A 72,089-nucleotide genomic window follows, 5' to 3' on the forward strand; every position below is an offset into this window, starting at 1 on the left:
TGGACTGTGCTATACGAAGTCGCTCCTGAATCAACTTCACTTTTTCCAAGGCATCCTTTACCAAATCAGTACCATATAACTTAGCCTCACCGGGCTCAAACTATCCAATAGGTGAACGGCATCGACGACCATATAAAGCCTCAAATGGAGCCATCTTGATGCTAGATTGGTAACTGTTATTATAAGCAAACTCGGCCAAAGGAAGGAAACAATCCCACTGACCTCCAAAGTCAATCACACATGCCCTGAGCATTCCTCCAAAATCTGAATTGTCCGCTCTGACTGCCCATCGGTCTGCGGATGAAAGGCTGTGCTGAGCTCTACACGGGTCCCTAATTCACTCTGTACTGCTCTCCAGAAATGTGAAGTAAACTGAGGGCCTCTATCTGATATGATGGAAATTGGCACACCGTGCAACCGAACTATCTCCTGAATATAAATCTGGGCCAACCTCTCTGAAGTATACGTAGTCACAACAGGAATAAAATGTGCCGACTTGGTCAACCTGTCAACAATCACCCAAACTGCATCAAACTTCTTCAAGGTCCGCGGCAACCCAACTACAAAGTCCATAGTGATGCGTTCCCATTTCCATTCCGGTATAGTCATCTGCTGAAGTAGGCCACCTGGCCTCTGGTGCTCATATTTAACTTGCTAGCAATTTAGACACCTAGCTACATACTCAACTATGTCCTTTTTCATTCGTCACCACCAATAATGCTGCCTCAAAATCACGATACATCTTCGTAGTACCTGGATGAATAGAGTACCGAGAACTGTGTGCCTTTTCCAGGATCTTTTTCCTCAGTTCATCCACATTAGGAACACACAGACGATCCTGGAGTCGCAAAACACCATCCGCACCAATAGTAACTTTCTTGGCACCACCTCGTAGTACCGTTTCTCGAAGAACCATTAAGTGTGGGTCATCATACTGGCGAGCCTTGATCTGTTCAAATAGTGAAGACTGAGCTACGATACATGCAAGAACTCGGTTGGGCTCTGAAATATCTAGCCACACAAGTATGTTGGCCAAGGACTGGATATCCAAAGCTAATGGCCTCTCTTCTGCTGAAATGAAAGTCAAACTACCCATACTCTCCGCCTTTCTACTCAAGGCGTCTGCAACTATATTTGCTTTACCTGGATGATATATGATAGTAATATCATAATCTTTTATTAATTCCAACCATCTGCGATGCCTCAAATTTAGGTCACTTTTCTTGAACAAATGCTGCAAACTGTGATGATTAATATAAACTTCACAGGACACCCCATAAAGATAATGCCTCCAAATCTTAAGGGTGTGAACAATCGCAGCTAACTCCAAATCATGTACTGGATAATTCTTCTCGTGGAGCTTCAACTGACGTGAAGCATATCCAATAACTCGCCCTTCCTGAATTAATACATAACCCAACCCAACGCGTGAAGCGTCGCAATACATTGTATACATCCCCAAACCGGAAGGTAACACTAACACCGGTGCTGTAGTCAATGTTGTCTTGAGTTTCTGAAAGCTTGACTCACAATCATCGGACCATCGGAACTAAACACCCTTCTAGGTTAATTTGGTCAAAGGTGCTACAATAGATGAAAAACCTTCCACAAACCGCTAAACCCAGAAAACTCCTAATCTCAGTCGCCGAAGTGGGACGATGCCAATACTGAACTGCCTCAATCTTTTTGGGATCAACTTTAATACCTTCGCCCAATACAATATGTCCCAAAAATGCTACAGACTTTAGCCAAAACTCACATTTAGAGAACTTAGCATATAACTTTTGTTCTCACAATGTCTGAAGCACTACTCTCATATGCTGCTCATGTTCCTCCTTACTGCGCGAGCAGATCAAAATGTCATCAATGAAGACAATGACAAACGAATCAATATATGGCCTGAATACCCTATTCATCAAATCCATAAGCGCTATCGGGGCATTAGTTAAACCGAAAGACATTACTAGAAACTCATAATGACCATATCTAGTACGGAAAGCAGTTTTCGGAACATCCGAATCTCGAATCTTCAGCTGACGATACCTCGACCTCAAGTCGATCTTAGAGAACATCCTAGCACCCTGCAACTGGTCAAATAGATCAAAAATACGCGGCAACGGGTACTTGTTCTTAATAGTGACTTTGTTCAATTGGCAATAATCAATACACATCCGCATTGTTCCATCCTTCTTTTTCACAAATAATACCGGTGCACCCCAAGGCGATACACTCGGTCTGATGAACCCTTTGGTTAATAACTCTTCAAGATGTTCTTTCAATTCTTTCAATTCTTTCGGAGCCATGCGATACAGTGGGATAGATATAGGCTGAGTATCTGGAGCCAAGTCAATACAGAAATCAGTATCCCAATCAGGTGGCATACCTGGAAGATCTGAAGGAAATACATCGGAGAACTCCCGAACTACTGGCACTGAATCAATAGCTGGAGTCTCTGCAGTAGTATCCCGAACATAGGCTAGATAAGCCAAACAACCCTTCTCAACCATGTGTTGAGCCTTTATAAAAGAAATAACCCGATTAAATGAACTAACCGACGAACCCTTCCACTCCAGCCTAGGCAAAGATGGAATTGCCAAGGTAATAGTTTTGGCATGACAATCTAGAATAGCATGATATGGAGATAACCAGTCCATACCCAGAATAATTTCAAAATCGATCATCTCGAGAAATAAGAGATCTCCTCTAGTTTCATAACCACAAAATGTAATAATACAAGACCGATAGATCCGGTTCACAATAACAGAATCGCCTATAGGAGTGGACACATAAACAGAAGTACTCAAGGACTCACGAGAAACACCCAGGAATGGAGAAAATAGAGATGACACATATAAATACATGGATCCTGAATCAAATAATACCGAAGCATCTTTGCCGCAAACAGAAATAATACATATAATCACAGCATCTGAGGCCTCTGCATCTGGTCTAGCCGGAAAAGCATAGAACCGAGCTGGAGCGCCAACTGGCTAGCCTCCGTCTGGCTGACCTCCACCTCTAGGACGACCCCTACCTTCCTGTCCTCCACCTCTTGGTGGTCGGACTACTGGTGCATTAACTGGTCCGGTAAGCATAGGCTGCTGACCCTGCTGTACTGGTCTACCCCGAAGCCTGGGGCAAAACCTTCGCATGTGACTAGGATCCCCGCACTCGTAACAACTCTTCAGTGCGATGGGCTGCTGACTAAGTGTCTGACCCTGGGGAACTAAATACCCACTAGGAGGACCCTGAATAGCTGGTGGGTGGTAGGAACTCTCTGGTATAGCACTGAGATAAGGTCGCACTGGAGCACCTCGAGGAGGTGGTGGTGCTGGAAATGGGGGTCTGCTGGACTGCCCCCTCACGAACTGACCTCTGCCCCCAGACAGAGCACCTCTGAACTCTCCAAAGTACCTGAACCGCTTATCTCTCATAATCTGCTCTCGGCTCCGCTGACGCACACCCTCAATCCTCTGGGCTATCTCCACAACTAGCTTATAAGAAGTACCAATCTCAACCTCTCGAGCCATAGTGGCCTGAATACCAGTATGTAAACCGGCTACAAACCTCTACTCTCTCTCCGCCTCAGTAGGGAGTATCATAAGTGCATGGAGAGATAATTCAGAAAATCTCACCTCATAATCAGTCACTGACATCTGACCCTGCTGGAGCTGCTCAAACTGAAACCGCAACTCTTCCCTCTGGAAGGGTGGAATATACCTTTCCAGGAAGATACGAGTGAACCTGTCCCAAGTCATGGGAGGAGAATTTGTTGGTCTGCCAAGAGCATAAGACTGCCACCATCTACGGGCTCTGCCCTCTAGCTGAAAAGTAGCAAAGTCTACCCCTTGAGACTCCAATATCCTCATATTGTACAGTCTATCCTTGTACCGATCAATGAAGTCCTGTGGATCCTCATGTTTATCACCCCCAAAGATAGGAGGATGTAGTCTAGTCCATCTGTCCAATAATTTTTGAGGATCGGCGGCTGCAGCTGGCCAGGGCTCAGGTACAGCTGCTGCCACTGGCTGGGCTCCTCCCACGGGTAGTGCACCCTGGGTCTGATATACAGCAGTTGCCCGTCCATGAGCCTGTGCGGTAATGGTCTGTGCTCTCCCGCCCGCCTGAGATATGGCTGGGTCTACCGAAAATAAACCGGCCTGAGTCATATTGTCCATGAATCGCAGCATACGACCCATGACATCCTGAAATCCCGGTGCAGTTGTGAAGTCCACCAGAGCTGGCTCTGAGTTAATTTGGTCAGAGGTGCTACAATAGATGAAAAACCTTCCACAAACCGACGATAATAACCTGCTAAACCCAGAAAACTCCTGATCTCAGTCGCCGAAGTGGGACGATGCCAATTTTGAACTGCCTCAATCTTTTTGGGATCAACTTTAATACCTTTGCCCGATACAATATGTCCCAAAAATGCTACAGACTCTAGCCAAAACTCACATTTAGAGAACTTAGCATATAGCTTTTGTTCCCGCAATGTCTGAAGCACTACTCTCATATGCTGCTCATGTTCCTCCTTACTGCGTGAGTAGATCAAAATGTCATCAATGAAGACAATGACAAACGAATCAATATATGGCCTGAATACCCTATTTATCAGATCCATAAACATTGTCGGGGCATTAGTTAAACAGAAAGACATTACCAGAAACTCATCATGACCATATCTAGTACGGAAATCAGTTTTCGGAACATCCGAATCTTGAATCTTCAATTGATGATACTCCGACCTCATGTCGATCTTAGAGAACACCCTAGCACCCTGCAACTGGTCAAATAGGTCATCAATACGCGCGCAACGGGTACTTGTTCTTAATAGTAACTTTTGTTCAGTTGGCGATAGTCAATACACATTCACATTGTGCCATCTTTATTCTTCACAAATAATACTGGTGCACCCCAAGGCGATACACTCGGTCTGACGAACCCTTTAGCTAGTAACTCTTCAAGCTGTTCTTTCAACTCTTTCAATTCTTTCTGAGCCATGCGATACAGTGGAATACATATAGGCTGAGTAGTTGGAGCCAAGTCAATACAGAAATCAATATCCCGATTAGGTGGCATACCTGAAAGATCTCAAGGAAATACATCGGAGAACTCCCGAACTACTGGCGCTGAATCAATAGCCGGAGTCTCTGCAATAGTATCCCGAACATAGGCTAGATAAGCCAAATAACCCTTCTCAACTATGTGTTGAGCCTTTATAAAAGAAATAACTCGATTAAATGAACTAACCGACGAACCCTTCCACTCTAGCCTAGGCAAAGATGGAATAGCCAAGGTAACAGTTTTGGCATGACAATCTAGAATAGCATGATATGGAGATAACCAGTCCATACCCAGAATAATTTCAAAATCGATCATCTCGAGAAATAAGAGATCTTCTCTAGTTTCATAATCACAGAATGTAATAATACAAGACCGGTAGATCCAGTTCACAATAACAGAATCGCCTACAGGAGTGGACACATAAGCAGGAGTACTCAAGGACTCACGAGAAACACCCAGGAATGGAGCAAATAAAGATGACACATATGAATACGTGGATCCTGGATCAAATAATACTGAGGCATCTTTGCCGCAAATAGAAATAATACCTGTAATCACAGCATCTGAGGCCTCTGCATCTAGTCTAGTCGGAAAAGCATAGAACCGAGCTAGAACGCCAACTGGCTTGCCTCCGCCAGGCTAACCTCCACCTCTAGGACGACCCCTACCCACCTGTCCTCCACCTCTAGGTGGTCGGACTACTGGTAGAGCAACTGGTCTGGTAAGAATAGGCTGTTGACCCTACTGTACTGGTCTACCCCGAAGCCTGGGGAAAAACCTCCGTATGTGATTGGGATCCCCGCACTCATAATAACTCTTCGGTGCGATGGGATGCTGACTAAGAGTCTGGCCCTGGGGACCTGAATACCCACTGGGAGGACCCTGAATAGCTGGTGGGCGGTAAGAACTCTCTGGTATAGCACTGAGATAAGGTCGCACTGGAGCACCCCGAGGAGGTGGTGGTGCTAGAAATAGGGGTCTGCTAGACTGCCCCCTCACGAACTGACCTCTGCCCCAATACGGAGCACCTATGAACTCTCCAGAGTACCTGAATCGCTTATCTCTCATAATCTGCTCTCGGCTCCGCTGACGCACACCCTCAATCCTCCGGGCTATCTCCACAACTAGCTTATAAGAAGTACCCATCTCAACCTCTTGAGCCATAGTGGCCTGAATGCCAGTATGTAAACCGGCTACAAACCTCCGCACTCTCTCCGCCTCAGTAGGGAGTATCATAAGTGCATGGCGAGATAATTCAGAAAACCTCGCCTCATAATCGGTCACTGACATCTGACCCTACTGGAGCTGCTCAAACTGAAACCGCAACTCTTCCCTCTGGGAGGGTGGAATATACCTGTCCAGGAAGATACGGGTGAACCTGTCCCAAGTCATGGGAGGAGAATCTGCTGGTCTACTAAGAACATAAGACTGCCACCATCTACGGGCTCTGCCCTCTAGCTGAAAAGTAGCAAAGTCTACCCCATGAGATCCAATATCCTCATGTTGTACAGTCTATCCTTGCACCGATCAATGAAGTCCTATGGATCCTCATGTCGCTCACCCCCAAAGACAGGAGGATGTAGTCTAGTCTATCTGTCTAACAGTTTCTGAGGATTGGCAGCTACAGCTGGCCTGGGCTCAGGTGTAGCTGCTGCCACTGGCTGGGCTCCACCCACGGGTAGTGCACCCTAGGTCCGATATACAACAGCTTCCTGTCTATGAGCCTGCGCAGTAGGGGTCTGTGCTCCCCCACCCACCTGAGATGTGGTTGGGTCTGCCGAAAATAAACCGGCCTGAGTCATATTGTCCATGAACCGCAGCGTACGACCCATGACATCCTGAAATCCCGGTGCATATGTGAAATCCACCGGAGCTGGCTCTGCCACAAGCACCTCATCATGTTCCTCAATAATGGGATTCTCTGTTGGACCCACTGGCGGCATAACTGGAACAGTCCTGGGACGTCCTCGCCCTCTACCACGGGCTGGAGCCCTCCCTCAGCCTTTAGCAACTGGGGGAGTAGCTCTTCCCTGGTCTGGAACCTCATTCGAGCGTGTTCTCACCATCTGTGAAAGAATAAGAGAAGGATATTTATTACTACATTAATTGCACGATGGAATATGAAGAAAGGATGTTTTCCTAACACCCTATAGCCTCTCGAAGATAAGTACAGACGTCTCCGTACTGATCCGCAAGACTCTATTAGGTCTACTCATAACTTGTGAGACCTACGTGAACCTAATGCTCTTATACCATGTTGTCACGACCCAAATTCACCTATAGGTCGTAATGGCGCTCAACACTACAGCTAGGCAAGCCAACTTAATAAATTAAGCATACATTGACAAAATTTAAAATCAAAAAAATAATAAAACACCAAATTCTACCAATGTGTGTGCCAAGACCTGGTGTCACAAGTGTATGAGCATCTAGTAGATTATACAAAGCCTCAAATACTGTCTAAAATAAAAATAGACAGAATGAAAAATACAAGGAGAGACACTAGTAGCTGCAGAACGGCTCAGAAAGGCAGCTCACCACTATGCCCCTGGATAACGTGGGTGTAAGACGATAGGTCCCCTACTAGTACTTGCCTCAGGTCCTGCACAAAATGTGCAGCAAGTGCAGTATGAGTACGAAAACAACGTGTACCCAGTAAGTATCAAGCCTAATCTCGAAGTGGTAGAGACGAGATGGTCAACTTTGACACTCACTATGGGTCAATAATAATAACTGAAATACAATTAGAATATCTAAATCATCATGATTCACAAAATTTACAATAATTTATTTAACTAGCAGAAATAATCATATTCCTTCAAATGCAAAAATTCTCAATATATTAATTAAATTCCTTAAATTCAAATAATTTCCAATTTATCAATTAATCTCATTTACAGGAATAACAATTAATTCCTTAACAAGCAGGAATAATAATTCATTAAATTTCAAGGATTCTCCAATTTATCAATTAGCTTCGCAAGATGAAACAACTATTAAAGTATCGTGTAATTATTATTATTAAGCACGATTTCTGCCGAGGACGTACGATCCGATCCAGAGTATCGTGTACACTGCCGAGGGACGTGCGGCACGATCCATAGATGCATCTATCCTGTCGAGGCGTTCGTCCCGCTCCACAAGAAAGGAGGACATTTTCTTATGTACCTCCGGAAGGAGAGTATTAACTTAAACAGAAAATCAAGCATATGAGATTTTCATCCTTTAATATCTTTATCTAACAATTCACAATATATTCATATATATTGTGAATATGAATATAGGTTTTTCACAATATCGCCCGGAAATGGAGGAAAAATGGGCTCAAAATGTCTAAGCCCCGACTTTTAACCATTCTGCCCAAATAGGTTTTTCGCACCTGCGTAAATTCCTCACAGGTGCGCATTTTCCCTCTTTTTCTGGTTCCGCACCTGCGGAAGAAGTGCTCACTTTTGCACAAGCACAGGTGCGCCCATTCCTTCGCACCTGCGCATTCCTCCGCTTCTGCGCACAAGACCTTCGCACCTGCGCGTTCGCAGGTGCGTCAATTTACTCTGAATCTTTGATGGCTGGGCAGGCTCCTCTCTTTCGCACCTGCGATTGGTGGCTCGCACCTGGGGCTGTCCAAGCGTAGGTGCGATTATGACAGTAGCTGGGAGCTTCAGTCCTTGCTCAATTTTTCAAAATTGGTCCGAGTCTCGTCCGGTTAACACTCGGGACCCCCGGGGGCTCGCCCGAACATACCAACAGGTTTGAAATTATAAAACGGACTCGCTCGAACTCTCGGAACGCGTAAAACAACATCAAATCTAAGAATCATACCCTAAACCAAATTGATTCAAACTTAAGAATTTCAAGTTCTTCAATTTACTTCCAATGCGCCGAAATATACTTAAACTACTCGGAATGACACGAAAATTTGCGTGCAAGTCTTAAATCACTATACAGAACTATTCCCATACTCGGAATTCCAAACGGACTTCAATTACTCAAAATCCTACTCCAAACCAAATTTAAAGAATTTTAAACCTTCAAATAGTTGATTTTTACTATTAAGCGTCAAAATGCTCCCGAGTTATCCAAAACCCGATTCGGACATACGCCCAAGTCCAAAATCATCATACGAACCTATTGGAACCGTAAAATCCTAATTCCGGGGTCGTTTTCTTAATATGTTGATCGGAGTCAAACTTGTCCATTTAAAGCTAACTTAAGGAACCAAGTATTCTGATTTCAACCCACACACTTTCAAATCCCGAACCAACCATCCCCGCGAGTCATAAATTAATAAAAGCATGTTCGGGGAGTTTTATTTTAGGGAACGGGTTTCTAAAAGTTAAAATGACCGGTTGGGTCATTACAAAAATATTGCATATTAAATTATTTCCTTATTTGAGCTAGTGTAGGAAATTCTAATATTTAGAATTTTGAAATCAATTAGTATTTTAATCTATAGAACTATAAGGAAAACATAAGATATAACGTGTAAATTTTTTGGTAACATGCTTTTTTTACTCTTACATGTGAGCAAAAGTTTTGAAATAATTAAACTCAAACGATATTATCAAATAGGTTATAACATTGAGCATTTACCTTATATAAATCTTACACATAAATTATATAAAAATAATAAACGAAATTAATAAAGGAAAAAATTAAAAATATCATAGAAAGAGAAAGTATGGAGTTTTTGGATAATAACAGAGGTGATCCACTTTTAATAATATTTTACGTTTTCGTATATGAAATTGCTTATTTTATGTTACTATATTTAAAATAGACAAGAATATTCCATTAATAATATTATTCTATGTTATATCTTTAGCTTTCAAAATTTTAAATTATTTATTATATTTATTCAAATGTTGAGAAGAAATCAATTATAACTCAAAAAATAACAGTGATTCAAATAAGATAATTTATAAAAATATATTAACCTTTTTAAATAATGATAAATTAAGCTAAATATAAGTGGGTTTATTGATTAAAAAATAATTGCGTTCTTAAGAATTATTCGAATTTTAGATTTTTTGGTATATAATGATTGTTAATTCTTTGAGATTTACAAAAGTTTTCCTTTTATTTATATTATTTGGAACATGTCTTGCATGGATGTTTTCCACCCATTCGATTTTTTAACTATTTGAAAAAGATAATTCTTTAAAAATGTAATTAGAATTAAATATTTAAAATTTAGTATAAGGTAACATTAAGAATTTGAATAAACCAAAAAAAAAAAAAAAATCAAATTTATCATATAAGTGAAATCATTTCCAGTTGACACAATTCTTAAGACATATAGTTTTTTTTTCATAAAGACCATTGGTGATGAAAGAAATCCAAAAATCGAGTGAAATGTTTCAATTGACACAATCTTACGCTAAAGTGTTAAGAGTTAAATTATTTAAATTCCAAACTTGAAAATACAAACACGATTCAATAGAAGACAAAATGTATTCAAACTAAGCTGATTCATTTCTTTTTCATTTTTCATCAATTCCTACCACTGGCTCTCTATATTTTTTTATATTAAGTTATTTATTATAAAATATTCATTCGGTATTAGTCATTTTCAGATTTTACATTGCCACTTAATCATACATTTTTTTAGGAACTATATGACCAACCTCTTTATTTCAAATCTCTAAAAGAAAGATTCAATTTTTTTCAAAAAAATTGTGTTAATTTGAAGACTCTCTAAAGAATCATGAAAAAGCATACAACAAATATCCAGTCATTTTAGATGATATTACGATACATAAATGATTATAATTGTCATGTGATATTCCAAAGGATGTGCCCTTTCAATTTAAGAGGAAATACATGTATTCGAATAAGAAATGTTGATCGATTTTTTAGATTTCTCATTAAATAAAATTAATTATTTTTTAAATATTTAGTATTATAGAGTTAGCCAATAGTAGAATAATTTAAATATTAATTTCACTTGAATAATAACGCTTCAAAACCAAATATATACTTTCACTTCTTATTCTAAGTCATTCTTCGAAGTAAATATCTCATGGATGACCCATCTTTCAATTGTAAATTCTCTCACTAACTTGCTTTAATGTCACTTTTGAATGTATTTTTGGGTTTTTATTGCATTTTGGTTTTTATGATTATTTGAAATTCATTAATTAATAGTAGCGTGGTTATATGTTTTAAGTTATATCCTTCAACAATATTTAGATTTTCAAATTGTTATATGTTCTAGCTGAAACTGAAACGGAAGCTATAGAACTTGTGAATTTAAAGTAATAAAATTATAAAGCTAATTCTTTTTAGTTAAAGTGTGTTGATTGATAATTGAGAACTTTTATGAAATAGTTTCTTTCTTTCTTGAGTTAGTTATACACGATCAACATTTATAATCATCTTTAGTAACTTATATTTTTATTTTATAATTAGATATAATTATTAAATAAATTATATTCATCAAGATAGGATACACGCGTTTCGCACGTACGTTGAGACTAGTCTAAAAAGACATACAACTATCACATTTACAAAACTACACATACCACAAATTTTGCACATATTTTTCTCTTGGTCCCCATGATAGTGATATGTAAAGCCGTTTTTTCAGAATGTTCATTAATAAGTTTAATCGTGAGTTACGATAATTTAATTTAAAGCTATTTTTTTTATTGTTCATTAATAATTTTGATCGTGAGTTTCGATAATTTTATTACAGTCAAACCTCTCTATAACAACATCCTTATATAACAATACTTTACTATAAAAGCCAAGCTTTTTCGGAACCAATTTTCATGTTATGTTATAATATATGCTCTATATAATAACACTTCGCTATAACATTCAAAAATATTCGGAACAAACAAGGCTGTTATAGAGAGGTTTGACTGGATTTGTGAAGTTTGTTGGCAGTTAGTTTAGCAATCAACCAAGAAAACTCTACAGTTTGTAAACCATTTTTAAAAATTTTGTTGTATTATGTTTTAAAAAGTAAAAAAATGTTTAGATTTTCTTTTAAAAAAAATAAAAATAGGTGCAGTGTATCTAAAATGAGTAATAACTCTTCAAACAGTATTTATTTTAGGGTGTGTTTGGTACGAAGGAAATCATTTTTCGAAAAATATTTTTTAATTTTCTCATGTTTGGTTAGCTTAAATTTTTTTTTAAATATTTTTCTCATGAACTCATTTTCCTCCAATTGGAGGAAATTATTTCTCAAAACTCTTTTTCAAACTTAACCACCTCCACCATCCACCCCACTCATCCTAACCCCTGCCCACCCTTGCCCCCCACCTTATCTCGCCCCCACCTCCATCCTAAATAAAAAATTTATTAATAGTACTTTTTTTTAGTTATAGATAAAGTATTTTTTTTTCATTTCAACAAATGAGTATTTTCTTGTGATGACCCAAAATGTCATCTTTAAATTTAATAATTAATTATGTGTTCTAAGACCTCAAAAAGTAATATTTATTATTCCTCGACTTGCGTGCGCAGTCCGTAAAATTTTTCGGAAAGTTTTTATATGAAAAATGGATTAAAATATGAAATAAAGCCTTAAAACTCAATTGAGTTGACTTTGGTCAACAATTTTAGCAAACGGACCCGGATCAGTATTTTGAAAGTTTCGGTAGTTCCGTATCGTGATTTGGGACTTGAGCGTATGCCCGAAATTTAATTTGGAGGTCCCTAGCTCAAGTTATGACCATTTAACGAAAACTAGTAATTTAAAGGCTAAAAATTTTCAAGTTTGACCACGGGGTTGACTTTTTGATATCGGAGTCGGAATTCGATTCTGGAAAATTGAATAGCTCCATTATGTCATTTTATAACTTGTGTGCCAAATTTGAAGTGATTCCGGATTCATATAATATGTTTTGGTACGAGATTTGCAAATTGAAAAGTTTAAATTTCAAAGTTCGAATCGAGGTGTGAATTGCAATTTTGATGTTATTTGACGTGATTTTAGACCCCGAGTAAGTCCGTATTATATTACGGGACTTGTTGGTATATTCGGACGGGGTCCAGAGTACCCCGAGTGTGACTCGAATCGAAATCGGAACAAGAATTGGACTTAAGCAAAATTTGAAATTTTGCCTTCTGTTATAATCGCACCTGCGGATTTTTGACCGCATGTGCGAGCGCGCAAAAGCGAGCCTTCCATCGCAGAAATGGCCTGGGCAGGCTGCGCAAAGGTCCGCAGGTGCGAAAACTTGCACGCATCAGCGCGTTCGCAGAAGCGGACTTGGCAATCGCAGAAGCGGAAGGCAGCGCAGGTGCATATTTTTCCTTCGCAGGTACGAGGCCTCATTTCGCAGATGCGAGATTTTTCTTGCAGATGCAATGTGATGACCCAAAGGGTTATCTTGTGAATTAAGACTCTATTTTGGGCCTGTTAGCCTTAAAAATCTTATTTTTACTCACCTCGATTTGTGTGCACAGTCCGGGCGTAAATCCGGAAAGCCTTTATGTGGAAATTTATGAAGTAATAATTTTTGGGATTTAAAATTAATTTTTAGTTGACTTTGGTCAACATTTTAAGTAAATGGATTCGGATCCATGTTTCAACATTCCCGAAAGGTCCGTAGTAAAATATGGGACTTGGGCGTATGCCCGCAATCGAATTCTGAGGTCCCTAGCTCGAGAAATGATTTTTTGATGAAAATTGTAAGACTGAAATTCTATGGATTTGAAGAAATTGATTAATATTTGATCTCGTTGGTATCGGGCCCGTATTTTGGTTCCGGAGTCTGGTACATGTTTAATATAATATATAAGTCATGTGTGTGAAATTTGGTAGAAATCGGAGTTGATTTGGCGTGATTCGGACGTCCGGTTGAGAAGATAGTAGTTTTGAAATGTTCTTGAGGAATCCATGAGTTTTGGTGCTAAATCTATAGTTTTAGGTGCTATATTTGTGATTTGATCGCGCGAGCAAGTTCATATGATATTTTTAGACTTGCATGCATGTGTGGTTTGGAGTCCCGAGGGCTCGGGGAGTTTCGGATATGCTACAGAGTGATTTTAGAACTTAGAGAATTGCTGGTGTAACTGGTGTCTGTAGCAGGCCTCTGATCTCGCAATTGCGAGATCAGGCTTCGCAAATGCGAACTAAGCAGGCCTGGCAATTGCAAGGTATCTATCGCAATTGCGAATAAGGCCTGGGCCAGCATGTTCTCGCAATTGCGAGATTTTCTTCGCAATTGCGATGGGGGTCTCGGGAAGGGTATGTTCGCAAATGCGAATTTCTGCCCGCAAATGCGATGGGCCAATTGTCGCAAATGCGACATATTCTTCGCAAATGCGAAGGCAGCGAAAATATAAAGGATCTCGCATTTGCGATGACCCCTTCGCATTTGCAATTGCGAAGCTCAGGTCGCAAATGCGACGTCCGCAACTGATAACTTTGGACTTAGACGGGATTTTTCATTCATTCTTCAATTTTTCGAACCCTACACCTCAAGAGGCGATGTTTGGGCGATTTTCACGGAAAAATATTGGGGTAAGTGTTACTTATCTTATATTGATTATATTTCATGATTTCTTACTCATTTATATCATGAATTCGTGAATTTATGGAAGAAAAATCAGATTTTTATAAATTCTTCCAAAAACGAAAATTTAAGATTTGAAGGTCCATTTGATATCGGAATTGGATAATTTTTTTATGGTTGGACTCGTCTCGGAATGGGTGTTCGGATTTCGTAAGTTTTTTTTTGAGATTTGAGATGTGGGTCCCACTGCCAAATATTTTAATGAATTTCAGATTTTATCCGAAAAATTAGTAAATTCATATGGAATTAATTCCTATGATTCGTATTGAGTATATTGAATTATTTGTGAATAGATTTGAAGCTTTCGGAGATAAATTTAAAAGAAAAAGTTGTGGTTGAGTAATTGATTGGAATTTGCAAAGCGAGGTAAGTGTCGTGGTTAGCCTTGACTTGAGGGGATAAAACCCTTAAATTAATTGTTATGTGAATTGCATGTGAACGACGTATATGCGAGGTGACGAGTGTCTATACGTCGTCAAATTAATTGTTTGCCTGCTTATTTGAAAATTCATAAATTATTTTAAATCATGAATTAATTATTATAATAATTGTTTCTCTCCTATTCTTTGTTAAATATTAATCCTTGAATTCTTGCATTAAATGTTACATGCTATTTGAATTATGTGTCTTAATTGTTATTTGACATTTAGCATATTAAATATTAAACTGCCTATTTTCTCTCTGATTTCCATAATAACTTGTTATTTGTCATTGTTTGTTTCATAATTATATCATAATTATTGTATGCTTGTTGTTTTACAATTTTATATTAGTTGTTGCATTTATTGGGAAAATTTCTTCTATAAGAATTGGTAAATGAATATGTTGGAGGATCGGGTTGCACGCCGCAACAAAATTAATTATAATGAATATATTGGAGGATCGGGTTGCACACCACAACAGACTTATTAAAAGTCCATATTGGAGGATCGTGTTGCACGCCGCAATAGACTTATTAAAAAGTCCATATTGGAGGATCGGGTTGCACGCCGCAACAGACTTATTAAAAAGTCCATATTGGAGGATCGGGTTGCACGCCGCAATAGACTTAATTAAAAGTCGACATATATATATATATATATATATATATATATATATATATATATATATATATATATATATATATATATATTGGGGGATCGGATTGCACGCCGCAACAGATTTGATTAAAATGTATATAATGGAGGAGCGGGTTGCACGCCGCAACAGAACCGAATATGAATATATTGTGAGAGCGGGTTGCACGCTGCAACAGAACCGAATGTGAATATATTGTGAGAGCGGATTGCACGCTGCAACAGAATTGAATGTGAATATATTGTGAGAGCGGGTTGCACGCTGCAACAGAAATGATGGAAATGATAATTGGTTATGACTGCTGAATTTGCTTCAATTATTATAAACAAGTTACCTGATTTATTTCTATCATTGTTGTTGTTACTAATATTGCGTACAGGTAATGTAAGTGACCCGCCTTAGCCTAGTCACTACTTCGTCGAGGTTAGGCTCAGCACTTACCAGTACATGGGGTCGGTTGTACTGATACTACACTCTGCACTTCTTGTGCAGATTTCGGAGTTGGTCCTAGTGGCGTGCCATAGACTTTCTCGGATTTCAGCTACTCGGAGGAGACTTGAGGTATAACTGCACGGCATTCGTAGTTCTGAAGTCCCCATCTACTTTACTTTAGCTGTGTGTTTGTTTCTAGACAGCTTTATTTTATTCAGACCTTTATTTGTATTTATTCTAGAAGCTCATGCACTTGTGATACCAAATTCTGGGATGGTATTTAGACACCGTTGTCTTTATGGATTAATCATTATATTTCAGACCTTACTTTCGCGTTTATTTATTTGTTATTAATAAATTTAAAGATTGTTTAAAAAATTGGTTAATATCATTATAACGTTGGCTTGCCTAGCAAGTGAAATGTTAGGCGCCATCACGGTCCGAAGGTGGGAATTTTGGGTCGTGATAGTTGGTATCAGAGCACTAGGTTACATAGGTCTCGCGAGTCACGAGCAAGCTTAGTAAATTCTGAAGGATCGGTACAGAGATATTTGTACTTATCTCTCAGAGGCTATTAAATTTAGGAACAATATCACTTCTTTCTTATTCTGTCGTGCGAATTAATTCTATCATCGATGATTGAATCATTCTACTCTTATTCTCTCGCAGATGGTGAGAACATGTAATACCTCTACCGATGGACAGGGACCAGAACCCCCGGTGGCAACTATGGCTAGGGGTAGAGGTCGAGGTCGAGGTCGTGCTAGAGGTTGAGGTAGAGCTCAGTTCGGAGCTCGAGCAGCTGCACCTGTTGTAGAACCTCAGGTGGAACTTCAGGAGGAGGTTCCAGTTCAGAATGTACCAATTGGACCAGTTCAGGTCCCGGAAGGATTCATAGCCACTCCAGTACTTCAGGACACTCTAGTCCGTTTGGTAAGTCTTATGGAGGGCGTGGCCCAGAATGGTACATTTCCAATGGCACCAGCCGTCTCACAGGCTGGGGGAGGAGCACAAACTCCCACTACTCCCGCTCCGGAGCAGATGGCTCCCCAGAATTAGGCTCCAGCAGCCCCGCCAGTTGGGGTAGTTGAACCAGAGGTTGCAGCACAGATCGGTGATAGGCCCGCCATGTCTTTTGAGGCCTTATTGAGACTGGATAAGTTTACCAAGCTCTTTCCAGTTCACTTCAGTGGTACACCTTCTGAGGATCCACAAGATTATCTTGAACGCTGCCATGAGGTGCTGCGGAACATGGGTATAGTTGAGACTAATGGGGTTGATTTTGCTGTATTTCATATGACGGGTTCGGCCAAGAGGTGGTGGAGAGATTATACATTGACCCGACCAGTCGGATCGCCTGCACTTACATGGGAGCAGTTCTCTCATCTATTTCTAGAAAAGTTCCTCCCTATCACACTAAGAGAAGAATTCTGCAAGCAATTTGAGCATCTACAGTAGGGCAGTAGGGCAGTAGGTCTGTTACTCAGTATGAGTCCCGTTTTGTGGATTTGGCTCGCCATGCTCTCCTTTTACTACCTACGGAGGGAGAGAGAGTGAGGAGGTTTATTGAGGGATTCACTCACCTTATCAGACTTCAGATGGCCAAGGAGACCGAAAGTGAGATTTCTTTTCAAGCGGCTGCTAATGTTGCAAGGAGGATCGAGATGATTCTTGCACAGCAGAGAGGGCAGAGGTCCGATAAGAGGCCTCGTCAGCTCGGTGGTTTCAGTGGTGCCTCGTCTGGAGGCAGGGGTAATTTTGGTAGGGGTCATCCTCCCAGACCGTTTCATTCAGCACTTCATACATATCCCAGTGCTTCAGGGAGTCACGGTCCTATTATGCATTACTCTGGGCAGCTAACATTTAGCGCACATTCAGCTCCTATCAGTGCACCACCACTCCAGAGTTACTACAATGGTTATTCGGCCCATCTGGGTCAGCTTCAACTTCAGCATCCACGACATCAGGATGTGTGTTATGAGTGTGGGAACATTGTGCACATCAGGAGGTATTGCTATAGATTGGCGAGTAACATATCTCGACAAGATTCGCGTGCTATCATACCGACACCGGTTGCTTCACCGCCTGCTCAGCCAGGTAGAGGTAGGGGTCCGACAGCTAGAGGTGGAGGTCAGGCCATTAGAGGTGGAGGTCAGACTATTAGAGGTGGAGGCCAGTCAGTTAGAGGTCGTCCCAGGGATGCAGTTCAGAGTGGTGGGGCCCAACCCCAATTTTATGCTTTTCCAGCTAGGCCTGAGGCCGAGTCATTTGATGCTGTGATCATAGGTGTTATTCCAGTTTACCATAGAGATGCTTCAGTTCTATTTGATCGAGGATCTATTTATTCCTATGTGTCCTCCTATTTTTCTTCATATTTGGTTGTGCCTTGTGATTCTCTGAGTGCTTCTGTTTTTGTATCTACACCGGTGGGAGACTCTGTTGTAGTAGATCATGTCTATCATTCGTGTATGGTTACTATTGGTAATCTTGAGACTAGTGTGGATCTTCTACTTCTTGATATGGTAGATTTTGATGTCATCTTGGGTAAGGATTGGTTGTCCCCTTATCATACTATATTGGATTGACATGCCAAGACAGTGACCCTAGCTATGTCGGGGTTACCTCGATTATAGTGGAAAGGGACTCCTGATCATTCTACCAGCAGGGTTATTTCTTATATGAAAGCTCGGCGTATGGTAGAGAAAGGGTGTCTAGCCTATTTGGCTTATATTCGCGATCTCAGTGCGGATGCTCCTTCTATGGACTCAGTACCAGTTGTTTGTGAATTTCCAGAACTATTTTCTGCAGATTTGCCGGGGATACCACCCAACAGAGATATTGACTTATGTATTGATTTGACTCTGGGCACTCAGCCCATTTCTATTCCACCAGACCGTATGGCCCCGCCGGAGTTGAAAGAACTGAAAGAGTAGTTACAAGACTTGCTTGATCAGGGATTCATTAGACCCAGTGTCTCGCCCTAGGGTGCACCAGTATTATTTGTAAAGAAGAAAGATGGTTCTATGCGGATGTGTATAGATTATAGGCAATTGAACAAAGCCACTATCAAAAATAAATATACGCTGCCAAGAATTGATGATTTATTTGATCAGCTTCAGGGTGACAAGGTATTTTCGAAGATCGATTTGAGGTCTGGTTACCATCAGTTGAAGATTAGGGCATCTGATGTCCCTAAAATAGCTTTTCGAACTCGATATGGGCATTACGAATTCCTAGTGATGTCATTTGGGTTGACAAATGCCCCAGCAACATTTATGGATTTGATGAATCGGGTGTTCAAGCCTTATTTGGATTATTTTATGGTTATATTCATTGATGATATCTTGATTTACTCCAGCAGTCGCGAGGAACATGAGTAGCATCTTCGAAGTGTGCTTCACACCTTGAAGAATAATCAGTTATATGCCAAGTTTTCAAAATGTGAGTTTTTGGTAGACTCAGTTGCCTTTTTGGGGCATGTTGTATCGACATAATGCATAAAGGTGGATCCTAAGAAGATTGAGGCTGTTCAGAATTGGCCTAGACCTACTTCAGTTACAGAGATCCGAAGTTTCCTAGGTTTAGCAGGTTATTATCGTCAGTTCGTGGAAGGGTTTTCATCTATAGCAAGCCCATTGACCAGATTGACCCAGAAAGGTGTCCCATTCAGATGGTCAGACGAGTGTGAGTTGAGCTTTTAGAAGCTCAAGACCGCTTTGACTACGGCGCAAGTGTTGGTATTACCCACAGGTTCAGGATCGTATACATTATATTGTGACGCATCTCACATTGGGCTTGGTGGAGTATTAATGCAAGATGGAAAGGTAATTGCATATGCGTCGCGGCAGTTGAAAGTTCACGAGAAGAATTATCATGTTCATGACTTAGAATTGGCAGCCATTGTTCATGCGCTGAAGATTTGGAGGCATTACCTCTACGGTGTCTCGTGTGAGGTATTTACTGATCATCTTAGCCTTCAATATCTGTTCAAACAAAAGGATCTTAATTTGAGACAGAGAAGATGTTTGGAGTTGTTGAAAGACTATGATATCACCATTTTGTATTACCTCGGAAAGGCCAATATGGTGGCCGATGCTTTGAGTAGAAAGGCTGTGAGTATGGGTAGTCTTGCGTATATTCCGGTTGGTGAGAGGCCATTAGCTGCAGATGTTCAGACTTTGGCTAATCAGTTCGTGAGGTTAGATGTTTCAAAGCCTAGTCGGGTTCTAGCTTGCACAGTCGCTCGATCTTCCTTATATGAGCGCATCAGAGAGAGGCAATATGATGATCCTCATTTACTTGTCCTTAAGGACACGGTGCGGCACAGTGATGCCAAACTAGGCCTGTTCATGGATCGGATTTGGCACATTTTGGACTATCCGATCGAATTTCGGATTTGATAAATTGCAATCCGAATCCGAACCAAATTAAATTCGGTTCGAATTGAATTTTGATATTTGGATCGGATAAATATTTCGGATTATGGTTCGGATTGTAAGCCTAGTATATTAAGATGCTTATTCCATGAGCTCATCTCTTAGTGATCGGTGTAGCACAACCATCAACATATTCTATAAAGAGGGGATCTAACAACTGATCCATAAGGATTTACCCAGCTAGAACGAGAAGGAAATACATACTCTATAAGGATAAACAACATCAACAATTCAATATGGATTCAAAAGGTTAAACTGAATAATATTAGTTGATAATTGTAGCAACAAAACTGAACAAACCCAAAAGGTTAAACTGAATAATACAAGTTGATAATTGTAGCAACAGAACTGAATAAACAACAGTACCAACAAGGCAACAGATCAACAAAATAGATATAGGTATTCCACTATTTAAAGAATGAACTCAAGAAGGCAAAAAACATTAAAGAGTTCCAACTTCTATATCCCTCCCAATTCCAGATGTACTACTCCCCCTTGTTTCTGCAATAACAAAGGAAAGGTTTAGACTTTAGTGAAAAAACTGAAACATAAAATCAAAGACCAACACACTAGACAAAAAAATAACTAGTGAAAGAATTATACCAGAAAAATATAGTTCAATAATCTTCATCAATACTATATGTCGACGATGCAAGGCTTTTTTCCAGTATTGACCATTTCTATTGAAAGTTTAGAACCACACATATGTTAACATAAAAAGAATTCAAATAAACATACAAATAAGTTATCAAATATATATATCAAAACAAAGAATAAAAGAAGAAAGATAGTCTTACCAAGTTCAAGTTGTTCAAGATTATCTAAATCTTCCTCAATTTTAACCGGGGTTGTTGATTCGTTACGAAGCCAATCTTGGACACACACAAGATCTTGAACCAATCTAGGAGTCAATGAACTCCTAAATGGATCAAGTATGCGTCCTCCAGTACTAAAGGCCGATTCAGATGCAACACTAGAAATTGGTATGGCTAGCACATCACGTACCATATCAGCAAGAGTGGGAAATCTAGGTGAGTTCAACTTCCACCAACCCAGAACATCAAATTTATTTTTTTCTTCCTCAACATCTTCACCCAAATATTTATCCAACTCCGTTTTTGAGTCAATACCTCCACCACTCTTATGCCTCTTTAAATCTAGCATGAATTTTGAGAATGATGATGAAGAAGAACATGAATATGGAGAAGATGGAGGAGATGGACATGAAGATGAAGTTGAAGATGGAGAAGATGGACATGAATCATCATTCATTTTGACATACTCACTGAACAAAGTTTTCATGTATGTCTTCACTTCATCTTGTATTTTCACACCTTTTGTTTCTCCAAATATAGCAGCAAGTGCGAAAGAAAGAGAGTGAAACTTTTGGCGTGGATCCAACACACATGAAATGAATATCATCTTGTTTATTTTGTGAGGATCACCCCAATACTTGTCAAATTTCTCTTTCATATTCTTTGCTATTTCTCGCACGGCAACATCTTCATTTTCCATCAATTTTTTCAAAGAACCTACCACACAGATCTCAAGAAAATATACATTAGATGTAATATAAAGTGTTCCCGATACCTTCAAGGTGAGTTCATAAAAAATTTCAAGAAACTTCACAATACGTCTTACACTTTCCCAATCACTACTTAAAAGTGGACCTGCAGGCAGCCCATCCTCACAAATACAATTAGAAATATAATGCATCAATCCATAATCAATATCACAATATTTTGTAAAAACATCCTCATAAATTGTCGCAACCTTCAACATCAAATATGTGGAGTTCCACTGTCACGACCCAATTTTCCCTCCGTTGGGTATCGTGATGGCACCTAGTCTTAGGGACTAGGTAAGCCTAACAATAATTAAAACAACAATATTATTTAAATAGAATCTCTTAAAATTCCCAAAACCGGTAGTACAAGTCATAAGCTCTACATAGTGTTTGCTAGAAAACTTCTAAATACAACTGTCCAGAAATAAGAATAAACAGTGCAAAACGAAAACTGGAAGGTGACTCCGAAGTCTGCGAACACAGCATCAGGTTTACCTTGAGTCTCCACAGCAACAGTTCATACAGCTAGCTAACGAACAATTACCTGGATCTGCACAAAAATGTGCAGAAGAGTAGCATAAGCACACCACAGCGGTGCCCAGTAAGTATCAAGACTAACCTCGGTGGAGTAGTGACGAGGAACAGTCAAGACACTCATTGGTCTAATAAACTGAACAGATATAAGTACATGAATAACAGAAGTATGATGTCTACATAAAGACTATGCAATATGGCTCACAATACAGTAATGGCATTAAAGCAAGAAATAACAAGTATCAGCGGAATATCATGAAAATGGCGCAGACACAGTGAATGGAACACAACCTAAATCCGGAATCACGAATACAGCAAGGACAAGTAATAACTCAGTAATTACAACCACTTTGACATCAGGTTTTAGTCAACAACTACATGAGGTACCGAACCTCGGACAATTCACAACTCGTGGGTCTCAATACCTGAACCCTAACACTTGGCATCATGTGCCTTCATAACACCTCATAACTACACTGACGACTCATGTGCCAATAGAGCCATTCTCACATAGAAGACAAGTAAACAAGGGTGAGCATCTATGCTCAATAATATCAAGAACACCTCTTATCCGATAAGAGTGCTTAACTACGTGTATGCTTGTGCAAGTGTCCTAACATAGTCCATACCGGCAAATAAGCATAAGGAAGAAGAAGAACGGACAACACGTAGAGTATTTTCTTACAGCTTTCGCAAGATAAGGCTCACACAGGTACATATATCACTACACAAACATCAACAACAAGAATGCCCCCAGGCCATAAATCATCACAAATCAATCCCTGACACAGCCCACCTTGTCTCGCCACGTGTGCAATAGTAACATAAATGCCCACCTTATCTTGCCACACATGCATAATAATGTTACCACCTTGTCTCGCCACATGCGCAACCCATATATATATATATATATATATATATATATATATACACACACATATATCCCGCCTTGTCACACCGCATGTGCAAATATCAATAGTAACAATAGCACGGCAGAAACCTCGTGCAACCCCATAACAACAACTGCACGACAGAAACCTTGTACATCACAATAATAACAACCGCACGGCAGAAATCTCATGCATCACCATAACAAATACAACAACAACAATGGCAATAATACAAAGTACGACAAGTAAATCAACTCAAGAAATTTTAAATCACAGGAAAATGTGGGACCAAATCACAAGGAATAACCACAGTAAAGAATGTTAGGCGTAAAGAGAACAACTCAACAAAGGGAAACTAACGTGTATCAACGATCCCACAATATACATTTCAAGAACAAAGAAACTAACACGAGTCAAATAATTCCAAATAAAACCAGTCGGCGAAGATATAGGATATCTAAAGCTTCTTTTAAGGTTGAAAAATTACTAAGGATTTTCAACAATTTAATTAAGGATAAGCAGCGGCAAGATAATCATAACCTCAATTAAGACTGAACAAATTATAGAATGAAATAATATAAATTTCAAATAAAGATAAGCAGTTATGAAAAGATGGCGTGGCTATAAAAGAGATAACAGTTAGGCACATATGAATCAAGTAACGATAATAGTGGATCATGAAGCAATTTATTCTAATTAAGCAGGTAGATGTGAATCTAGTAATTAAGATATATAATCATAATAAGAACAACTGCATATTCAATGAATACAAGGACCTAATGACCCTAAAAGGCCAACTTTCCACAAATAAGTCCGTGCACGCACTCGTCACCTCGTGCAAACGGGCTACAATCAACATAGAAGACTCAAATCCTAAGGGGAAAATTCCCCCAAAACAAGGTTAGGCAAGATACTTACCTCAAACCAAGCTCAACCAGTCCGTAAGAATGGCCTTTTTTTCAATTATCCGACTCTGAATAGCCCAAATCTAGCCAAACACAATTGCATAACATGAATACAACCATAATAGACTCATCTAATTAATAAAATCAATACTTTAACAAAAATCCCGAAATCCGTCCTAAAGGTCGACCCGGGCCCACGTCTCGGAATCGGGTAAAAGTTATAAAATACGAATACTCATTCACTCATGAGTCTAACCATATAAAAATCATCAAATTCCGATACCATTTCGCCCCTCAAATCGTGATTTTTCATTTTGAATTTTTCTTTCAAAAACCACCATTTTCCTCAACTCAAAATACAAATTAAATGATAAAAATAAAGATAGAATCATGGAAATAAATAAATTCTTGGTGAAGAACACTTACCCAATCGATTTGCATGAAAAACCCACAAGGAAACGCTCAAAACCGAGCTCTAGAACTCCAAAAATGGTGAAAATGGCAAACCCTCGGAATAGAGGACTTTATATTCTGCCCAGGGGTTTTGTGCATCGCGAACGCGGAGAAAGGGACGCATTCGCGAAGAAGAGAAACAAAAGCTGCCTAGTTGTTCTTCGCGAACGCGACAACACGTTCGCGAACGCGAAGAGAAAAAATATAATGGCCCAACGACTGCTCTTCGCGAACGCGTGAAGTAGTACGCGAACGCGAAGAGTGTAATGGAATAGCTACGCGAACGCGAAGAGGAAAATAATCACCAGTGCCCGGGGCCTGGTTTGCACTTCATGAACACGAGATAGGGAATGCGAACGCGAAGAAGGGGGTGGCAGAACTTCGCGAACGCGAAGAGGAAATATTTCACCCTCCAAAATAACACTACGTGAACGCGAAGGCAAGGACGCGAACGCGATGAAGGAAACCAGATGACAGATAACAACAGTTCAAAAATAGGGGGAAAAGACCCGTAGCCCATCGGAAACTCACCGGAGGCCCTCGGGACCCCGTCTAAACATACCAACAAGTCCCATAACCTAACACGGACTCGCTCGAGGTCTCAAATCACATCAAACAACGTCGAAACTACGAATCGCACCATGAATCAAACTTATAAATTTCAAATCTTTCAACTTCTAAAACTCGTGCCGAAATCTATCAAATCAACCCGGAATGACGTCAAATTTTGCAGGCAAGTCCCAAATAATATAACGGAGCTATTCCATCCCTCAAAATCGCATTCCGTCCCCGATATCAAAGAGTCCACTTCCGTTCCAAATCTCTAAAAATTTGACTTTCACCATTTCAAGCCTAAATCAGCTACAGACCTCAGATTTACAGTGTGGACACGCTCCTAAGTCCAAAATCACCCAACGAAGCTAATGGAACTGACGGAACTCCATTCCGGAGTCGTCTTCATATAGTTCCGAGTACGGTCAAAATCCTAAGACTTAAGCTTCTATTTTAGGGACTAAGTGTCCCAAATCACTCTGAAACAACTGGTAACCGAATTCAACCATGCACGCAGGTCAATACACATAATATGAAGCTGCTCAGGGCCTTATGCTACCGAACGAGACTTAAATTCTCAAAACGACCGGCCGGGTTAGTTGGAACATCAAGACACAATGAATTTTTAGATGTTATCTTATCAAGATCACAACATTCTTTAAACCTCTTCCATCTTGCAAGAGATTGCCTTATGTACCTGACAGCTTGTCTTATTCGTTCAATAGACACACTCTCTTCTTTCAACCCATCTTGAACAACTAGATTGATGATGTGAGCCATACACCTCACATGAACATGCTTACCTTCCATCAAATTTGTATTCCATCTAGTAAATTGTTTGGATAATTCTTTAACCATAACATCGTTAGAGCTTGCATGATCAACAGTCACAGTAAAAAATTTATCCAATCCCCATTCAAGCAAACACTTAGCAACATCACTAGCTAAATCTTGACCCTTGTGACTAGTAATTGGACAAAAAATTAATATTTTTTTATGCAATTCCCAATTCTTGTCAATATAATGTACTGTAACACACATATAGTTAATTCGTTAAATTGAAGTCCATGTGTCAGTTGTAATGCAAATTCTCTATTTTGATTCTTTGAAAATTCTCTTCAAAACATGTCTCTCTTCATTATAAATCTCAAGACAATCTTTAGTCACAGTAGTACGAGAAGGAACATGAAATAAAGGTTGAAGAGTTCTCACAAAATCTCTAAAACCCTCATTTTCAACAAAAATAAAGGGTTGCTCATCAATAATTATCATACGAGCTAAAGTATCATACGAGCTAAAGCCTTCCTACATGCCTCTTGATTAAATTTTCAAGGGATTACTGATACGTCACCTGTTTGACCACCTTTTTTTGGTTGAAAAGCTAGTCTCTGTTGGCTGGTGTCTAACTTATGGGGATTGTTCGGGCACTTGATCATATAGGATAGCAAATTGCTTGTACCGTTGTTTTTTGTATTTGCTACATATTCTTCTTGACAATACTTGCATCTCACTTTTTTAATCCCTTCGTCATCATTGAACTTGTCGATATAGCCCCAAGCAACTGATCTTTCTTTCATGACTTTTCTTTTCTTAGAAGCAGATTCACAATGGAGTGTGTTAGTTGTGGAATAATTTGAAGCAACACTTTCAGTACCTTTTAGGATAATTTGAAGCTCATTTCCCTTCTCTGCCTCTTGCTCTGTCATCTATGAAACAAGTATAAAATAAAATCCATGTAAAAAATCAACACCGACAGTTAAAAAAGGATAGCGAAGAAATACAAGAACCCACAAAAGTGCTTAAGTGCACGAGCTAACACTAGATAAAAATTCATGCAAAAACTTAATATTTAAGCTTTGAGAATATCAGATGAGCAGCAGTATATTTTTAATCAAATAGCATCTTTGAAAAAATTAAGTTCTAAAATGGAAAGGAGGGAGAGAATAAAAAACCAAAACCTTAGATCAATCTAAAATAAAAATCGACCATAAATAGAAAAGAATCAATCAATAATCTAAAATGGAAAGGATGGAGAGAATGAAAAATCAAAACAAAACCAACAAACCTTACTTCTGGAGAGCAAAGATAAAGCAGTACTATTGGAGATTTTGGAGTGATGGAGGTAGGTCTAAAAGCTCTAAGAGATACTTGTTGTCTGCTGATGTGAGAGAAATAAGACAAATGAAACCATATTTGATGTCACCCTCACTTTTATATGTAGGCCTTATATTTCGGATTTCGGATCGGTTCGGATTTAAATTAAGCCAAACCGTATCCGATCCGATATCTAAAATATTTAAATCTATAATCCGAAATCTGATCCAAATAGTTGAAATCCGATCCGAACCGATCCAAATAACATGGATCGGTTCGAATTTTCGGTTCAACCCAAATAATGCACAACCCTATGCCAAACAGGTTGCTGTGGGGGAAGATGGGGTTCTGCGAATGCAAGGTCATATTTGTGTGTCTAATGTGGATGGGCTTCGTGAATTAATTCTTGAAGAAGCACACAGTTCCAGGTATTCTATTCATTCAGGTACCGCCAAAATATATCAAGATTTGCGACAACATTAATGATAGAGGAGAATGAAAAAGGATATAGTTGCATATGTAGCTCGGTGTCTGAATTGCCAGCAAGTTAAGTACGCATTGCTTCAGAAGTTAGAAATTCCTAAGTGAAAGTGGGAGCGTATCACTATGGATTTTGTTGTTGGACTCCCACGGACTCAGAGAAAATTTGACGCAGTTTAGGTCATTGTGGACAGGTTGACCAAGTCAGCACATTTCACTCTAGTGGAAGTTATCTATTCTTCAGAGAGGTTTGCTGAAATTTACATTCGTGAAATTGTCCGCCTTCACGGTGTACGTGTCTATTATTTCAGATCGAGGTACGTAGTTTACCTCACATTTCTGGAGGGCTGTACAGTGTGAGTTAGGCACGCGGGTGGAGTTGAGTACAATATTTCATCCACAGACAGACGGACAGTCATAGCGCACTATTCAAATATTGGAAGATATGCTCCACGCTTGTGTTATAGACATTGGAGTTTGCTTATAATAATAGCTACCAGTCGAGCATTCAGATGGCTCCATATGAGGCATTATACGGAAGGCGATGCCGATCGCCAGTTGGTTGGTTTGAACCGGGAGAGGCTCGGTTGTTGGGTACCGATTTGGTACAGGATGCCTTGGATAAGGTCAAGATTATTCAGGATTGACTTCGCACAGCTCAGTCTAGGCAAAAGAGTTATGCCGACCGTAAAGTTCGTGATATTGCATTCATGGTTGGAGAAAGAATATTGCTCCGGGTTTCACCTATGAAAGGTGTAATGAGGTTCGGAAAGAAGGGCAAGTTGAGCCCTAGGTATATCGTACCCTTTGAAATTCTTGAAAGGGTGGGTGAAGTAGCCTACAAGCTTGCATTACCACTAAGTTTATCAGCGGTTCATCCGGTGTTTCATGTGTCTATGCTCCGAAAATATCATGGTGACCCGTCCCACGTGTTAGATTTCAGCTCTGTCCAATTGGACAAGGATTTGACTTATGAGGAGGAGCCGATAGCCATTCTAGACCTGCAGGTTCGTCAGATGAGGTCAAAGAGTTACCCTTCAGTTCAAGTGCAGTGGAGAGGTCAACCTGTTGAGGCAGCTACTTGGGAGTCCGAGTCGGACATGCGAAGTAGATATCCCCCACTTGTTCGCCAGTTCAGGTACTTTTCTAAGTCCGTTCGAGGACGAACGTTTGTTTTAGAGGTGGAGATTGTGATGACCCAAAGGGTCATCTTATGAATTAAGACTCTATTCCGGGCCCGTTAGCCTTAAAAATCTTATTTTTACTCACCTCGATTTGCGTGCACAATCCAAGCATAAATCCGGAAAGCCTTTATGTGGAAATTTATGAAGTAATAATTTTTGGGATTTAAAATTGATTTTTATGTTTTGAGTAGATAGACTCGGATCCGTATTTTGACGTTCCCGGATGGTCCGTAGTAAAATATGGGACTTGGGCGTATGCCCGGAATCGAATTCCGAGGTCCCTAGCCCGAGAAATGAATTTTTGATAAAAATTGTACGACTGAAATACTATGGATTTGAAGATATTGATTAATGTTTGATCTCATTGGTATCGGCCCCGTATTTTGGTTCCGGAACTCGGTACAAGTTTAATATAATATATAAGTCATGTCTGTGAAATTTGGTAGAAATCGAAGTTGATTTGACGTGATTCGGAAGTCCGGTTGAGAAGATAGTAGTTTTGAAATGTTCTTGAGGAATTCATGAGTTTTGGTGCTAAATCCATAGTTTTAGGTGTTATTTTTGTGATTTGATCGCACGAGCAAGTTCGTATGATATTTTTAGACCTATGTGCATGTTTGGTTTGGAACCCCGAGGGATCGGGTGAGTTTCGGATAGGCTACGGAGTGATTTTAGAACTTAGAGAATTGTTGGTGTAACTGGTGTCTGTAGCAGGCCTCTGATCTCGCAATTGCGAGATCAGGCTTCACAATTGCGAACTAAGCAGGCCTAGCAATTGCGATGTATCTATTGCAATTGCGAAGAAGGCCTGGGCGAGCATGTTCTCACAATTGCGATATTTTCTTCGCAATTGCGATGGGGGTCTCGGGAAGGGTATGTTCGCAAATGCGAATTTCTGCCCGCAAATGCGATGGGCCAATTGTCGCAAATGCGACATATTCTTCGCAAATGCGAAGGTAGCGGAAATGTGAAGGATCTCGCATTTACGAGCTTCGCAGTTGCGAAGCTCAGGTCACAAATGTGACGTCCGCAGCTGATAGCTTTGGACTTAGACGAGAGTTTTCATTCATTCTTCAATTTTTCGAACCCTACACCTCAAGAGGCGATTTTTAGGCGATTTTCACGAAAAAATATTGGGGTAAGTGTTCCTTATCCTATATTGATTATATTTCATGATTTTATACTCATTTATATCATGAATCCATGAATTTATGGAGGAAAAATCAAATTTTTATAAATTCTTCCAAAAATAAAAATTTAAGATTTGAAGGTCCATTTGATATCGGAATTGGATAATTTTTGTATGGTTGGACTCGCCTCGGAATGGGTGTTCGGATTTCGTAAGTTTTTTTTTTTGAGATTTGAGATGTGGGTCCCATTGCCGAATATTTTAATAAATTTTGAATTTTATCCGAAAAATTAATAAATTCATATGGAATTAATTCCTATGATTCGTATTGAGTATATTGAATTGTTTGTGAATTGATTTGAAGCTTTCAGAAACAAATTTAAAAGAAAAAGTTATGGTTGAGTAATTGATTGGAATTTGCAAAGCGAGGTAAGTGTCGTGGTTAACCTTGACTTGAGGGAATAGAACTCTTAAATTAATTGTTATGTGAATTGCATGTGAACGACATATAGGCGAGGTGGCGAGTGTCTATACGTCATCAAATTAATTGTTTGCATGCTTACTTGAAAAATCATAAATTATTTTAAATCATGAATTAATTATTATAATAATTGTTTCTCTCCTATTCTTTGTTAAGTATTAATCCTTGAATTCTTGCATTAAATGTTACATGCTATTTGAATTATGTGTCTTAATTGTTATTTGACATTTAACCTATTAAATATTAAACTGCCTATTTTCTCTCTGATTTCTTTAATAACTTGTTATTTGTCATTGTTTGTTTCATATTTAAATCATAATTATTGTATGCTTGTTGTTTTATAATTTTATATTAGTTGTTGCATTTATTGAGAAAATTTCTTCTATAAGAATTGGTAAATAGATATGTTGGAGGATCGGGTTGCACGCCGCAATAGAATTGATTATAATAAATATATTGGAGGATCGGGTTGCATGCTGCAACAGACTTATTAAAAGTCCATATTGGAGAATCGGGTTGCACGCCGCAACAGACTTATTAAAAAATTCATATTGGAGGATCGGGTTACACGCCGCAACAGACTTATTAAAAGTCCATATTGGAGGATCGGGTTGCACGTCGCAACAGACTTATTTAAAAGTCGACATACATATATATATTGGGGGATCGGGTTGTACGCCGCAACAGATTTGATTAAAATGAATATATTGGAGGAGCGGGTTGCACGACGCAACAGAACCGAATGTGAATATATTGTGAGAGCGGGTTGCACGCTGCAACAGAATTGAATGTGAATATATTGTGAGAGCGGATTGCACGCTGCAACAGAAATGATGGAAATGATAATTGGTTATGACTGCTGAATTTGCTTTAATTATTATAAACAAGTTACCTAATTTATTTCTATTATTGTTGTTATTATTAATATTGCGTACAGGTAATGTAAGTGACCCGCCTTAGCCTTGTCACTATTTCATCGAGGTTAGGCTCAGCACTTACCAGTATATATGGTCGGTTGTACTGATACTACACTCTGCATTTCTTGTGGAGATTTCGGAGTTGGTCCCAGCGACGTGCCATAGACTTGCTCGGATTTCAGCTACTCGGAGGAGACTTAAGGTATAACTGCACGACGTTCGCACTTTTGAAGTCCCCATCTACTTTACTTTAGCTGTGTGTTTGTTTCCAGGCAGCTTTATTTTATTCAGACCTTTATTTGTATTTATTCTAGAAGCTCGTGCACTTGTGACACCAAATTCTAGGATGGTATTTAGACACCGTTGTCTTTATGGATTAATCATTATATTTCAGACCTTACTTCCGCGTTTATTTATTTGTTATTAATAAATTTAAAGATTGTTTAAAAAATTGGTTAATATCATTCTAACGTTGGCTTGCCTAGCAAGTGAAATGTTAGGCGCCATTACGGTCCGAAGGTGAGAATTTCGGGTCGTGAAATGCGAGCTCGCATGTGCGGAAATGCCTGGGCAGTGTATATATCGAAGAGTCCGACATTTTTACTCATTTTGGTCATTTTGAGCTCGGTTAAGGCGAAGTTTTGAGAGGTTTTTCACGATTTCGAAATGGGTAAGTGTTCTATAACCAAAAGTGATTATATTTCACGAATCCATGTCTATATTCATCATTTATTTCAGATTTAGAAGGAAGAAATTAGAATTTTTGTAAAACTTTCCAAAAATAAAAAATTTAGATTTGAAGGTCCATTTGACATCGAAATTGGATAATTTTTGTATGGTTGAACTCGTAGCGGAACGGGTGTTCGGATTCCCCGAGGTTTTTTCGGTATTTGAGATGTGGGTCTCACTGTCGAATATTTTAATGAATTTCGGATTTTTATCCGAAAAATTAGTAAATTCATATGGAATTAATTCCTATGATTCGTATTGAGTATATTGAATTGTTTATGAATAGATTTGAAGCTTTTGGAGACAAATTTAAAAGGAAAAGATGTGGTCGAGTAATTGATTGGAATTTGCAAAGCGAGGTAAGTGTCGTGGTTAACCTTGACTTAAGGGAATAGAACCCTTAAATTGTTTGTTATGTGAATTGCATGTGAACGACATATAGGCGAGGTGACGAGTGTCTATACGTCATCGAATTAATTGTTTGCATAATTATTTGAAAATCATAAATCATTTAAATCACGAATGAATTATTATATTAATTGTTTCACTCACAATTCCTTGTCAAATATTAATTCTTGAATTTCTGTAATAATTGCTACATGCTTATTTGAATTATGTGCATTAATTATTACTTGACATCTAGTGTATTAAATATTAAACTGCCTATTTTTTCCCTGATTTCCATAATAATTTGCTATTTATCATTGTTTGTTTCATAATTAAATTATAATTATTGTATGCTTGTTGTCTTATAATTTTATATTAATTATTGTATTTATTGGAGAAATTTCTTCTATAAGAATTTGGTAAATAGATATATTGGAGGATCGGGTTGCACGCCGCAATAGCATTGATTGAAATGGATATATTGGAGGATCGGGTTGCACGCCACAATAGACTTATTAAAAGTCCATATTGGGGGATCGGGTTGCACGCCACAACAGACTTATTAAAAAGTCCATATTAGAGGATCGGGTTGCACGCCGCAACAGACTTATTAAAAGTCAATATTTGGGGGATCGGATTGTACGCTGCAATAGACTTATTTAAAAGTCAATATATATACTTGATTAAAAATAATTATATGAGAGGATTAAAAATGAATATATTATGGGAGCGGGTTGCACGCTACAACAGAATTGAATATGAATATATTGTGAGAGCGGGTTGCACGCTGCAACGGAAATTGATGGAATTGATAATTGGTTATGACTGTTGAGTTGGCTTCAATTATTATAAATGAGCTACCTCATTTATTTCTATTATTTGTTGTCGTTACTAATATTGCGTACGAGTTAATATAAGTGACCCGCCTTAGCCTCGTCACTACTTCGTCGAGGTTAGGCTCAACACTTACCAGTACATGGGGTCGGTTATACTGATACTATACTCTGCACTTCTTGTGCAGATTTCGGAGTTGGTCCCAGCGACGTACCATAGACTTGCTCGGATTACAGCTACTCAGAGGAGACTTGAAGTATAACTGCATGACGTCTGCAGTTCTTAAGTCCCTGTCTATTTTACTTTAGTTGTGTATTTATTTCCAGACAACTTTATTTTATTGAGACCCTTATTTGTATTATTCTAGAAGCTCGTGCACTTATGACACCAAATTTTGGGATGGTATTTAGACACCGTTAATTTTTTTTATGGATTATTCACTATATTTCAGACTTTACTTCCGCAATCGCTCTTTGTTATTAATAAATTTAAAAATTATTTAAAAATTAGTTAATATTATTCTAATGTTTGCTTGCCTAACAAGTGAAATATTAGGCGTCATCACGGTCCGAATGTGGGAATTTTGGGTCGTGACATTTCTTTTCATGATTTTTTTTCTCATTTTAATAAAAAAATACTTTCTTTTCATGATATAGAAAAAATATTTTTTTTTATTTCAATAAAATAAGTATTTTCTTTTCATATGATGTAGAAAAAGTATTTTCTTTTATTTTAACAAACTGATAGCATAAAAAATTATTTTCTTAAAAAATATTTTTTATTTTCTAACCAAACACTAAAACACTCATTTTCTAAGAAAATATTTTTCTTCGCCAAGCACAACCTTAGTCCAAAAAATTTGGCATGCCGAAAAATAAAATAAAATAAATGAAAATCTTAAGCAAATCATCTTATGCCACATATGGAGTGTAGAATCACATGAGATACCGTCCAAATACCCGTACCCGTGAACTCTCCACTTCCAAAAGCTTCATCCATTTCTCATATGGCGTATTTCTGCTCTCAGGTTCTATCCACTTCCTTCTTCACTCCAAAATCTCAGGTAAAATCTCATCCCTTCATTTGCCCATACTCGTTTTAAAACCTCATGCTAATTTTTATAATCTCATGACACATGTTAAAGTTGGATTTAGTAAATACTAGAAATTTAAGTCAACTTTGTTACTCTCTTAACTAATTGTAGTAATTTATTAAATAACATAATATGGACACAGTGTCTCATCTGTTGTGAAAAAGCTAAAATCGTTCCTGATTTTCATTTTTTTAGATTCCAGTGCTGTTGAATCCAGGCGTAGCCTGCATCAAAAGCTTTCATCAATATAGGTTTTTGCATATTAAGGCAATGCAGGGCGATAAGGTTTCCACGCCTACGCCGTCCGATGAGTGCATGGTTAGAGTCCCGCATGTTCTGACGGTTGCCGGCTCCGATTCCGGCGCCGGAGCGGGAATTCAAGCGGATCTCAAGGCTTGTGCTGCTCGGGGAGTTTATTGCTCCACTGTGATCACTGCTGTTACTGCTCAAAACACCGTAGGGGTTCAGGTATTAAAAGACTCTAGTCTGTTTATGTTTTGCTAGTGTGTTTTCGATTTGTGAAATTTATTGTGGTTTATTCTAGGGTGTGAACATTGTGCCAGAAGATTTTGTGGCGGAGCAGTTGAGGTCGGTGCTTTCCGATATGCATCCCGACGTGGTAAGTATATCATGTTAATGTTACAATGTTCGCAGCCATTTGATGATGTTATTTATGTATTGACTTGAGCAACTGAAGAGAGTAAAAGTCCTGGTCATTCATAGGATCATCGCTAGTTCTGGCCGAGGCAGGGGATTATGTACATGGAGTCAAGTTATGATGCTGCACCAAATGGAATATGAGATATTCTTTTCGGAGTATTCATATATTGCTATTTTGATGCTCTTAAGATTTTCCAGCACAAGCTCACTGGTGCTTAACTTTTATAATAGGGGATTACATTCCCTGTTTACTTCAGACTCTTTGCTTTCATGTCTTTCAATGTTCTCATTGGAAACTGAATTAATCGGTCTTTTTAGTCCAACTCGTATATATCTTACTAGTAAGTAATCTAAAGACACTTCCAAAGACCAATGTTGCCGTGTAGCCCCCGAGATTATTACAGGAAACAACGAACACATTAAGAAACTTGGAATTGCCTAGCAATAACTGGTATAGATAATTTAGGACGCAAGGTTGGATGGCTGAAAGTAATGTTGATAGAACATCCCCTATAAACAAAGTCATTGGTTAATTTACTGGTTTCCAAATTATCAGGCCATTTTCTTCAGCCATTCATATTGGTTAAATATCATGCTATTTTTGCTTTTCAGTTTTTGCTGGAAGCGCAAATGTCACCATATATGTGAAATTAATTTAAAGAATTGTTTGGCTATTTGGGTCTTGGATACCCAGGGATAAAAGAGAGTCCCATGTTTCGTTAGCGTTTGGGGATCAGATTGTGGCAGGGATTATAATTCCCTTTTATAGGATAATTTTATGCCATGGGAGAGGTGGGATAAATGGTTATTTGAACAACATTAGCCCACCTCTATACCTAATTCAAATGCTTTATTGATGTCTTCTAGATTGTATATATTGCAAAACTAAATATACAACCTGATCCACTATTCAAGATATACATGGAAAGAGTATACCAGCACGATCAGGATAAGCAATCTGCATTTTCCATTAATGTCTCAGTTTGCGTTACAGCACTAAGATTATCTTAGGTGAAAACAGGCATGCTTCCGTCAATTGGCATAGTGAAAACCCTCTGTCAAAGTCTGAAGGAATTCCCAGTACAAGGTACACAATACTTCTTTCTGCTTTTGAAATTTCGACGACGTTAACTATGCTGCTATCAAATGCTTGAAGACAGCCTTGGTGGTTGACCCTGTTATGGTATCCACAAGTGGACATACGTTAGCTGGTCCCTCTATTTTGGATATCTTTAGGTATGTCATCTGCGAGTGATAGTCTCTCTCCATTTTCCCCGTGTAATCTCACTGTGGATTTATTGGCTAACAATGTTTTTTTGCTGAATATTCTTCTGCCAAATTCATGAAATATACAACAAGCTGTAAACTTCCTATATGGACATGCTATCTATTGGTATATTGGCGTATGCTTGGATTAAGCTTGAACATCTTTATGTTTTTAAAGACCACAGTTTTCGTGTTAATTGCTGGAGCACAATAAATGAAACTTCCTTGATATATTTACTTATGTAATTTTTTTTTTAAAAAGTACTTATGTAAGTTTCACATCTTATATGCTGTAATATTGTCGTAGCCTTCTAAATTGATTCTTTATGTTTCAACTCCTTGGATAATTATGTCTAATCATATGCCTTTAATGTTCTGATAACAGGGAGGAGCTTCTTCCCATGGCTGATATAGCGACCCCAAATTTGAAAGAGGCTTCCGCTTTACTAGGTGGTGTGCCATTGGAAACAATTGCTGACATGCGTTATGCTGCAAAAGCTATACATGACATTGGTCCAAGGTTAATTTTGAGTTTTTTGTTTTGTTTTTGTTTTTTCCAAATAGTGAATATTGATTCCTTGACCTTGTATTACTTATGACCAAAGTCCATTTGATGGCCAATAAATTTATGGAGCGTAGTTCTCAATTACAAGAGAAAAGTAAATACCTTTTAAATCATTCGAACCATCATTTGCTATCAAATGTAGCATGACGCCTTACGCCCTCTCCACAAACCCAACAAGCTTGGTCAATCTTGAATTATTGGTGATATTTTAGGTAGAGGTCACATCTATGAATTCTACAGTTGGCTTCCACAGGACAAAGCTTAGTACCTGGTCGCATATGGTGTTTAGCAGTTAGCACCCACACTTGCAGTTAGTCTTCATGTTCTGATATTAACTTCGATGGCCCGGGTTTAACAACTTAGCAGGCTTCTTCTTGATTGCTGAAAATATGAGGCACAAGTTGTTGATGAGTCGACCAAAAGAACTATGAACTGCTAGAACTATCATCCATTCACTCATGTAGCAGGTAGTTATACGCATCTCATATCTGACATCTGCTTATCATTGAAAATGGACAAACAAGATATTCTCTTTTTTACCAACAAGGGAAGACTTCAGGAAATCTTCTTTGGATGGATGTACGCCTACTTCATCTTGCTTGGAGGAAAATTAACGTGAGCATGAACTACAGCTGAATAAAATAAAATTTGTAGATGCTTCAAAAAGGAGTTTTAGGGGCTCATTTCTGGATGCTCTAAAAGGAGTAACTTCCATCCTTCTCGAGGCTTCTCCTCGACTTGGGCTGTGAGAGTGGGAGAGGAATGGCTGGCATTTCAAACAGAAGGAAAATGCTCTTTTACGGATTTGAAGGCGTAAAAGTTGTTGAGTACTTCGGCAATAAAGAAATAGGATAAAGTCCTACAAACTTGTTCCAGCTTATGCTGGTTTAGTACAAGTTCACAGTGTAGTGCAATTAGGGAAGATCTATAAAAAATAAAAAATAATGCAATTAGGAAGATGTGTATTGTGGATTCTCTTCTTTTTGTGTCACAACTGTATCTCAACAGAGGACTTCTTCTAATGTGCTAAAATCTCTTAATTTCTTGGACAGAAATGTACTTGTGAAAGGAGGCGATCTCCCTGCTTCCCTTGATGCTGTGGATGTGTTTTATGATGGTATTTCTAATAACTTCTTAAGATCTTTAGGAATTATCAGTGTGCTTGTTTTTGTTCGTACGTGAAAGCTTGCATGATTCTTGAATGCCTCTATATGCTCATCCATATTATGATCTTTCAATTGATCCTATAGGGAAGGATTTCTATGAGTTTCGGTCATCACGCATAATGACACCAAATACTCATGGAACTGGCTGCACTTTGGCTTCTTCTGTCGCAGCTGAGCTAGCAAAGGGTTCTCAAATGCTTTCTGCTGTTAAGGTAATTGACTTAGTATGGCATCTGGATATACAAAATATCTATACATTGCTGCAAAATAGATTGTATGTTGGCACAAGGCTAGGATTTTGTGTAAACTTGATGTATAGTGGATAGTGTTAACAATGGCTGAGCTTTGACAATTATCAGGTCTCTTATGAGGTGGCCATAGACTAGACACTTAAGGGTCATCTGGTTGACTGTATAAGAAAATAAATCCAAGCATAATTAATACAACATTTATTTTTCAGCATAAAACTCTGCATTAATAGTATAACCTCAGCATAACTAATACAATTTTATCTACTAGTATAACTCTGCATGATAGATGCAGCTGCTTTGCATATTAAACTCTGCATGCTAATGCCCGCATAACTTATGCAGGATTATTTGTATTATTTCATGTAGGATAGAAGGTGAAATGAAAATGTGTAGCTAAACACTTAAATACTCTTAATATAGGCAATCCCTACATAACAATTCCTATATTATTATCATTCAACGTATAACGATCCTACATTATTATTTTTCACGGCATAACATTCCTTGCACTGTAATTCCTACATGACTAGTCCATGATCCAAATAACCCCTTGAGGTGTAGGTACGAACACTTTACACATAACATTCTGTTCTTTTTTTTGTCCTTCTCCTGTTTGTACCTTTAATGAGGAAGTGGGAGGAGGGGGTTAAAGCATGTCAAATAACTCTGACGTCAGGTAATCAATTCACCCTCCAGCCATCTTGCTCTCTTTTAAAAAACAATTGCCGGTCCCTGATAGTCACAAATATATATTGTTAGATTCTCTGTTGGTCATGGAATTTGCTCATTGCTTCATTTAATTTGACTTGTTTGCCAAATGATGCATGTTTTCTTTTATATATATTTCGACATTTGCCAGGTAGCTAAACGCTACATTGAAGCAGCCTTGTCTTATAGTAAGAACATCGCCATTGGAGGTGGGCGTCAAGGTCCTATGGATCATCTTTTGAAGCTTAAGAGTAACGTGCAGCGACGACCTTTTGATCCTTGTGATCTCTTTCTGTATGCTGTCACTGACTCCAGGATGAACGAAAGGTGGGGTCGTTCAATAGTTGATGCGGTAAAGGCTGCCTTAGAAGGAGGTGCCTCCATTATTCAGCTGAGGTTTGTGTCTTTGAAATTGGTTCACTTTCTTTCCCTCTTTCAGTCTTCCTTTTGATTCTTTAGAGTAAGAAAGAGCTGAGGATTGTACTTACTAAACCTAGGGTGGAGAGATCAACAATCATTAGGACTATCACAAGTTCTACATATCAATATTCTGATGCAGTGGATTTCATGCTTAGGTTGCAGTAGCTTAAGCTAATCTTGGGTTACATTCACTAAAGCCTCAGTCCTATCGTGTTGGACCGAAAGGGAGAGCTTTTCACAGATGTGAGAGAATTGACAACTTAACAGTGTTATATAGCATACAATTTGGTCTTCCATTTAAATCTTCATGCGTGAAAAAACCATGCATTTTCGAGCTCATAGAATTTCATTAGAAAATTGCTTCGAAGAAAAATGCTCATGCACAATAAATTTAAAATTCCACTGTAATCATATTGCAGAATAACTATTGTTTCAGTTGTAAAGAAATTGACCTTGGCCTTAACTCACCTAATAAAGTTTTTCCGGTTCTATGCATTCAAAAGCGACACCAATTGAGAGAAGTGTAATGAAAGATCTCTTATTGACTATGATCTCTGTGTTCTTGGACCAAATAAGAGTTACACCCTTTTTACACGTTTGCCTCAACTTGGCATTTTATTCTTAGATATCTTACCGCCATTTTCAGTAGAATCATTGGATATATATATTGATGTGACTTTATCTATTACAATTGCAGGGAAAAGGAGGTTGAAACTAGTGATTTTCTGGAAGCAGCAAAAGCTTGTTTAAAAATCTGCAGAGTTCATGGTGTTCCTCTGCTGATCAATGACAGGATTGATGTAGCTCTTGCTAGTGATGCTGATGGTGTTCATATTGGGCAGTCCGACATGCCTGCTCATGTTGCACGGGTTCTTCTTGGGCCTGACAAAATCATTGGTGTATCATGCAAAACACCGGAGCACGCCCAGCAAGCATGGATAGATGGGGCTGATTACATTGGCTCTGGCGGTGTATATCCAACTAATACCAAAGAGAACAATAAGACGATTGGTTTGGATGGCCTGAAAACTGTTTGTTTGTCATCCAAATTACCAGTTGTAGCCATTGGCGGCATAGGCATCTCTAATGCTCAGGCTGTAATGGGACTAGGGGTCCCAAACCTGAAAGGCGTTGCTGTTGTATCTGCTCTATTTGATAGGGAATGTGTTTTGACAGAAACCAGAAAGTTACTCGAGGTGCTCAATGAGTCAACCAAATGAGCAAATTGAAGAAATGTTGGAGATCACCACACACTTCCCGTTCCAGGCAAAGCAACCACAATTTTTGTTACCAAAAGATTTCTTGATTAAACTTTTGAAAGTAAACACTTGTGTGTAGAGAAGTAAATGCAGGCACTGGGATTTCGATATCGTTTCATTGATGCCGGTACAGGAGATTGAAACTAAACATATTCTTGAAGTTCCGTACGTGTTCATTGCCAAGGTTGATGTTTTACCTTGCCTTTCAAGTTTTTTTTGGAAGTCATATGCCTCTCAGAGACATCTTGTAACGACTCGGCCGGTCGTTTTGAGTATTACCACCCCGTTTCCCCCATTTACTGCTCAATTTATGCTTTACAGTTATTTTATGACTTAACGGGTTAGTTGGTTTGGGTCCGGAAGGATTTCGGGGTGAAATGAGACACTTAGTCTCATAATTGAAAACTTAAGTTGGGAAAAGTTAACCGGATGTCGACTTATGTGTAAACGACCTCGGATTTGAATTTTGGTGATTCCAATAGCTCTGTATGGTGATTTTGGACTTAGGAGCGTGTCCGGAAAGTTATTTGGAGGTCCGTAGTGGAATTAGGCTTGAAATGCCGAAAGTTAAATTTTTGGGAAGTTTAACCGGGGTTGACTTTTTGATATCAGGGTCGGAATCCAATTCTGAAAATTGTAATAGGTTTGTTATGTCATTTATGACTTGTGTGTAAAATTTGAGGTCAATCAGACTTGATTTGATAGGTTCCGGCGTCGTTTGTAGAAATTTAAAATTTCAAGGTTCATTAGGCTTGAATTGGGGTATGATTCGTGGTTTTGATGTTGTTTGATGTGATTTGAGGCCTCGAGAAGGTTCGTGTTATGTATTGGGACTGGTTGGTACGATTGGACGGGGTCCCGGGGGCCTCGGGTTTGATTCGGGGTAGTTTCGGACCAAGTTTGAGTGTTTTTATGCTGCTGGTTGCTGGTTCTGGTATTGTTCTTCGCGTTCGCGAGGAGCCTCTCGTGTTCGCAAAGAAGGATTTTGTTGTTGGTTGTTGGGACTTTGCCTCTCGCGTTCGCGAATAAGGAATTTTTGTTGTCCGTCGTCGGACTTTGTAGGCTCATATCTCGCAATCTATAAGGAATTTAGAGCTGATCCAAAAATGAAAGTTGTAGCCCTTTTGTGTCTAATTTTCAGAAAGGTAAACCATTTGTCATTTGGAGTTGTGTACAAAAAGTTATGGTGGATACACTACAGGCTGTCTGGGAAGAGTTTGAAAATCTCCGTTACACAGGGCTGACTTTGGAAGCTTATATCTCGCAATCTATAAGGAATTGTGAGATGAGCAACAAAAGAAAGTTATAGCCCTTGGTGTCTAATTTTCAGAAAGTTAAATCATTCATTATTTGGAGTTTTGTACAAAAAGTTATGACCATTATACTAAAGGCTATATGAGAAGGGTTTGAAAATGAATGTTGGAGAATTTGTTCATCGCGAACACGAAGAATAAACCTTTGGGCATCAGAATAAAGTCCAAATTCGTCTCAATCTTCCATTTTTGGACCAAGGAAGCTTGGGTGAGGCGATTTTTCGAGAGTTTTTCAAGGAAAATATTGGGGTAAGAATTCCTAACCTGATTTTGGTTAAATTACATGAATCTATTGTTGTTTTTATCACTAAATTAGTGAATTAAGTTGAAAAATTTAGAAAACCCTCTTGGTTTAATTTGAAGATTTGAGGGTCGAGTTGAGGTCGTATTTTGGTAAAATTGGTATGGTTAGACTCGTGGTTGAATGGGCTTTCGGATTTTGTAACTTTTGTCGGGTTTCGAGACGTGATTTTTGAGTTAAATTTCGGATTTTGTTGAAAAATTAGTATTTTCATATGGAATAAATTTCTATGATTTGTATTGACTGAATCGAACTAATTGTGACTAGATACGAGGCTTTCGGAGGCAAATTTGCGAGGCAAAGGCATAACAGAGTAAAGAATTACACGGTTTGAGGTAAGTAACACTTTTAAAATTAGTTCTGAGGGTATGAATCCCCGAATTGGTGTTATATAAATTGTTTGGAGGTGACACACACGATAGTTGACGAGCGTGTGGACGTGCACCATATAAATTGACTTGAATAAATCCTGTGAAGTTGCAAAGTTAAAGAATCATGTTATTATCTGAACATGCCACACGTGTTAGAGGAATTGAGTTGAGGCTCATAATAAAGATCATGTTTAGCTTATGTGCCGATATTTTGGGACCCATAGGGTCGTGTTGCTATTGAATTAATTATTTTAAAATGTACATTTCATACTCAATCATGCTCATCCATTGTGAGGATATTTATTGAATCGGGACTGTCCGCCTGCAGCAGGCCATATCAGCTTTATATATATATTATTATTATGATGATGATGATGATCATCATCATCATCATAGGATCGGGCTGCACGCCGCATCAGACATTATAGGCTTTATTACTACATGGATCGGGGCCGCCCGCCTGCAGCAGGCCTTATAGGCTTTATTATTATTATGGGATCGGACTGCACGCCGCAGTAGGCCATATCGGCTTTATATAGCGCTTGGGCTGAATGAGCCCCTCCAGAGTCTGCACACACCCCCAGTGAGCGTGGTTGATTTATAGCGCTTGGGCTGAAGGAGTCCCTCCGGAGTCTGCACACACCCCAGTGGGCACAGTTGATTTATATTGAGGGATGGATCTTCCCTGGGCATGGATCTTGCCCGAAGCATTTGTATTGAGGGATGGATTTTCCCTGGGCATGGATCTTGCCCGAAGCATTTATATTGAGGGATGGATTTTCCCTGGACATGGATCTTATCCGAATCATTAATTTATATTGAGGGATGGATCTTGCCCGAAACATTTATATTGACGGATGGATTTTCCCTGGGCATGGATCTTACCCGAAATATTTATATTGAGGGATGGATTTTCCCTGGACATGGATCTTGTCTGAATCATTGATATTTGGGGATGGATCTTCCACTGGGCTGGATTGGCCATATACAGTACTGAGTGATTGAGTATTTTAGATTGTGAGTACATAGAGTTTTCACTAAGGTGCATCACATACAGTATGTACACTGGCATGTAGATACAGAGATGTCATATTCCTCGTATTGTTCAGAATTGATCTGTTTTATTTGTACTGAAAGCAACTGTTGAATATGAAAGCATGCCTACATTTTTGTATTGTTATTATTTATACTGGACTGTACCTGCTGAGCTTGTCACTACTTTCATCCCAGGGGTTAGTCTTGTTACTTATTGAGTTGGTTGTACTCATACTACACTCTGCACCTCGTGTGCAGATCCAGGTGCTTTCGGATACAGCGACTATTAGATCTCAAAGTGCTATCAGTTGGAGACTATCAAGGTGCTGCCTGAAGTCCGCTGACCTTGACTCCCTTTCTTTCAGTTATTGTATTGTTCTATACTTTCAGACAGTGTTTTGTCAATCAGACTTTCTATTCATATTAGATGCTCATGTACTCAGTGACACCGGGTTTTGGGAGTGTTTATATTTGTGTTTGTGAGATTTTCTTCCGCTGAATTTAATAGTTATGTTTTCAAATTTAAAAGATATGGTGATTTATTGAGATTGTCGGCTTGCCTAGTATTGAGATAGGTGCCATCACGACATGTGAGATTTTGGGTCGTGACACATCTGATCTTAGTCTGTTATATACTCCCTTGCCATTTCGGGTGGATTTTTGTGTTGGTATTGGAGGGTCTCTTGTTAGTTCAATACTTCAGTGGGAGTCTTGGAGATATGTATCTATGTACAATAATTGCGAAATCTAGTTAATCTGTTGTTTTAGTGATGAAAATAAATTCAAATTTTATGTAGTAGATATAAAGGAAATATTTAATATTTTGTCTGAGATGTTCACAGGTTCGAGCCGTGAAAACAACCTCTTGCAGAAATGTAGGGTAAGACTGCATATAATAGACCCTTATGGTTTGGCCCTTCCCCGAACTTGCGCATAGCGGGAGCTTAGTGTATCGGGATGTCCCTTTTTGTTTGAGATGTTCATTTACTACTTACAAGTAAACCTAGTATAACTTAATATACCTTGTGTTCTAATAGTTGGACGTTTAATGGCAAATAGTGATAAAATGAAGGATTGTACTTGGGATAAACCCCCACACCACCCACCACCCACCCCCGCCTCCAAGAAAAAGTAAAGAAAGAAAAGAAAAGAATGACATGGTGTAGATGATTATAATCTCTTGACGGTAGCGAAGAATTCGCCACTACTTCCAACTTGCACGTCCTATCCAGAAAAAGGTGAAAAGACACATTTGCTTGATATAGTTCTAAAATGATTGTTTCATGCCTTTGAGCTAGACTTTTGATCATACCTCGTGAACAATTTGCTTGTTACGTACAGCAAACGGAACTCCCTTTCTTTGTTTGGATAGACAAATGTCACAGGATTAAAAGTTTAATTGACATTTTCGGACTCACGTACCAACAATTAATTTGTATCCTCTTACTCTTTTAAAAAGAGAAAAAGACACTTCTCGTTTCACTGGCAAAAAGAATTCTATGTTGTCATAATGCACTTTCAGCCATTAATTGAGTTTGACATAAGCTGCAATCACCCAAAACAAGAAAACTTTTTAAAAAAGGATAGTCATAGGTTTAGGCCTTTGCCCCTCTACTTCCAGTGGAATCTTTAAACAATAGTAAACCAATAAGAGTCCAAGAAAGCAACTGTAGTTTTTTATTTTCTTTATATTCACGGCTCATCTTATTAAACGAATCACTTTTCAATTGAAAAATACAGATGTAACTCTGCTCTTGCAAGTGTAAACGTAGCTATCAAAGTTTCTCAACCTTTGCTTTCCCTCCTACTTTTCTTACTCTTTTTTCTTAGCAAAAGAACAGTCCACTTTATTTCTTTCTCCTGAATAGGACACCTTAAGATAAAGGGTAGAGCTGTATCGTTCGAGAAAGACGTTAATACTTTAAAAGACCCAAAATTCCAATCCTTTATATGTTTAAACTTTTTATAAATAATACAATATATAATATTTACTAGTGTATTAAATATGCAATATTTAATAGGTTCAGATCGGTAATTTTTCCATTTTTAATATAAACCAATCCTGATACTCGGTATCACTATAAGCTCCCAATAAATCTATTTTTAAAAATTAAAATAAAAACAGTCAGTTTACTTGGTATAGTTATAAGCTAAACACATAAACCTATTTTTACGATCGAAAGATCACCAAGACCATATATACAAAATCTTATAGAAAGTGTCTAAGATGCATACAACAAAACTCACCAAAATCTCCTGTAAATTGAACTAAGGCTCACTGCAAAATGTAGGCTGCAACTTAAGCTCATTCGAGTTTCAACTTCAGTGCACCATTTCCTTTGTCTCATGGTAATATAATTGACAAGCATCCTTACCATAAAACTCAGAAATTTTTACAGACTTCTTGAATTCCACACAGCAAGAAAGAGACAAATTTTACACAACCATGAAATGCCCCACACTTTCCACAAGCAAAAAGAACATAATGTAAGGCCTAGGTGAAACAACTTCTACACAATCATGAAATGCCAAAAGCTATAGTCTTTCACAAGCCAAAAAAGATAAAATAGGCCAAGGTGTTTGTCCAAGTTTTCTACGAGCAAAGCTGATAATTTACACTTAGGTGAGACGAACTTCTCCGCTTTCATGTGCCTGCTTCACTTGCTTTTCATATTCGTCTTCTTCTTCTTCCCCCTCTTCCTCTTCTTCTACATCTCCTTCCTTCTCTTCTTCTTCTTCTCCTCCCCAACCAAAACCTGAGACTGAACGGGAAGCTGGAGCGGGAGTCTTTGCCTCTTCCACAATTTTCATGATCTCCTCAACACTCTGAAGCGAAAATGTTGGGTTTTCTTTTCGATAATAAGCTGCCTGTGCTGCTTCTGTTAATTCCCTAGGCAAATTCTTCAAAAACCATGGATGGGATTTGATTTCTTTGATTGTGATCCTCTGCAAAAACAAACCTATTCATTAGACAAGCCATGATCTCCTACTTCAAATCTGTTCTAATTTTTCATTTTCATTTTTCTACAATTTGGTTAGAAAATAGGGCGCACAAAGATGAAAGGTGATAATTCATAGTAAGCGTATATACTTTCTGATTTATCATTCCTTACACTCTTTATGGTGTTGAAAAAATTGAACGGATAAGCAAGTAGATGTAGATTCAGGTTTTTCGAGGCTAAAATCGCAAATACTTCTGCCATACAATCATAGAAACACTACAGAAAAATACAAATAACAATTAAACTGAGATGTCACAGTATTTCCCTCCTTTCGAAAGAGAAGCCAAGATACTTACAAGGAATCCTTCATACAGTAGAATTATCTGGATTAAGGGAACAAAGGCTATCCCCAGCTTCCATTTGTTTTCTTGTTGGACACACACTATTTGAAGAAAACATCAATCCTTTTTGGGAAAACAGAACTATAAGAATAAAGCAGGTAAGTATGATGGGATCTGACAGACTAAACACCACTGCTTAAATTGTGGTACCTTTGGACATTAACTCAAAAGCTTAGTTGGAGTATCAAACAACACGGTGCCCTGACAAGAACCATCGAAAAAGATTGTCTAATTGCCGTTATCTAAATGAGCAACTATGACTCACTCCCACGGTGGAAGGGTACTGAGACTAGGGGTGAAGCTCAGTTCCAGTAAAGAATAGTGTTGGAAGGATGAAATGATTTCCCATCATATTAAAGTTCAGCGATTTGGTTCAGGTGAGGCGATTCAGGAAATCTTTTTAGATAAATGGGCAATTTGAGATACGTAATTTCATCTTACAAAATTGTAACCATGATGACCTATTGGAGGATAATCTATCGAATGGGCATGGCGGCTGAAATAGGAAGAATAGGGCGCCAAAAGCCAAGTGTATAGACCCCATTGGTGACAACAAATGATGCATTAAATAGGTAACATCTGTATCAGATTGTTAGCCCACTAAGAATTCAAGTAAACTTCCACTAGAACACACCCAACAAAGACATACCCTTGCTGGATTGGCAACAAATATCCGAGAGAGAAGGTGCCTACAATCTTGCGATATGTGAACATAGTCGGGAATCTTGTACTGTACCGCCATTATTCGCTGGAAAGAGAAACATCAAGCCAAATTAAAAGACTAAACATCACATAAGTGCTTTGGATATGTGAAGAATTAAAAGACTCACTTGAATAGTTTTCCTAAAATTCTTCGGATCCTCCTGATCTTCAAAAGGGTATGCCCCAACCAGCATCACATAAAGTGTCACCCCGCATGACCAAACATCAGCCAGCTGAAATGATCACAAACAGAACTTCACGGCCTAAGAATAATGATTAGTAACAAAAAAAAAAGAAAAACTTCACTCTTTAGGGAAAGAATGGTGGAGGGTGTAAATAAGATGTAATTTACGCAACTTTTGGGAGCATCACCTGTAAATTCAACAAGTCACAGAGCAACCAGTTATAGTGGTTTCTTAATTACTCATAAGAGGAAGAGAAATAAAGACCATATATTACACATTGCTCCTATGGATGCAAATGCAGCTCCACACAGATGGAGGCCAAACAAAAATCATTTGCGTAATGCCTCTCCACCAAATGTAAAAGATCACAAAAGTAAGTACACAGATACCTTGCCATCATATTCTCTTCTAGATAGGACCTCTGGAGCAATATAAGCTGGAGTCCCAACAGTTGATTTTGGTCTTGAATGCAACAGCGACGACTGCGATTGCGGGAAGAAAACTATGAGCATCTTAGCACTTTCAAGGGAGATAACATAAGTCTATAGCCACCAAACACCAGAACATCACCAACCTTTGAGTATCCAAAATCACATATCTTCAAGCGTGGAGCTGGACTTCCATCAAGAAGGGTATTCTCCAGCTTCAAATCTCTATGGCATATTTGCTGCAGAGGCAATGGAAGTTTGAAGAAGATTAAGCTCCCTTAAATAAAAAGATGGCATTTGGAATAAAACTTATACACATAAGTCCAGGCCTAAGATGTATCTAAATTTCTGTTCATATGTTCACACATAGAGAAAGTTTTTCTTTTTTTTTGTTTTGTAAATTCTTGTAAGTTTCTTACCATGTTGTGACAGTAGTGGACTCCTGAAATAAGCTGCTGGAAAAAGTATCTAGCCTGAAGTGACAGCAGCAAGAAACCAAATGAGACAAGCATTGAAGATAGTGAACCAAGGCTCTTAAAATCACAGAAATGTGACCTTTTAAAATCATAGACTTCATTACCATTTCTTTATCCTTCAGAATCCTTCTATATGGTAGTCTATGTGAGACTGATTATTGACACAGTTAAAATTTTATAATATACCTCATCTTCACTAAACCTTCCTGCATTGCAAATGCGCTCAAACAGTTCTCCACCAGCTGCATATTCCATAACAATGGCAAGATGAGTGGGAGTCACTAACACCTGTATCTCACAAAACAAATGCACAACAATTAGGCCAGCTATTCCTTAGCTTTTCTTGCCATTTTCAAAACAAACCAATATTATCAATAGGGCATTGCAGAATAATAAAACATAAGCACACAAACTTGCCTCCTTGAATCGAATTATGTTTGGATGTCGAAGTGATTTATGATTAATGATCTCCCTTGCTACATTCTCATCAATCTATAACAAAATGTGACATCTCAACATTATAGAACCTTGGATGATATTGCTAATTACATGTTTAACTGATAATTAGGGGAAAAAATAATTGATTTGATGATAAAAGACAGTAATGATGCAAACCTTGTGTCCTCTCTCAATGTATTTCATTGCCACAAGCTCTTTGGTTTCCTTGTGCCTCATAAGCCTTGCCACACCAAAATTCCCTGACCCTATATCTTTCACAAGCTCGTATTTATCCATTTTCTTATCCTTCACAAAGTTCACTATATATTAAAAAAACTACAAAATCCCTTAACTTATAACCACAAATTAAGCAAACCCTTTCAAACTCCAAACAAAGCCAAATCCTGATGACAGATACCAAATTTGGAAATTAAGGTTTTAAATTTAACACAAAAAGGATCAATTTTTAAAGGAATTTATAAAATTCCCAGATTTCCCCAAAATTCCAGCTCCACAGACAACCTAAATTCAACACCTCTAAGCTGAATTACAATATGGCATTTGAAAATCTGTGAATTTTAGAAGAATTAGGGTTTCATGAGACAAAAGAAGAATGGGAAATTGGGAGGTCTTTGAATCGGGCTAAAACGAAATTGAGGTGGAGAAAAAAGGAGAGAAAAAGAAAAGAAAAAGATTAATTAGCAGAAATTTGAAGCTAAAGCAAGGAATCCACTAGTGTGTGTGTATTCTAGTTCTAGGGAATAACAGGGACAGAAGTGCATTGAAGTGTGAAATTGTGAGAGAGAAAAAGTGAAGGGGAATAAAGAATATATTATTGAAAGCTCAAGTGTCAAAAGTCTATTTTATGGAAGTGTATCTTTGGGAGACTGTCTATTTATAGTAGTAACGTAAGAACATATTTTACGTTTATTTTTCTTAAATAATGGATTTATTGAAGTACTAGTATTATATTTCTTCAAAAACTGCGGGCGAACTTTAAGGTTTCAAGGATATGAATTTTGTCGGTCGATTTGGGTCAAGATCAGTGAAGCGGTGGCAACAGTGTGATGTCACAGTCCAAAATTTTAAATTCTGGCCCAATCCAATCCAGTCCATTTTCTTTCTCATTTGAACGGTCAGGATTGATGTTCATAAATGTTATTGATGTTTAACTTTTGTCCCTAGTTTTTAAGCCCGTTTGGCCATGAATTTTTTTTTTTTTCGAAATTTTTTCACTTTTTTCGAAATCAATTTGATCATAAAATTTTCAATTTTCACTTGAAAATTAATTTTGAAATTTTTCAAAAATTTAAAAAACTCCAAAAAATTATTTTTTAAAATTTTCACTCATATCACTCACAAAAATTCAAACACAATCCAAAATTATATTCATGTCCAAAACTAACTCTAATTTTCAAATACCATTTTCACTTGAATTGTTTTTCACTTTTTCCGAAAATTTACAATTCTTATGTCCAAATGCCCATTACGTTATGCAAATATAGACGCGCCGACCATTGGAGGCGGATCCAAAAATTTTAGTTTTTTCAAGTTACTTGCCTAATATAGAATTTTCTTTACTTTTAAAAAAGAAATTAAAATATTATTTCTTTATGGAACTTGATCAGTTTAAAAGAAAATTCGAGTTTCAAAAGCTGGTTTTGGCTATTTTTTGGTTAAAATTTATCTTTTACTCATAAAAGTTTAATATTTTTTCAAGTAAAATATATATTTAAACACAATTTTAATTTTTAAAAACTATCTTTCAGTACAAGTTCAAAACTCTTTTTTTTAGTTTCAATCAATTCAAACGCCTAATCGGTTCTACGCTACTAATTCATATATATTTAATAATTTTTTTAAGACAAATAAAAATTTTAAATAAAAAAATGGATTTCGCCGAACCTGTAGAGTAAAGACTAGTTCCGCCGAACCTGTTGCTGTTGAGTGATTTTTCATGCAATCGAGAATTTCAACTAAAAATTAAAAGTAAGATTAGAGTTATTTAAGGAGACAACTGGAAACACATCAAGAATTTTTACTGAAACCCATAGCTCTTAAATCATTGCCAATAAGAAGGAATATTAAATCATTTGCTTAACGTTTTTTTTTTCTTTCCCTTTTGAGTAATTGTTTTCACCTTGCCTGGCTCTTCTCCATGTTTTTTTAATATAAGAAAACTCTTCACTAATAAATCTGCTTAGGGTAAAATATGTTTATATTAAATGATCGCATGAGAAAGTGACACGTAGAACCGAAAACAGAAGATAGCTGAAATCGAAGGCAACGATCCTGTCTGTTACCGGAGAGAACGATACTCATAAAGATGAAATAAATGTCTGCCACCCGATAGCATTTAATGAGGAATATTCTACAGCATTAAGTACACTGCCCGTTACAAGAAATATGACATTCACTACTTGCCGTTACACATTTTTTAATGGCCCCCATAATTGACATTAAAGATGGACTTGATCCTAGGACCTTGTTCCCTAGGTACATGTATAAACAGTGAGCTCTATTATCATTGTTGAGGAGACATGAGTTTTCCGGCAAATATACGCTACACTCTATTCAAAGCTTAATATAATTTATCTTCTTATTTTTTGATATCATTATTGTTGTGCCCGGGAACCCTGCTCCCAGAATTATTATTTCTTCTATTTTATCTCCATCTCAAGGCTAAGTATTGTATTTTTATCTAATTCATCTATTATTTCAGGACCAAATTAATTCACTTGTCTATAAATCACGTATAAATTCAACTGTACCATTTTACGGGTAAACAGTTTGGCGCCCAATGTGGGGCCTAGACAATTGTGTAATTAAGTTGGTCCTTGTCTCTTTTACTAACGTGTTTGATTATTTGTTCTTAGCAAAAGAATCATAGAAAATGGCAGATATTGGTGTTAACGCACACACAACCTTGAGGCCCAAGAAAACTAGCCTCAACACGAGGATTCAAATCAGTGATACCCGCAGTGAGGGGAACGAGGCCACACCAGTCCACAACAGGCGGTACCCGCGACATGTTAGAGAAGCGACTCCTGATGATGCTGAAGAGGAGCACATCGTCGAAGCGGTAAGGGTCCTGCAGGAGCAACATGAGTCCATTCTAGGCCATCTCAAACGACAGGATAAGGTTATGACCTGGCTGAAGCAGGCGTTATCGGGTGCTTCCAATAACGTGAATGGACGAGGTCCAGTTCCTCCTGGTGCTCCCGCAAATCAAACAACGCAAAGGGTCAACAACAACACTCAGACGGGAGAGGTCGGCTTTGATGGGGCCAGGGGGAGCGGATCCGGTCACAACAACGAAAGTGATCCCTTCAAAAGCGAACTCATACAGTTTATGAGGGAAGTAAACGCCCGCATGGATCAAATTTTGGGCGCACCACCAATGCTGAAGGAGCCAGACTCAAAGAAGTACACTCAATTGCCGTACAAACCAATCCCGGCACCCGAATTGATCCCGAAGCGGTTCAAAATGCCCGACGTGCCAAAATATGATGGGACTTCAGATCCTCAGGAGCATATCACCACCTATACAATGGCTGTGAAGGGGGACGATTTAGCTCCCCACGAGATCGAGTCAATTTTGCTGAAGAAATTTGTAGAGATCCTCAGGAAGGGAGCCTTGACATGGTATTTGCTTTTGTCCGAGCATTCCATAGACTCCTTCGACATGCTCGTGGATTCTTTCATTAAGGCCCATGCTGGGGCTAGAAAGGTGCAGGCCCGAAAGGTCGATATATTCAGGATTGCACAAGGAGACTCCGAGTTGCTGCGGGAACTTGTAACCCGGTTCTAGAAGGAAAGGATGTTACTCTCGGCCGTTCCGGATGAATGAGCGTCTGAAACATTCACCAAGGGTTTGAATCCGAGAAGTTCCGATGCTTCCCGGAAATTGAAAGAAAGCTTGCTCGAGTTTCAAGTGACAACTTGGGCAGATGTTCACAACCGGTACGAGTCAAAGATAAGGATTGAGGATGATTAGCTCGGTTTTCCGGCATTTGTTAAAGGTCAAGAGAAGATTAAAGAGATATCAAAAGACGATTTCGACACAGATAGACTATCTTCGAGGAGCCAGTTTTTGCCTTATGAACGGGCCGAAGGACGCGACAGAGGCTTCTGGTCGGCGGAGAGGTTCGTTACCGATAGAAGAATTGATCACGGTTGGAACAACAGGTCATTACAGGACAAGGAAATATCAGGTTCTCGAGATCCTTCCTACCCCAGACTTTCAGAATACAACTTCAACGTCAGTGCAGTAGAGTTAGTATCGGCTATGAGGAACATTAAAGAACCACGATTCTTGAAGCCGATGAGATTCGATCCCAGCTAGAGGGATCCTAATTTGTGGTGCGAATACCACGGGATGAACGGTCACCGAACTGGGGACTACCGGCATCTGCGCGAAGAGGTTGCGACACTACTGAAAAATAGCCATCTCAGGGAATTCTTAAGTGACTGGGCTAAAAACAATTATGGTTGCAATCGTGACAACACGGAACCTTCAAAAGCATGAGAAGAACCCCCGCGCCTGATGATCAACATGATTTTGTTTTTTTTGGGGGGGGGGGGGGAGGGAACGAGATTAATGGGGTTACCTTCTCGACATGTATCGGTAACCCACAACAAGAGACTCTGAGAAGTCGCTGAAGATGATCTCGTCTAAGTCACACCTCTATTCGGGGTTATGAAACGGTCGATTGCAATAATAATACCCAACAAGGAGTCGGGATCGAATCCACAGGGAGCTGAGATAGGATTAGTGGTATATATTTGGATAAAGCACGTGAAGTATCTTGGTTGCACTTCCACAAATATGGTTTTGTTCTTACTTCTACAATTACGTTAAGGATTACAATTCTAAAGATATAAAACTAGAGAATATTATTTTTGGATGGTTTTCAAATAATGTAAAAGGCCTAGGGCTATGACCTTAACCTAGGTATTTGCCTAATGGGTTGTAAACTGTAAAGCTTGTTTCATTGGTGAGGGTGTATTATAGCTATCAACACTCAAGTACCCACTCAATACCTCTCGGTAAGAGAGTGATTTTGCCCAATTTTTGGCTTTCTCAAATCCAAATGGGTATTGAACAAAATAATTGATAAAATGCTCAAATCAGGTTTTACTATCTCTAATGTTCAACCCTTTAATTAAGACTATCAATCTCTTGATTTTATCCCAAATTCGTTTTAGCCAAGTTTTCCTATACTAAGTCTCTCTTTCTCAAGAAGAGACCAAGTCAATTTAGGCATGAGATAATGTTTGCAACCATTAAATCTTCAAATAAAAGCAAGAACAAGGCTAGATAATCAACACCCAACCATAAACAAGAAATAAATCAAACACCCATTAGGTTTACACACTAGGGTTGGGTCACAACCCTAGTTAGAAATCTAGCTACTCATAATGGGTATAGAAGAAAATAAAGAAGAAAAGATGATAAAACTCATATTGCAAGATTAAAAGATAAAAATCCAATGTTAAATCACCAAAGTAAGCTAAAGTTGCCTAAAGGGGCAAGTAAAAACGGCTACAGGACTTTCAATATTCCAAACTTGACCTAATTTCATGAAAGTAGTCTATTTATACAAAGTTGGAATTTTCGGACAAAATTATCCTTTCAGAGGTTCTGCAGCCGCAGAATTATATGTGCAATCCACACTTCTCTTCAGATCTTGACAGGAGTTGATCTGCGGCTGCACAATTCTGGATTGCGTCCGCATCTCTCATGTTCTTCGGTCCGCACAATTCTGGGTGCGGCCACACTGGGCTCTTCTACAGACCACACATTTCCTGAGTGCGGTCGCATAGCTGTTTCTGCGGTCGCACAATTATTGTGCGGTCCACATTTATTCTTGAGCTTGAAATGAAACTCTCTGAAATTTGACTTATACGTAGCTTCTACGGCCGCACAATAATTGTGCGGTCCGCACTTTGCACTGGGGCTCTGTTGATTTTCCTTCACATTCTGCGGCCGCAGATAGAAATATGTGGTCCTCACTTGAGCTTCTATGCCTGATTTTTGTCCTTGTTCATATCACTCCTTCTTGAGTTGGATTTCATCGTAGTAGCTCATTTTCCAATACTTCTATAGGTAAGCATGTTTCATCAGTTTTCGGGAATACAATTAGACACCTTTGGACTGAAACTAAAGTTAAAAGGCGCTAATAAGTAGTCAAAATTCCCACTTATCAACTCCCCAAACTTAAGCTTTTGCTTATCCTCAAGAAAATAAGGTAATTCCCACCTCCACAAGATAAGAGCTATTCCAGCTAATCTAAGGTGAATCAAACACACATCAATTGGAACCAATAATTACCCACAACACTTATGAATTATCAACAAGGCAATAATTTGAAGTTTTAAGCACAAATAGTTCTAATGTGACACTAGAATATCAAGAGTTGACTTTACTCATCAAGGAAGTTCGATCTTTCATGTATGTCATTGTGGATCCCAAACTCCCCCTCTTCTACTCTCCGTTAGCATATCTCACTTAAGAATGTAGCACTCACTTAAAGGATTTGTGAAAAGTTCGCTAATCTCTCTCAAAAGAATGTCACAAGTACTACTCTAAGTACCATATGCTTGCCCCTCATGTAAATCACCACTAATGTAATTTCACTCGGCTTGAAATTACGTAGGTCTTTTTCGGAATGTAATGAAGGCTTTTGGACGGAAATGTTGGAATAGAACAGGTTCATCTTTCATTAAGCACTCCATTTTCTCTTTTTGGCTCATGCTTTGTCGACTCTTTGAGTTATTTTCTTTTTCCTTAGGGGAACTAGAGAGACTTAACATCACTCTTTCTTGGTCATGATATTCGTTTTCTCCATGCTTTGCAGTTTTGCTTTTATTTGAATCCCTTCAACTCTTCAACTTATTCATTTTCTTTTTGTATTTTTTTTCTTTCTTTTTCTTTGCCTTTTCTTTTCTCTTTTTGTACCTTGATACCACTTTCAAATTTCTCGTCTCTCCCCCAAACTTATGTTTTAGCCAATTATTTCTCAAAAGTGTTAAGGAAAGCTTAGGTGCCAAGAGAGGATCACTACAAAACGGGTAAAGGCTTGTAATATGGTTATCAAATGAGAAAGGTTTTAGGCTCAAAAGGGTTGACTAGGGATAACAATATTGGTGGGTCATGGAAAATTTCAAAACGGGTCAAGGAGAGCCTACAATCACTTCTCAAGCCAAGCAAAACTTAGAATTTCGCCTAGAAACACATTCGAGGCAAGTTCTAGACCATTCACACGGGTACTTGGACTTGTAACAAAACATCTCACTTCTCACACAGCTGGATTGTTAAAGAGGATAGAGTCGAGGGCCCACAACAACCATATTCGAGATTGAACATCATTAATGGTTCAACTAAACCACTCGATGATTGTTTAAGTCAACACAAGAGTCAAAAGATCACTAACTAGAGCTATTTATTTCCAAGAACTTATTTTTAATCATAAGCATGTAGTTAAGTGTGTTGGTACCAATTGAAGCATTCTTGACTCTTCTAGTTCGACTCAATTAGGTTCTCTTATTCATTATTACTATTGTTCTCACCTAAACATAAAAAACGGACTCAATCCCTTAAGAAGGTTTTTACGCCATCCATCGTTGGGAAGAGTCACTCGGTTCATACAAAAACCACCTTTGGAAAGAACTGTGGCATTAAGAAAACCAAAGGCTTATTGATCACTTAAACATGAAAAGAAACTACTAAATTAAAAAAAAGCTATTAAAGTAAATTAGAAGCTATTAGACTAAACATTGACTACTGAGAAAACAAAATAAAGAAGCTATGAAGTAAACTGCTGGAAGCATAACTGAATATACAAACTGGGAAAGGGAAAGAGAGTATATACATCAATAGAGAGAGAAGAATATGTACATAATAAAAGTAAAAATAAAAAGAGAATGTTATCAGTTATTACATGCCAATATCAAATGTCAAATCAAAATAGACTTTACTCCCCTGAATAAAAATAAGCATTGTCCTCAATGTTTAACAAAATAAAAACAAGGAAGGGAAAGAGTAGAGAGGACTCCCTATGTGGTCTTCGTGTCCATAGCAGCATCACCTCTCTCAGGCTCCTTCAACTAGATCTCATCATCCTCTGCTCGGAGAGTAGCTGAGTTGGTGAACATCTGTAGCAGCGCCTCAGTAGTGTGGGCAGCGAGTTTGGCTCCTCATACTGGCCAGCCGGTGCCACTGGTGCTGATGGTACTGCTGGGTCTACTGGTACTGTTGGACCTGTCTCCATCAGTAAGTCAAACGGAAGGTCTCCAGCGGCTGCTATCTTGGTCACCTCTTGTCTCAACCTGTCAACTGATTTCTTCGAAGCCTGAGATTTCCTCATCTTCTTCACCTGATTCCCAAGCTCCTCAATTGCTCCCCCATGTGCCACCAAGATGTCCATGATGGTCTTCTGATTCTCCAATATTTTTTTCAAAGTTTCCTCCACTGATGGAGGAATCTGGGGTGCTGGGGTAGAAGTCTGAGCTGTAACTGCACTGGATAGGTCAGACAACTTTGCAGTAGATGTCTGCATCCAGTTGTTGAGACTCACCAGTGTCTAGGTGACTCGCAGCGCAGAGAGTGGATAAGTAGAGGAGGAAGGCACTGATACTGATGGCCCTGAAGATAGATGTGGAGGTATGGCAGTTATATCGGTAAAAGGCCCAGCTGCTGTGGAAGGCATGGCAGCTGAATCTGCAACTACCACCGACGACTCATCAGACTGGCCTACAGTAGTAGTCGACTTACCCTTGTTCTTAGGGTTCCTTGGGTCCTTCAGAGAGTACCAGGAGAAGGGCTGCTTAGCCCTAATCTTCATTTCAAAGCTCTTGGGCTCCACCCCCGCATCCGTGAGATACTCCGTGATAGTGATGGGATATGGATAGGAGCTTTCACCCTGCCTGACAACCAGAGACATGTTGGCCGACATGATGGCACCCACATTGATTGGGTACCCGGCCATGATGGAAGCAACTAGGACTGCCCGAGGGATTGGGAGATTATTTTCATTCCGGCTTGGGTCTATGCAGATGCACACAAATGTTTGCCACCTTTTTGCTTCAAAGTTGAGGGTGTTCCGCTGAATAGGAACCCCTGCTGTGATCCATGGTGGTGGTGGTCCCGGAGCTGCCAGAAGCTCAGCTAGCCATGGGCGAGCTGCATCACCTATAGCCAACTTTTCCAAGTATTGCACCGGCTCCACATCCTCTAACCTTAGGTATGTGTTCAGGGTGGTTTGGTCAAACCTCACTTTCAAGTTCCTCACTTTCGTCACTTTGGTCCCCTTCTTGATGTGTGCCACATTGGCATAAAATTCCTAGACCAAGTGCTCTTTGGCATCTACTACACTTTGAGTGAACCATGTCCACCCTTTTTTCTCTCAAAACTATTTTTCCACATTTGGATTGTATCTATCCAAGTCATTCAAAAGAAATGACGCTCAAGTGTGAGCGATATTTGAGGCCACCACTCTCGGAACCTATTGAATGCAGTCAGGCTCACAAACCTATCTTCCCAAACTTTATTCTTCTTCTTCGACCTCTCGAGGCCGACAACTTTGGTATCACCCCCTCGACCTTCATCCGGAATATCATCATCATCATCAACTGTGACTGGTGCGGCGGGGGCATGAGTAGATGAAGGATCTGAAGCCTGACTGTTCCCTTCCGACCCCTCAGAAGTACTCTCAGAAGAGGTAGGCTTATCTCTCAGTCAGTATCTCCTGGGGCAGCTGTGGCTGTGATTGCACAACAGGCTGCCTTTGCACTGAGTCGCCCTCTGATGCTTCCCTAGACGGGGCATATGAACTTGATTCGGAGGGCTCTAGCTGCCAACCTCAGCCTATTGTTGCCTTCTTATTGATCACTTTTTGGAGGGCGAGGGGTAAGGTGATTTTGCCTCTGCCTTTGGAAGGTTCACCCCTCCCCTTGGATGTATCACCTCGTCCCCGTGATCTAACCATTGTCTGCAATACATAGCAACATGAATCAGTTATAGTTCAAATCCAAAGTATCAGACAGTTGTAGACAAACAGTATGCAGGTTGGGGGAAGTGTGGTCCGCATATTTTTGGGTGCGGCCGCACTAATGGTTCTGCGGTCCGCATAATTTTAAGTGTGACCGCACAATTGAAGTGTGGTCTGCACAATTTTGGGTGCGGCTGCACATTGAAACTTCAAAAATGACAACTCTCTGAAGACAGAGAATTGCTTGATCTGCGACCGCACACACTTTTCTGCGGCCGCGGTTGAATTTCTGCGGACCGCACAATTTCAAGTGCGGTCCGCACAATCATTCTATACCAAATGCCCTAGCCTACTGATCTGCGGACCGCACAATTCCTTGTGCGGCCGCACAATTCAAAAATTTGTTGGGCAGATTCTTAGGGTTTCTAATTCACGCACAATTTAGACATGGTAGTAGCAATTTAGACATGATACACAGTTTACCCATCCCCCAAATAGCAAATAGGAAGTTACCACACAAATTTAAGCTCACATGATGATAAATTTGACATTAGGCCTAAAAATAACTAAACTAATTATGAACAAAATTAAGAAAATTGAAAAATTTAAAGATGAATTGAACATACCAGTGATATGGTGATGCTAAGGAAGAATCAAAGATGATGAAATGAGTGTTAGATGCGTGAATCAGATGAGTGCACTGTGTTTGCCTTTGTCTTAATTGTTCAGAGTTCGTAAAGTCTCAACAGTAGTGAGAAGGCTACTATTTATACTTGACCGGTTATGGCAAGAGTCCAAGAGATGAGTGCGGCCGCATAATTTTGTGTGCGGTCCGCACTCCTTTAACTGTTACAAATTACTCTTTTGATGATCTGCGGTCCGCATATTTTTTAGTGCGGCTGCTAATTTTTGTGCGGACCGTACATTTCCTTGTGCGGCCATACTTTGGCCATTTCTCTGACATGCACAACTTCAGAGAGTTTGCAATTTTTGATCTCCAGTTGTGCGGTCCCAACAAGAATTGTGCGGCCGTAGATCCTTTTCTGCTGTGGCCTTCAAAATTTGCGGTCCGCACTTTTTTCACACTTAGCCACTTTTCCTGAGCACAGTTCATGCAAAGCACACTTATTCCTGCAACATACTTCAAAACCAGTTAGCAAAAAATAAGACCTATCTAAATAAGAAGAAAAAGGAAAAGAAAAAGAAACATGGGTTGCCTCCCAAGAAGCGCCTAATTTAATGTCGCAACACGATGTAGATTACCATCAATCACTTGAAATGAATCACTGCCTCTACATGGCCATCACCAACTTTTCCCAGATAGTGCTTCACCCGGTGACCATTGACTCTAAACACTTCATCATTTTTATTCTTCAAGTTCAATGCACCAAAGGGTGTCACACTCATAACTTCAAACGGGCCACTCCATTTAGACTTCAACTTTCCCGAAAACATTCTTAACCGAGAATTGAACAATAACACAAGATCGCCTTCTTTAAACTCCTTGTTCCGAATGTACTTGTCATGAAAGTGTTTCATCTTCTCCTTGTATAAGGATGAACTTGTATATGCATGGTACCGAAATTTATCTAGCTCATTCAATTGTGCCGCCCTTAAGTTGGAGGCGACATCCCACTCAAGATTTAGCTTCTTCAAAGCCCACATGGCCTTGTGCTCAAGTTCCACCGGAAGGTGACAAGCTTTCCCAAACACTAACCGGTATGGAGACATCCCAATCGGTGTTTTGTAAGCCATCCTATAAGCCCATAAAGCATCATCAAGTTTCTTTGACCAATCCGTCCGGTTGGCATTCGGTGTTTTTGACAAAATACTCTTGATCTCCCGGTTGAAGACTTCCACTTGTCCGCTTGCTTGAGGGTGATAGGGGGTCATGACTTTGTGAGTGACACCATACTTGCTAAGCAATGTATCAAAAGCCTTGTTGCAAAAATGTGACCCCCAATCGCTTATAATGGCCCGCGAAGTACCAAACCTTGTAAAGATGTTCTTTTTCAAAAATGCCACCACACTTCTAGCTTCATTGTTGGGTAGAACAACGGCCTTAACCCATTTTGACACATAATCCACAGCTACCAAAATGTAGGTGTTCCCTAAAGAGCTTACAAACGGTCCCATGAAATCAATACCCCACATATCAAAAATATCAATTTCCAAGATGGTGGTGAGGGGCATCTCATTTTTTTTTGAAATCCCACCGGCCCTTTGACATTCATCACAATTCTTGACTAGATCACTTGCGTCCTTGTAGAAAGTAGGCCCAAGAATTTTAACTTGTTCCTCCTCCGGTACACATCTTCTAATCACGCCATCGGTACAATTCCCGAAGAGGTACGGTTCATCCCAATAATAGTCTAGGAAATCCCATTTGAGCTTCTTCCTTTGATTCGAAGAGAACTCATCCGGTACAATACCACTCACAAGATAATTTGCTAAATCAGCGAACCATGGAATCTCGATCATTGAAATGGCTAGAAGTTGCTCATCGGGGAAGGAGTCATTGATTTCAAGGCCGTCATACCGCCTCCCCTCCTCATCCAAGCGAGACAAGTGGTTCGCCACTTCATTTTCACTGCCTTTGCGGTTTTGGATGTCTAGATCAAAATCTTGCAATAAAAGCACACATCTCATTAACCGAGCCTTTGAATCTTTCTTGCTCATATGGTACCAAAGTGCCGCATGATCCGTGGGGACAATCACCTTTGTACCCATCAAGTACCGGCGGAATTTCTCCATAGCAAAAACAATAGCAAAGAGCTCTTTTTTGGTCACAGTGTAATTGACTTGGGCATCATTCATGGTTTTACTAGTATAGTAGACCGAATGAAAGACCTTGTTGACACGTTGCCCCAAAACTACTACGACCGCCATATCACTAGCGTCACACATGAGCTCAAAAGGCAAGCTCCAATTCGGGGCGGTGATAATTTGAGTAGTTGTCAATTTGAACTTGAGAAATTCAAATGCCTTCATGCAATCCTCATTGAAATAAAATTTGGCATCTTTCTCCAAAAGCTTACACAAGGGGTTCACCACTTTGGAAAAATCCTTGATGAAACGCCTGTAGAACCCCGCATGACCCAAGAAACTCCTCACTCCCTTCACGAATATTGGAGGTGGAAGTTTAGAAATCACCTCTATTTTCGCCTTGTCGACCTCAATGCCATTCTTTGAAATTTTGTGGCCAAGGACAATGCCTTCCTCAACCATGAAATGACATTCTCCCAATTCAACACCAAGTTCGTCTCTTCACATCTTGCTAATACCTTATCCAAAATTTTCAAGCAATCATCAAAAGAATTCCCGACCACTGAAAAGTCATCCATGAAAACTTCAAGGAAATCCTCCACCATGTTCGTGAATATAGCCATCATACACCTTTGAAAAGTCGTCGGTGCATTGCATAACCCAAATGGCATCCGTGAGAATGTGAAAGTACCATAAGGACATGTGAAAGTAGTCTTCTCTTGATCCACCAGAGCAATAAGAATTTGATTATAGCCAGAATACCCATCAAGGAAACAATAAAAAGCACGGCCGGCCAATCTATCAAGCATTTGATCTAGGAAGGGAAGTGGGAAATGATCCTTCCTTGTGATTTTGTTGAGCTTGTGATAGTCCATACACACTCTCCACCCGGTCACCGTTCTTGTAGGAATCAACTCGTTCTTGTCATTGGTAACCACCGTCATGCCCCCTTTCTTTGGGACACATTACACCAGAGAGGTCTACGAACTATCGGAAATGGGGTAAACAACCCCTGCATCTAACCACTTGATGATCTTCTTTTTGACCACCTCTTGCATTTCTTCATTTAGCCTCCTTTGATGTTCAATGGAGGGTTTGGAATCTTCCTCCAAATTAATCTTGTGCATGCAAAATGCGGGGCTTATTCCCCGAATGTCCGCCAAAGTCCACCCAATAGCTTTCTTCCTCTTGTTGAGCACCACCAATGTAGAGTTAACCTGCACGTTAGTCAAACAAGAGGAAAGAATAACCGGTAAAGTAGAGAAAGGGCCAAGAAATTCATACCTGAGATGTGGAGGCAATGGCTTCAACTCCAAGATAGGAGGCTCTTCAATTGAAGGCTTTGTAGGAGGCGGCGTTTTCCTATTTTCGAGATCTAAGGAAAGTTTCCGAGGTGCATAATTGTTTGACCCCATCCCTTGCAAAGAATTTACACATTCCATGAAGCCATCCATTTCCTCATCACCAAAATTTAGCAAAACGACCTCCAACATGTCACCCACATTAATCGTGGCACTTGTATCATCAATAATAACATTGGTCACCAAGTCCACAAACGAACATACTTCATTGCTATTCGGTTGCCTCATAGATTTGAACACGTAAAATATCGCTTTTTCATCACCCACTCGGAAAGTGAGTTCACCGGCTTCCACATCAACAAGAGCCTTTTCCGTAGCAAGGAAAGGTCTACCAAGAATAATAGGCACCTCATAGTCCACTTCACAATCAAGAATAACAAAATCTGTTGGGAGAATGAATTTATCAACAAGAACCAACACATCATCAATTATACTCAACAGTCTCTTCATGGTACGATCCGCCATTTGTAATCTCATAGATGCGGGTCTTGGTTGCCCAATTCCCAAAGTCTTGAAAATCGAATAGGGCATCAAATTGATACTTGCCCCAAGATCACAAAGAGCTTTAGCAAAGTCGGCACTTCCAATGGTACAAGGGATTGTGAAAGCGTCGGGATCTTCCAATTTATGAGCCATTGAGTGCACAATTGCACTCACTTGATGAGTCATCTTTATAGTTTTACAATTCATCGACCGCTTCTTTGTCATCAAGTCCTTCATGAACTTTGCATAACCGGGCATTTGCTCCAAAGTCTCAACCAATGGCACATTAATAGATAGACTCATCATCATGTCAATGAACTTTTTGAATTGATTCTCGCCATTTTGCTTGGCAAACCTTTGAGGGTATGGAGGAGGAGGCCTTGGCGTTGCTGCTTTAGCCTTTGGCACTACCGGTTCCGGTATGTCAACAATGTGCTCCCTAAACGGGTTCACTTCCTCTTGAGTCTCCTCCACATTGTCATCAATATTAATTCTTACTTCATCATTTGTTTGCACCACATTGTTCGGGATCTCATCTTCTTGTACCACTTGTTCATCATCCACAATTTTCCTTTGACTTGAGGTGGGTGCATCCCTACCCTTTTAACTCCTTGTAGTCATGGCCATCGCATGTCCCATGTTGTTTCCACCCTTTGGGTTCACCACCGTATCACTTGGTAGTGCCCTTTTAGGACGAATGTTTAAAGCTTGTAAAATTTTCCCCAATTGAACTTCCAAATTGCGAATTGAAGTGTTGTGAGAGGCTAGTTGAGCATCGGAGTCGGCATTCTTCTCCATCATTTGTTTGAACATGTTCTCAATTCTCCCCATCTCATTGTTGGAAGAGCTTGGACCCTGGGAAGGATATGGAGGCGGGTTGTTGGTTGTTGATACATCGGGGGCCTTTGAAAGCCCGATCCCCGATTTCCTTGATTATTGTTCCATCTCCCTTGGTTGTTGCCTCCCCAATATCCTTGACTATTGCCACTCCAATTGCCTTGGTTATTTTGACCATTTCAATTTCCTTGATTTTTTTGGTTATTCCATTTCCCTTGGTTGTTTTGATTATTCCAATTCCCTTGATTACCATGAGGTCGCCATTGTTGTTGATTCAGGCCTTGAGAGTTGTTTCTTTGCCCTTGGAAGTTGTTCACATATTGTACTTCCTCCTCTTGGTCATTGTAAGATTCATCTTGATCAAACCCACTATCTTCTTGCACATAATGTTCCACACGGTTTTGCACTTGAGGACCCTTTTGCCTTCTCTTGTTTACCATCATATTAACTCCCTCCATTTCATTGACTTGCTTAGGACCTTGCACTTGTTGAAGTTGAGCCTTGGCTAATTTATTCATTGTGGTCGTCAACTCGGCAATTGCTTGCCCATGATCATGAAATGCTTTATGTAGGTGAATCACGTTTGGATCACCTTGAGGAACATTTGCTCTACTTTGCCATGCCGATGAAGTATCTGCCATTTCATCTAAGATCTCACATGCTTCCGCATATGGAGTTGTCATGAAATTTTCCCCGGCAAGTTGGTTGACCACGCATTAATTGGTAGTATTGATCCCCCCTGTAGAAAGTTTGTTGAATCATAGCCTCCATTATGTCATTGTTTGGGAACTCTTTCACCATAGTTCTGTACCTCTCCCATATTTCATGCAATGGCTCATTGGGTTCTTGTTTGAATGCTAGAATCTCATCTCTAAAAGTAGCCATATGCCCGGGAGAAAAGAACTTGGAAATAAATTTCTCCGCTAATTCATCCCATGTATGGATGAAATGGTTTGGCAACCTTTCTAGCCAATCCAAGGCTTTCCCCCGTAGAGAGAAAGAAAATAGCCTTAACCTTAAAGTATCCTCGGAGACGTTTGTCTGTTTACTCCCCCAGCAAGTGTCCACAAACCCTTTCAAGTGTTTGTACGCATTTTGATTCGGAGCCCCGGTGAAGAATTCCCGTTGCTCTAGCAATGTGAGCATAACATTTGTGATTTGAATGTTGCCCGCCCTAATGCGGGGAGGGACTATGGCACTTGCATAGCCTTCATTCGGCAACACCCGGTGTGGAGCCGCTCTTGGTGGATTTTGGGGTGGAACGAGAACGTTGTCTTGAGGCGTTCGGCCTCATCTATTTGCTTGAGGTTCAAGAGGAACCTCTTCAACTTGGTCATCTTCCACGTCCACATCCCCCAAAGGCATGTTTCCAAGAGGATCATTGTTGTTGAGAGCCATTGTTTCACCTACAATTGTTGCACCAAAAAGATTAGTAACACGGAAGGAAAAGAAGACAATTCGCACACAAAACCAAATATATAACTAAATCCGTTTTTAGCTCCCCGGCAACGGCGCCAAAAATTAATCTCGTCCAAGTCACACCTCTATTCGGGGTTGTGAAACGGTCGATTGCAATAATAATACCCAACAAGGAGTCAGGATCGAATCCACAGGGAGCTGATATGGGATTAGTGGTATATATTTGGATAAAGCACGTGAAGTATCTTGGTTGCACTTCCACAAATATGGTTTTGTTTTTACTTCTAAAATTACGTTTAGGATTACAATTCTAAAGATATAAAACTAGAGAATATTATTTTTGGATGGTTTTCAAATAATGTAAAAGGCCTAGGGCTATGACCTTCACCTAGGTGTTTGCCAAATGGGTTGTAAAGTGTAAAACTTGTTTCATTGGTCGGGGTGTATTATAGCTATCAACACTTAAGTACCCACTAATACCTCTCGGTAAGAGAGTGAGTTTGCCGAATTTGGCTTTCTCAAGTCCAAATGGGTATTGAACAAAACAATTGATAAAATGCTCAAGTCGGGTTTTACTATCTCTAGGTTCAACCCTTTAATTGGGACTATCAATATCTTGATTTTATCCCAAATTCTTGTTAGCCAAATTTTCCTAGACTAAGTCTCTCTTTCTCAAGAAGAGACCAAGTCAATTTAGGCATGAGATAATGTTTGCAACCATTAAATCTTCAAATAAAAGCAAGAACAAGGCTGGATAATCAACACCCAATCATAAACAAGCAATAAATCAAACACCCATTAGGTTTACACACTAGGGTTGGGTCACAACTCTAGTTAGAAATCTAGCTACTCATAATGGGTATAGAAGAAAATAAAGAAGAAAAGATGATAAAACTAATATTGCATGATTAAAAGATAAAAATTCAATGTTAAATCACCAAAGTAAGCTAAAGTTACCTAAAGGGGCAAGTAAAAACGGCTACATGACTTTCAATATTCCAAACTTGACCTAATTTCGTGAAAGTAGTCTATTTATACAAAGCTGGAATTTTCGGACAAAATTGCCCTTTCGGAGGTTCTGCGGCCGTACAATTATATGTGCGGTCCGCACTTCTCTTTAGATCTTGACAGGAGTTGGCTCTACGGCCGCACAATTCTGGATTGCGGCCGCATCTCTCATGTTCTGTGGTCCGCATAATTCTAGGTGCGGCCGCACTGGGCTCTTCTGCGGACCACACATTTCCTGAGTGCGGTCGCATAACAGTTTCTGAGGTCGCACAATTATTGTGCGGTCCGCATTTCTTCTTGAGCTTGAAATGAAACTCTCTGAACTTTGGCTCTTACGTAGCTTCTGCAACCGCACAATAATTGTGTGGTCCGCACTTTGCACTGGGGCTTTGTTGATTTTCCTTCACATTTTGCGGCCGCAGATAAAAATCTGCGGTCCGCACTTGAGCTTCTGTGCCTGATTTTTGTCCTTGTTCAGATCACTCCTCCTCGAGTTAAATTTCATCGTAGTGGCTCATTTTCCAATACTCCTGCAGGTAAGCATATTTCATCAGTTTTTCAGAATATATTTAGACACCTTCGGACTAAAACTAAATCTAAAAGGCGCTAATAAGTAGTCAAAATTCTCACTTATCAGAAGACGACATCACTTTCATGGAAGAAGACGCATATGGATTGTTGCTACTGCACAATGATGCATTGGTAATTTCTTTAAATGTATTAGATTTTAAAATCAAACGTGTTCAGGTGTATCCTGGGAGTTCGGCCAATATTATACAATGAAGGGTATTGGAGCAAGCCAAACTTACCGGAAGCATTATTCCGACCACAAAACTCCTCACTGGGTTCAACCTAGCAAGCGTGACAACCCGAGAAGAGATTCTACTCCCCACGACTGCCGAATGGGTGATAAAAACGACCCTTTTTGAGGTGGTGGATGGTGATATGGGCTACCACATTATCCTGGGAAGACCATGGTTGCACGAGATGAAAGCTGTGTCATCGACATATCACCAGTTACTGAAATTCCTAACTCCCGAGGGAATTAAACAAATAAGAGGTGACCAGCTGACGGCAAGGGAGATGAATGCAATTTTGATCTCCAGTTGCAAAGGGAAAGAGCATGCGGCATAGCAATTACAAGAACCGGTGCCTGCTCCCGAGTCAAGCGAGGTCAATCATAGGAAAGAGGTGCCTAAATCTTATCAAATGCCAAGGTATTTCCAGGTAGTAGAAGAGACGGACGCAACAAAATCCACATCGGAAGAGCTTGAGAAAGTCCCATTATTTGAGAAGTTACTGGAAAGGAAATCCCACTTGGGGACAGGACTTCACCCCGAACTAAGGTTTGGATTTATTGAATTTCTTAAATTTAATGTCGGTTGTTTTACGTGGTCACATGCAGATATGACAGGTATCCCACCAGAAATGGCCGTACACAAGTTAAGCTTGGATCCCAACATTCCTCCGGTAAGACAGAAAAAATGTCCTATTACCGAGGCCAAAAACAAATTCGTCAAAGAAGAGGTAACTTACTTACTTGATATCGGTTCAATCCGAGAGGTAAAGTATCCAGACTGGCTAGCTAACGTAGTAGTAGTTCGAAAGAAGAAGAAGAAATTTCCCATGTGCATAGACTATATGGATTGAATAAGGCGTGCCCTAAGGACCCGTTCCCATTACCAAATATTGATCAAATGATTGATGCAACAACAATGCATAAGTTAATGAGTTTCCTCGATGCTTATTCCGGGGACAACCAAGTTAAGATGAACCCGGAGGATAAGGAAAAAACTTCGTTCATAATGAATTTCGGCACATATTGCTATAATGTGATGCCCTTCGGGCTAAAGAACGCCGGAGCCACTTATTAGCGGCTCATAAATAAAATGTTTGAAAAATAAATAGTGAAAACCATGGAAGTCTATATAGACGATATGATTGTTAAGTCTTTGAACGCATGTGATCATCGTAAAAACTTGCAAGAAACTTTTGACATGCTAAGGAAGCGTAACATGAAGCTTAGCCCTGAAAAATGTGCGTTCGTGGTTAGTTCTGGCAAGTTCCTAGGATTCCTAGTATCATAAAAGGGGATTGAGGTTAACCCCGATAAAAGAAAATCCATTGAAGACATCCCCGGCCAGCTATCAAGCGTAAAAGAAATTCAAAGGCTCACATGGAGATTGGCCGCTTTGAGCAGGTTCATTTCCCGGTCTTCAGAGAAATGCCATCGTTTCTTTTTGTTACTCAAGAAGAACAACAACTTCGGATGGACCCCAGAATGTCAACATGCTTTAAGGGATTTGAAAAGATACTTGTCAAGTCCTCCGTTATTATCGAAGCCGGAGGAAGGCGAAAAATTATTAATCTACTTAGCGGTCTCGGAGGTAGCGGTAAGCGCCGTTTTAGTCCGCGAGGACGAAGGTACGCAATCTCCAATTTATTACGTTAGTAGAATTTTAACTGGAGCGGAAACTCGCTATCCATATTTGGAGAAGTTGTCCTTAGCCCTCGTAGTCGCCGCTCAGAAGCAAATCCTTATTTCCAATGTTACCTGATAGTGTGGTGACCACTTTTCCCCTTCGAAATATCCTTCACAAACCCGAACTTTCGGGTAGGCTATCCAAATAGGTCATCGAAATGAGTGAATTTGACATAGATTATAAACTTAGGATTGCGATTAAGTCACAAGTTTTGACCGACTTTGTGGCTGATTTCAGTCCGGGACTGTTACCTCTGGCTAACAAAGAAGCAGTGATGGTGTCAGAATCGACATCAGGAGTTTGGACCCTATTTAAGGATGGAGCTTCCAGCATAAAAGGGTTCGGGGTTAGCATAGTATTAACCATACCTTCGGGAGAAACCCTAAGGCAGGCCATAAGAACGGTTCCTCTGACTAATAATGAAGTAGAGTATGAAGCTTTGATTGCAGGACTCGAATTGTCCCAGGGACTAGATTCCGAGGTCATAGAAATCAAATGCGACTCCCAGCTAGTAGTAAATTAGGTCTACGGGATCTTCGAAGCCAAAGAGGAACGCATGTAACAATACTTAGCGAAGGTTCAGTCTATGCTTGCTCGATTCCGCGAGTGGTCAATTACGTATATCCCGAGGGAAGAAAATGCAGAAGCGGATGAATTAGCTAACCTTGGCTCATCGACAGAAATGAAGGAATCAGACTCTAGTACGATCGTACAACTTATGCACTCGGTTCTGGACGCAGATAACTATTACGAGGTAAACGCGACTAATTTGGTATGGGACTGGAGGAATGAGATCATTGAGTTTCCTGAAGATCCCAAGGCATCCTGGGCGCTGCACGCTAAAGCAGCGCGGTATAGTTTCAAATGAGGCCAATTGTACAGGAAATCTTTCCAAGGCCCACAGGTCTGATGTTTGGGAGCCTCCGAAGCTAATTATGTTATGCGAGAAGTCCACGAAGGGATCTATGGAAATTATTTGGGCATTCCTTAGTACTAAAATGGGTAAGGGCAGGATACTATTGGCCTTGAATAGAATAAGATGCCAAAGCTTTTGTTAAAAAATGTGATAGGTGTCAACGCTAAGCACCGTTGGTACATCAACCAGCAGAACCATTGCACTCAGTTTTGTCTCCATGGCCATTCATGAAGTAGGGAATGGATATCATCGGACCGCTGCTGCCGGCCCCTGCTAAGGTAAGATTTCTTTTGATTTTAACAGACTAGTTTTCTAAGTGGGTTGAAGCAGGTCCTTATCAGAAGATCAACGAACGTGAAGTGGTGGATTTCTTATGGGAGAACATAATTTGTATATTTGGGATACCAAAAGAGATATCATACGACAACGGGCCATAATTTATAAGCGCAAAGGTCACAAAATTCCTTGAAGACTTGAAAATCAAAAGGATCACATCTTCGCCCTATCATCCGAGCGCAAATGGTCAAGCGGAATCAACGAGCAAAGTAATTATACAAAATCTCAAAAAGAGATTGGAAGAAGCTAAAGGCAAATAGCCCGAGGAACTGCCTGGAGTACTATGGGCGTACCGAACAACGACCAAATCGAACATCGAAAAGACTCCTTTCTCCCTTGTGTACGGAGTAGAAGCCCTTATCCCGGTGGAAGTAGGGGAGCCTACCTTGAGATACTTCCAAGCAAATGAAGAAACAAAAAATTAAGCAATGTTGGTCAATCTGGAGATGCTCGATAAACGCAGGGACTTGGCACATATAAAGATGGCAGCTCAAAAGCATCGAATAGAAAGATATTACAATCGAAGAGCCAACCTCCGTTATTTCAAAGTGGGAAACTTGGTTTTAAGGAAAGTAACTCAAAACACCCGGGAACTCAATGTAGGGAAGCTAGGTCCAACATGGGAAGGCCCCTACCGGGTTTCGGCTATTACCGGGAAAGGATCATACGAGTTGGAGAATCAAGATAGTGAATATTTGCCAAGCAACTTGAATGTGGCACACCTAAAGAGAAACCATTGCTGATGAACATCACCTGTACTGAAAGTATGTGCTGCACTCTTTTTCGCTTCATCCAATTTTTGTCCCAATTGGGTTTTTTCTGGCAAG

The 72,089-nt window shown here is 39.4% G+C and overlaps 3 protein-coding genes across 3 annotated transcripts; 1 reads left to right on the forward strand and 2 right to left on the reverse strand.

Annotated features, from left to right (window-relative positions):
• Positions 1-20,987: 20,987 nt before the first annotated feature.
• On the reverse strand, positions 20,988-27,152 carry LOC138903653 (zinc finger BED domain-containing protein RICESLEEPER 1-like). Its single transcript, XM_070192097.1, has 4 exons — positions 26,906-27,152; positions 26,250-26,474; positions 21,343-22,077; positions 20,988-21,046 (listed from the first exon to the last, which is right to left on the reverse strand). The coding sequence occupies exons 1-4, from the start codon at positions 27,150-27,152 to the stop codon at positions 20,988-20,990; spliced, it is 1,266 nt and encodes a 421-aa protein (XP_070048198.1).
• A 7,448-nt stretch (positions 27,153-34,600) lies between these two features.
• On the forward strand, positions 34,601-41,252 carry LOC104097893 (thiamine biosynthetic bifunctional enzyme TH1, chloroplastic). Its single transcript, XM_009604519.4, has 10 exons — positions 34,601-34,744; positions 34,970-35,242; positions 35,319-35,393; positions 36,446-36,521; positions 36,595-36,670; positions 37,086-37,220; positions 38,318-38,382; positions 38,516-38,643; positions 39,542-39,786; positions 40,508-41,252. The coding sequence occupies exons 1-10, from the start codon at positions 34,688-34,690 to the stop codon at positions 41,028-41,030; spliced, it is 1,653 nt and encodes a 550-aa protein (XP_009602814.1). The 5' UTR covers positions 34,601-34,687; the 3' UTR covers positions 41,031-41,252.
• Positions 41,253-46,397: 5,145 nt separating this feature from the next.
• On the reverse strand, positions 46,398-50,528 carry LOC104097892 (serine/threonine-protein kinase SRK2A). The gene is made up of 9 exons (XM_009604518.4): positions 49,839-50,528; positions 49,641-49,715; positions 49,410-49,511; positions 49,167-49,220; positions 48,894-48,986; positions 48,709-48,801; positions 48,263-48,367; positions 48,082-48,180; positions 46,398-47,035 (listed from the first exon to the last, which is right to left on the reverse strand). The coding sequence occupies exons 1-9, from the start codon at positions 49,956-49,958 to the stop codon at positions 46,709-46,711; spliced, it is 1,068 nt and encodes a 355-aa protein (XP_009602813.1). The 5' UTR covers positions 49,959-50,528; the 3' UTR covers positions 46,398-46,708.
• Between the last annotated feature and the right edge of the window lie 21,561 nt (positions 50,529-72,089).

The sequence above is a fragment of the Nicotiana tomentosiformis genome, chromosome 1 (assembly GCF_000390325.3).
Source record: "Nicotiana tomentosiformis chromosome 1, ASM39032v3, whole genome shotgun sequence".
NCBI lineage: Eukaryota > Viridiplantae > Streptophyta > Magnoliopsida > Solanales > Solanaceae > Nicotiana > Nicotiana tomentosiformis.

Excerpts from the sequence above, each read along its gene's own strand:
- LOC104097893 (XM_009604519.4), top strand. The coding sequence starts at position 34,688 with ATGGCGTATTTCTGCTCTCAGGTTCTATCCACTTCCTTCTTCACTCCA. Across the intron at positions 34,745-34,969 it reads TCTTCACTCCAAAATCTCAG|ATTCCAGTGCTGTTGAATCC; the intron begins GTAAAATCTCAT and ends TCATTTTTTTAG. Across the intron at positions 37,221-38,317 it reads ATACATGACATTGGTCCAAG|AAATGTACTTGTGAAAGGAG; the intron begins GTTAATTTTGAG and ends TTTCTTGGACAG.
- LOC138903653 (XM_070192097.1), bottom strand. The coding sequence starts at position 27,152 with ATGACAGAGCAAGAGGCAGAGAAGGGAAATGAGCTTCAAATTATCCTA. Across the intron at positions 26,475-26,905 it reads AGCAAATACAAAAAACAACG|TACATTATATTGACAAGAAT; the intron begins GTACAAGCAATT and ends TGTGTGTTACAG. Across the intron at positions 21,047-21,342 it reads TCTTGAACAACTTGAACTTG|AAACAAGGGGGAGTAGTACA; the intron begins GTAAGACTATCT and ends TTGTTATTGCAG.
- LOC104097892 (XM_009604518.4), bottom strand. The coding sequence starts at position 49,958 with ATGGATAAATACGAGCTTGTGAAAGATATAGGGTCAGGGAATTTTGGT. Across the intron at positions 48,802-48,893 it reads GTGATTTTGGATACTCAAAG|TCGTCGCTGTTGCATTCAAG; the intron begins GTTGGTGATGTT and ends CCGCAATCGCAG. Across the intron at positions 48,368-48,708 it reads GAAGAGAATATGATGGCAAG|CTGGCTGATGTTTGGTCATG; the intron begins GTATCTGTGTAC and ends TGATCATTTCAG.